At 36.0% G+C, this 63338-nt stretch overlaps 1 protein-coding gene and 1 long non-coding RNA gene across 5 annotated transcripts; both read right to left on the bottom strand.

The window, feature by feature from the left end:
- Positions 1-4478: 4478 nt before the first annotated feature.
- LOC113079957 (RNA-binding protein with multiple splicing 2) lies at positions 4479-14309 on the bottom strand. 2 transcript variants are annotated; one of them, XM_026252202.1, is made up of 8 exons: positions 13876-14309; positions 10904-10981; positions 10752-10790; positions 10318-10380; positions 9875-10025; positions 8988-9151; positions 5502-5571; positions 4479-5399 (listed from the first exon to the last, which is right to left on the bottom strand). In XM_026252202.1, exons 1-7 carry the CDS (start codon positions 13927-13929, stop codon positions 5506-5508), a joined length of 615 nt encoding a protein of 204 aa, XP_026107987.1. In that variant the 5' UTR covers positions 13930-14309; the 3' UTR covers positions 4479-5399; positions 5502-5505. The 2 variants fall into 2 exon arrangements, with proteins under 2 accessions (XP_026107987.1, XP_026107988.1); XM_026252203.1 differs by having other exon boundaries at positions 9003-9151; positions 13876-14305.
- A 5665-nt stretch (positions 14310-19974) lies between these two features.
- On the bottom strand, positions 19975-59964 carry LOC113079956 (uncharacterized). Of its 3 annotated transcripts, none has more exons than XR_003281782.1 (4): positions 59723-59958; positions 41047-41111; positions 38646-38812; positions 19975-21417 (listed from the first exon to the last, which is right to left on the bottom strand). It is a non-coding gene; the product is annotated as an uncharacterized LOC113079956 (long non-coding RNA). The 3 variants fall into 3 exon arrangements; XR_003281781.1 differs by lacking the exon at positions 19975-21417 and having other exon boundaries at positions 38300-38812; positions 59723-59857; positions 59932-59964; XR_003281780.1 differs by lacking the exon at positions 19975-21417 and having other exon boundaries at positions 38300-38812.
- Positions 59965-63338: the final 3374 nt, after the last annotated feature.

Here is a 63338-nt window from a genome sequence, read left to right as displayed (position 1 = left end):
GCGCATGCGCAGCTCGCCCTGTCTGAGATTGTCTGTCGGTAACGCTCGGGTGGCACAGACTCGGCGGGGCTCACCTCTTTGTAGTCGGAGGAGAAGATGCCGCCGCTGGCCGGGTCGTGTCCGTACTCGGGCTCGCTGGCGGAGCCGCCTTTCTCATCGATGAACGCGGAGCTTGCGGACATCTCTGCTGCTGCTGCTGATGATGATGCGGAGCGGAGGAGACTGAATCACGTGACCCCTTACGCGGTACTGAAGCGGACAGGGCCGGGGGCGCGCGCATGCGTGAGAGCCGCGAGCACCTCTACGTGAATTTAAAATGTAATTTAATTATTTTAATATAATCATATTTAATTTAATTTAATTTATTTCCTCAACACTGCAGTGAGGTAAGTTATGCACAACAACGGAAATAATAACGAAAATTTTATTTAGCATCTGATTTTAGTAATAAATAATTAAAATGCAATTTTAATTAAAACAAATAGTTTTAGCTGTATTTAATTTTATTTTAGTCCTCATTTCCGTGTGTTATGTTTTATGAAACACATGATAAAAAAACATTAGATTTCATTTTATATTTTATTTAATCAGTCCTGTACTGAGATTATTTTAGGCTACTTTTAGTTGCATTTATTTTTATATGCTCAATTTCAGGTGAGGTATCCCAAAAAGGCAAATAAACAGACTTTTTATTTCATTCTTTTTTTAATGTTTTATTTAAATTTTATAGAATTGGAAAATAATTTATTTTAGCATGCATTTTTTTTCTGGAGAAATCTCATCGAACTAAATGTAATTAAAATACTAACATTCTTTTCGAGTGGTATTTACCTACTAAGTATGAAATGTGTGTGTGTGTGTGTATATAATATATATATATAATATAATATATTATATATATATATATATATATATATATATATATATATATATATATATATATATATATATATTATATATAGTTTTTATTTTTATTTTATTCCTCTGTTCAGTGTACCTAAACACATATACACACTATCAAACACTAGAGAATACCCTATATACCTATTATGCCTAAAGGGACTTTAGCACAGTACAGATAATTTCCTTTTGGAGAAGGACTTCATGTTTCATTTTATGATACACAGAAATGTTATTATTATTATTAGTTGTATTTGGTCAGGTTTTCTTTTTAAGCAGCAGATGGCGGCAGCGCTAACTGTTGGCAGTGTTTGGTCACATCTGATCTACACTGAATGAACTCGCACTATTGCATCTAATTTATTGCATAGATTGTATTCATAAAATATCTTTCTTGTCAGCTTATTTAATAATGTATAATGAAGAGCAAAGACTAAAAATAGCAATATTCATCATTCCAAAAAGAAAGTCTGTCCTGTGAGTGTCTCCAGCCAAAAGCTGACATTAGCCAGCCTGAGTAAAGACAAAACTTCTATCTGTTCATTCATCTACCCAAAATCCTTTAAATCCATTCATGCCATTTCTTTGATATAAATAGCAACATGACAGCATGTAGTCGTCCATAATAGACAAACAGATAGCTAATTGTCTCTGTGTTCTTATGAAAAATGTAAGATTCTTCTCGGATTCAGGAAATGTCTCTTAAGTGGGAGGTGGACAAACTTTTTTTTATGCTCTTGTGTCAACAAGGGACTGTGCTTTCATGTCAGAAACACGTGTTTATCTGCCTTGTTTTGCAAACGCGGAAGTAAGCTATTTATTATGTGCGAGACTCCCGATTCAAATAGCTAAAAGAAAACAAAAACAAAGTGCAGTAAACGGTAAAACTATTTGCGCTACAAACCAATGTGTTAACAAACTCGATAATACATGAAAATAATATGAACTTTCCAGCATGACGGATTGTTTTTGTACAACTAAAGTAACCGGAAGTCTTGCACCTTAAGTTATAAATTTGCAACACCCGCTCTTAAACATTATAATACGGTTTTATAACGTTTGGTATGTTCACTAACACCAGTTCTCGGTGTTATTTACATCATTGATATGGTCAAAAAAAAGCATACTATATAGTACTATTCATTTCTACTGTAGTCTAGTAGGCTATGCATCACTGAGGTTGCTTTTCTTACTGTAAAAGAAACTGTAAAAGTAGTATTGTGAAATCTTGCAATCTCAAATAGTATTTTTCTATTTAGATATATTTTACATTTCATTTTTCTGATGTAAAGCTGAATATTCAGCATCATTACTCCAGTCTTCAGGATCACATGATCCTTCAGAAATCATTCTAATATACTGATTAAGTGGCCAAGAAACATTTATCTATGGAAGCATATGGGTAGCAAAATTTATTTTTCAAATGTAATATGCAAAATGACACTGCAATATCTAAAATGGCAATATATTTCTGTATTTAAATTTACAGTATAATCACTTTGGGTAAGACAATTTCATTCTAATTTTCCAACTTATAAAGTGCTAAAATATGTTTTTAATTTACATATTAAAACTAGTATAGTAAATGGCAAATGTAAATTATATAATTGAATTTTTATTTTCATTTTGCACGTAAATAAATGTAAGAATATCATCAAAAAGTTGATTTCACTAATTCCATTCAAAAAGTTAAACTTGTATATTATATTAATTCATTACACACAGACTGATATATTTCAAATGTTTATTCCAGACTGATCGACTCCATGCCACGGTGCATTGCTGCAGTAATTCAGGCAAAAGGAGCCCCAACTAAGTACTGAGTGCTGTACATGATCATACTTTTCAGTTGGCCAAGATTTCTAAAAACCCTTTCTTTTTGGTATTGGTCTCAAGTAATATTCAAATTTTCTGAGATAATGAATTTGGGATTTTCCTTAGTTTTCAGTTATAATTATCAGAAATTAAAAGAAATAAACATTTCAAATATATCAGTCTGTGAGTGAATATAATATACAAGTTTTACTTTTTGAATGGAATTAGTGAAATAAATCAACTTTTTTGATGATATTCTAATTATAGGACCAGCACCAGTATGTGAAAGTTAATTTAAATAAATACATTGCCATTTTACATGATGCATTGTCATTTTACTTCATATTCACAAATATAAATTTAATTTTTTTTAATAGAAGACTAACATTTGAAATGTCTTTGCAGCCTGTTTTGATTAAATCCTTGCCGAATAAGAATATTTAAAAATCTTATTCAAACCTTTGAACAACTTCTTAAGAGTACACAAGCATATAAAAACAAACAAGGACTTTAAATGTGAGCCAGATGATTAGGATTTCCCTTGAGGAGTCTTGGTTCCCTTGTAAGGTTTATTCCTTGTCTGCTTAAACATCTGAGGGGGTTTTCCTTTGCCGTTTGCCTCTGCTTGCTCACTTGGGAGTTGGTAAGGCACTATTTTTGGTAAAGCTGACTTGTAACAACATATTGCGAAAGTACCATTCAAATAAACTGAATTACCCACTGATATTCTTTCAGATGTAGTTTGCAAACAATAGCGCTGTTCAAATAAACACCAGCTTTTCCCAGGCCAGAGCGGAGGTTGTGTTGTGAGTAGATGAAGTTCTATTCTTCAGCTTGTAACAGCTGCTTAGGAACTGATGCCTTAAAAGGAAAAACATTGAGCGAGAGGGCAGATATACACACTAAAATAACCTGTAAACTCATGATATCTGCAGCAGTAAGAGGAAATATAGAAGGGTGTAAAATCCATGCAAGGAAATACTATAAGGAACAGTTCAGCCCCCAAAAATATATTTGTTAAAAATATACTCATCCTTAGGTCATCCAAGATGTAGAGGAGTTAATTTCATGAGATTTCGAGAAATTTAGCATTACATCATTTGCTCACCAGCGGTTCCTCTGCAGTTAATGGGTGCCGTCAGAATGAGTCCAAACAGCTGATAAAAAGTCACAATAATATGCACCACTCCAGTTCAGCAGTCAACATCTTGTGAAGCCAAAAGGTGCGTTTGTATAAAACATATCAAGATATTTTAAACTTCAAAATGTTGCTTCTGGCAAAACTCTATAGAGCCTCCTCCAGTGGAAAAAGCCCATCCTCTGTCCTCGAACATCAAAATTTACTCACGTTTATAATAGCTTTGGCCTTTGACTGTTTGGTTGTAAACATTGCTTGATCTGTGCATGTTTTAGGCAACTTTTTACTGGAGAAAGTGATATTTTGCATATGCACAACTTTTTTTTCCACAAGACATTAAATGATGGACTGGAATCATGTGGATTGTGATGTTTTTAATCAGCCGTTAGACTCCTTATTCCGACGGCACCGATTCACTGCAGAGCAAATGGTGTAATTCTACATTTCTCCAAATCCGATGAAGAAAAACACTTACATCTTGAATGGCCTGAAGGAGAGTACATTTCCAGCAAATATACAATTCTGGTTCTGGATAAGAAGCAGCCACTCAAAACAAGATCCTCAGAATCCCTTTTATTCTCCAGTTTCACATTGTAGGAAAGGAGAAAAAAAACAAAACAACAACACGCATTTACCTTTTAATATATATTATAATACAGCAATCTCATGTTAGCAGTCCATTTAAACTTGCAGTACTGCCACAGTCTGGAAACTTCAGTATGTAACAGAGCAAAACAAAAAAAGGGGGGAGGATCAGGAATTGCACTTACTTCAAACAGGTTATAGACCGAATTAACAATCAACTAAAACATCCCAAAATAAAAAGGGAACCCTAAACTGCTCATACATATATACTTATTTAATTGCACAAAACAAATGCTTAAATATTCATTACACAATGTACATTTCTTTTTTTTTCTTTTTTTTTTTTCAAATATTCTCCAAGCAGACACGTAGAGGTTTGATTTCAGGGCAGAGGAAGATGTATTGAAGGTCTGGAGGAGACAAGAACTCGAATCTGCTCTGTTCACGTCAAGATCACAAACACAAACAAATACCCAGTGCATATGTCATCAGTTCTTAAATAGAAAACAAAAGTACACAGACTGGATTAAACAAACAAACAAAAATTCTAAATTCAGCTCTCCACCTTTCACACAAATTAAAGAAACTGCAAAAACAAGCGGCTGAAAACATTTAGGGTCAGCTGGGACGGAAAAGAAAAGGGTCTGAATTCTAAAACTCACATCTTATCGCATGCAGGGTGACTACTTTAAATACAAACCTCTATCAGAGCAGCTAGACACATTGAACGCCTGCGCCTGATTGGCTCGTCAAGCGCAGCTCTGGAAACAGAGACAGTACCGGGAGGTTTGTCAGAGTCCTCAGTATCTCAGAGTGCTTTGTAGAAAACCTCCAGGAAAACAATACTTCATGCTTAGATTGTCCATTAAATAAACCAGATTAAATTAAATGCTGAGCCCAGTTGTCCTTCATTTAAACAGGAGAGAAAAACTAAAACAAAACGTCTGGCAAGGAACTGCATCTGTGGAGACGAGAACGGCGCATCAGCTTATGGTCATCTACAATCATGGAGTACACTCAGGACTAGGGAGCATCAGCAGGAGGTGAAGCAACTGATACTCACCGATTTAACAGAACTGGCGGGACTTCCACCCCGGTTGAGAACTTTCAGAGGGAGAAGGGTACCAGCGCATCTACAGACATGAACAAGAGAAGTTACAATGAGATCTCAGATTTCACAAGCTTCTCCTTGACAAACATGACAATGGACCTTAAGACAAATAGTCTTAAGTAAAAAGTGTTTAGTAAAATATTTTTTTTATATTACAATAAAAATAACATTTATTTATAAAATTCTGGTTCCTCAAAAGTATCACTTGCATGTTTTATATAAAGAAATACATTTATATTAATGTTTTATGAAAATAAAAATTTAAGTATATAAAAAAAGTTACATAGAAAAACATGTATTTGTCTTTAATATCATACTACATTAACATGTTAATTTATAAATTATGCTTTTAATGTTTTTATTCTATAGTAATAACTCTTATAATTTATAAAAACAGTTAATATCAAATGTTTATTATACAGTAAACTACGTTATTTATAAATGCCAATTAATAAATACTTTATTCTGTACAAAACCAAAACAAACGAGCTTAACATTCAGAACAATTTAAACATCCCCAAAGAACCATAAAGCCAACAACCTTTTCTGAGCCAAAAAGTTGCTGCTAAGAGGCATTTAAGAAACTCACAAATCCTTAAGACAGTGTAAAAAGTCTTAAAACTGTAGACAAACAAAAAAGGACGAGAGAGAGAGAGATTTCTCAAAGGCTCCAGTTTGAGTGGTGCTAATGACCTGACGCAAGCATGAACTCCCTGACTGAGCAGGAAACTCTTATCAGTGCATCTATAAACATCTTTCAGCAAGATGACATTAACTCCTTTCCCGTCCTGTCCTCCCAAACCACGCCAAAACCCCCACTTCCCCAGCCAAGGGCAAGAGGACGACAATCAGCCTGGCACGTCCGTTTCAGCCCTTCGCTGACTCCCTCCCAGGTTCTTCACGCGGCGTCGAGTGGTTCGAGCGGCAGAGCGCAGGCCATGTAACCTCACACAGGTGTGTGCTGGAAAGCTCTGGATAAGGAGTAAGAGAAAGCCAAGAGTTCTGGTCTTCCAGCAGTTCGACTGCAGACTTATAGTCATGTCATCCCAGCTACATGCAAACATGCCGAAGGAATCCACTTTATTTCCTTGAGCCAAATAAATCCAGGATGGCTAGAAGTTCTTGGTTGTTTATGAGCTTTATACAGAACAATGTTATTTTCATTATACATTTTAATATCCTCCCGACTCCAAGCTATGGAGTTTTGCCCTCTACAGAGGACATTACATTAACAAATTTCTCTGTGACCTTGCACAGTTTAAAACTTCAAAAATAATATATTTTACTTTTTTCCCTCTTACGCTCTAAACAAAGTTATGACATTAAAAAAAAAAAAGAAAAAAAAAAAAAGTTCATGAAGCTTTTTTCCCCCCGGTAGTCCGGAAGATACAGAATATAAAAACATTATGAGAAGCAGGATATTAACAGCTTTTTCCTGTAAAAATGTACAGTACGCCTTCTGTTTTTACAAGACAGTAGTACTTTATAATAAGAGACTTTATGTAAAAATTTAACCACTTCATACGGAGAGGGAAAGATTAAATCGTTTTATATAACCCTTTAAATGCATAATTTATCTAAATAAAGTAAAATGTGCATACACCCCATATAAACAAACCAACACAATTTGGTATATTTTGTTTTTGCACATTTACATACACAGCAATAAATTACAATATATTGCACTTATAAATTATTTTTTTTATTGATTGTAGAAATAATTGTAATAATTCTTGCAACAACTATTACTACAATCATATATCCAATTATTACATTTATACTGAAATGAAAAATCCATTTATTCTTTGGAAAAAAACTAAATGGTTGAACTCTGAAGCCCCTCGGAGTGACAGTGGGCAGAGAATGTGTCCATTAGCACTCACACGCTCACCCCGAGGATGAAACCTTTCACAACCCCTTTGAGATCCTGACAAAACACTACAACCTTAGCCAGTCAATCCAAACAGGACTGTAAAACACTTGTTTGGATCCGTTCTTTCTCATTTGTTTGGATAACGTCTCATTCTCTTACACTTAAACTGCGAACAAGCTGAATTCAAGACTTGATGAACATTACAGTGCCGCTCAAGAGACTGAAGTAAAGCCTCCTCATCCATGACCTTTAGCTCTCACTGTGTTGCTACGACAACTACAAAGTCTAGCCATCCAATCAATAAACTTGATCTGTCAGCACACTCTTCAAAACCAATCACATTTCATTAAACTCAAGCGAACAATGCAAGACTGACAAAACCATGACATCACCACCTGAGGAGCATAAAAACACTTTAATATTAATTTTTACCCATTTAAACCTACAACGCAAAGCATTTATGGGGAGAATTGAGATGTGCTGCTTTCAATGCATTATAAAAACAGTTTTTTTGGCTAAACTTTTGAATCCCTGGGCACAGATTCACTCAACGTCATAATCCAACCTGAGATGCAATTAAAAACAGCTTTTCTCTGATGTGAACTCGTAGCAATGCTAGCAGGCCAAGGAATGCTGTTCTAAAGGGATTCTGGGTAATCAGACCTGTCATATTCAGTGTGGACCCCTGACACCTCCTCTGGTTTAGCTGCGTCAAGATGACCCATGGTCAGATCTAAACAGAGCGCGAGTCAGGTGCATTATGGGAAAGTTGGCATACTGAACTACAAGCTACTGAAATAAAGGCTCATGTTATTTTTGTGAAATAGGGTAGTACACAACATTTAGCAGACGCTTTTATCCAAAGCGATTTACATTGCATTCAAGCTAACAATTTTCTCCTAACATGTGTTCCCTGGGATCAAAAAATGCAATATACATACACATGTGCTTGAATTTTTGCATTGCTCTATATGCAATTTTTAAATAAAAGTACATTTCCTAAATTAGTTAAGAAAAATTCAAGAAATTGCATTTAAATTTAAAATTCAAATTCATAAGACTCCAAATAAAAATTTATGAAGATTTAAAATATTTAAACTATTTTTTTATTCTGTATTCATATAGATTTTTTGCATCCCTCCATTTAATTTTGTCTTTGTATTTTGATTGAATCTTTTTGTGTAAGATCCAAACAATCAAAACAACATGCAACAAAAGTACAAAAAAATTCAATAGATTAAATAAGAGGATATACAAAGCCAATTTAAATAATAATTTAAAAAAAGTATAAATTAAAATAAGAACCAAAATTCAAAAAAAAAAAAAAAACAAAAAAAAAAAAAAAAGAAATCCTTAACTTGGGCTTTACCCACAATCCCTTACACAAAGCAATAGAACTAATGGGAAAAGGCTTTCAACATTTGTTGATCTGGAGTTGGCGACTTTAGAATTATGAATGCTACAAATTTGCAACCACAGAACGTGGTCAACAAGCTCTGGCGACGTCACTCTGGACCGAAACAGCAGAGAGGCCGTGATGGCCTGAAGGAAGAGAGGGCACACACCGGTTGATCCCTCACCTGGGCGTGCAGGGCGGCGGCGGCAGCAGCAGCGGCGGGGTAGGTGAAGGCAGCATGAGGCAGGCCTGGGGTCAGTTCAGTGGTGTAGAGAGGATACGGAGCCCACGCCTCAGGAGACGCAGGGATCAGTGCTGCCCCCGTCAGGTCATCTACGGAATCAAACATCTGAGAATTCTAGCATCGATTTAAAGTTAAAGAAAAACAACCTCAGGCTCACTGAAAAGAAACAGCCTGAAAGTTAAAAAGGAAAAACCAAACCAGGAAACCAAAATTACAAACAGGACCAAAAAAAAAAGTAGCACAATTATAAGAAAATGCTACATTGTATGAGATATAAAATAAAAACACTGCATATTCTTCATGGTGTACGTTTGTCTTAATGTTTCAATAGTGATTTACTCAAGAGCAGTGACAGATTCGCTTTTGTTGTTTGATTGACAAATCTGACTGCTGTCACTTTAAGAGCTGCCTGCATCCAATAAACTTATGCACTTTCTTTGTCAGCGGTTTGCTTTCACTGAAGACCAAAATTACCAGGTTGATGAGGATTTCTGTAAAGATGGGCTTTTTTCTTTCAAGTATGTGTTTTTAATGGTTTAAGGCCTATAAAGTGGCAAAAACAAATCGGTTAAATACTTCCAGCAGTCTTCACATGCATGCGCCTTTCTGAAAGCACTCAGAAATAGTGCACATGTAGCAAAATGATTTTGCTCTTTTGCTGTAGATTACATTGTGACTAAACCATTAAACGACAATGCTTAAATATCCTAAAATGCATGCGGTAGATTTCTAGTGGTTCATCACAAAATAAACTCAGAACAAGCATCATGTTCTGTGGTGTGGGTGGGGCTTAAGCCCAGTGTTATACTCACATGGGTCTCTAGCGATGAAGTGTGCACCTAGAGCTGGGTGCAGGTTTGAAGGGTTTGGTGTGGCCATCAGTTTACTCTTTGCCATCTTCGTGTTGGCTTTCGCAAACTCCAGACGCAGCGTTTGAGGGCTCTCTGGGTCAAAGCGGATACCCTGAGAACAGATGAGACCGGATGCACTTTCATACAATGCACAAATCAAGCAACCGCTTCATAAACCGAACAGCAGCACAAGTGCACTGATTCCCAAAGTATGCTCATGAAATGCATGACGTCATGGAACTTTTCTTAGGGACCAACTGAAACTTCCCCACCCCCCATAGAGAGGAGAGCAGCATCTGAGTCAGACTTAAGAGCAAAGTTTGGAGGACATAAAAGCACAGACAGTTATATGAATAATTAAAAGTTGCCATCACTTCAGCTTACTGACGGAGCAAGTCACTTACATTCAACGCATTCTTGGCCGCTTCAGCCCCAGACCGGCTGTCAAACGTGACAAACCCCACAGGCTAGAGAATGAACAAACACATCAGATGGATAAACAGACAGAAAAGCAACTACCAGTCAGAAAAATCTCTGAAAATAAAATCTGTTAAGAATGTACCAGTTCACCTCAAATTCAAAATAAATTATATTAGCTTTAATATTAAAATGAAAGTACGAGTTAAAAACAAGTAATGATGTGCTTAAAAAAAAAAAAAAAAAAGAAAATTTCAACCTATATAAATTTTAAACAACCACATACATATAGAGAGATTAGAATAAGATAATTTGGTTAAAAAAAAATAAAAGAAAAAAGGGAGGTTAAATATGAACCGGACATTTTAAATAAATTGGGAGAAATCATAATCCACACTAAAAGGAAATAATTCAACTTTACCTGTTTTGAGGTCAGTTTTATGAGAGATCCCTCATATCCCTGTTTAATAAAAAAGGACAAATAAAATCAGAATTTTTTTTTTAACCAAAATCACCACATCCAGAAAAACGTGGACTGACAAAATTCCCAGATTTTTATTTTTTGTCTCTCACCTTGAAGGGTCTGAACAGCAGGTAAAGCTCACGTGGTTTGATATCGACAGGCAGTCCGCTGACAAATAGTGTTCGTACCTAGAACAGGGAAATGGCTAAATGACATCAGCAAACAAATGACACAAAATGCAGGTGACCTCTGACCTATGAGTGCCATGTATGGTTTTATAAATGTGCACCTGAAAAGGAGAAAAACAGAAACTGCTTAGAACTACCTTGGACTGTCTCTGTCCCTTCCTATTGTGTCAGAGTCTCCCCGTTTGTCGGTTGAATTTGCTATCGGAGACTGAATTAGTTCAGATCAAAATCATGAGATCATGTTAGTTTAGTGAGCAGAAGTGTGTGCATGGTGATCAGGTGTGTGTGTGATCCTAAGCATGGATGCAGAAACTTCTGCAGGGCGCGGACAGCATTATTGCTCCAATGTGAGTAAAAGGTAGAAAACCAAATTTAACTTGAAAAATTTACAGGATGGATCAAATGATATTACAGTGAACAGAGAGAGCAAAGGGAGATCAAATAAAGAAAAAAAATAATTGAAGAATGAACCGCAAACCGGCACTCGACCTTGGAATTCCTAGAACACGTTTAATCCAACAAATTAAGACTAAGTATCACAGATTCTAGAGTTACTCAAAAAGCAGTGGCCTTTTAAAATAGATGTAGCAACTCATACAGATCTAGAGGGGAGAAGAGAAAGATTGGAGGAAGGACACAGTGTGCCATGACCTTTTACGGAAAAGGGGAAAGAAAGAGGGGAAGAGAGAACTTTGGTTCAGCCTGACCCATCACATTCTCCAAATGCTTCAGGAGGTGAACAACCGAAATCTGAAAGACCCTGGGCTTTGGGTGAACCTCACAAAAAAAAAAAAAAAAAAAAACATGTGCAGCTCATATTTTACCACAGAACTAGAAACAAGATTTTTGTTTTGGCTTAAAAAAAAAAAAAAAAAAAAAAAAAAAAAAAACCTGCAGTGTGATATAAATTCTCCTGAACACAAATTTTTAGTCCAGATTCTCAAAGTATAGAAGTTTTTCCTATTATTAGAGTTAAAATTTATAGGAATTAAATTCTTCTGTTTTGTAATTCTTATATCTGTGCAGTTAATGAAACCGTAATTTGTCCAATAGAGTAAAAAAAAAAAAGTTCCAAAATTCCTATTATCTCAGTCAGGACTGTCAATAAATTCTGTCATTGGTCCCGTATAATAATACTTTAAGTTTTTTTTTTTATTTAAAATTTCACCCTTTTTTTTTTTTTTTACTCTAATATGCTCGTTAAGAGAGTCATATTTTTCATTGTGTTAAAAAAAATGTAATGGTATTCTTTTAAGGAATTATATGCCATGGTACAAGAATAATGGTAGCAATTTAACACCACGGTGCACAAAATGTGGTACCAACACTAAAAACAATGTGTCAGGTCATTAAAGTACTAAAACAGCCAATCATCAGTGTGCATCTCTGGACAAACGTCCATCACTTAAATTTCTACACATCCACTAATAAATCAGCCACTGGAAACCAGTCATTTCCGGAGCATCTCAGAGGAGCTAGTGACCGAACGGCTGCAGGGAGAGCAGGCGCAGAGTTCAGACTCGTGTCGGTTTAAAACCCTCAGCAGAAACTTTGGTTATCCTCAATGTTCCTGAAACACGAGTGCAGTGCTCAAGCGCTGCCAGCAGCTGAGAGGGTAAATAAACAACAGGAATTTCATCAAAAAGGAATAAACTCTACAATGACAAATAATGGACAATGTGCCACTTAATAACCCAAATAAACAGTCGATTCTGTCGGCGGTCAGTAAAACGGGATGCAGGTTTAACAGGACAGAAACAAAGGGCATGCAAGCGACCGGTCCGAGGCACAGAGGGAGGAAACCCCTGTCCGAATTATTGCAGGTTGAACACAATGAACAATCTGGACAGGCCACACCAAACGCTCTGACCCAGTGCTGCCCAGTAACAATCACAGGACACAACTCCCAGCCCAGATTGCACCAGTTGCACAACGATCCTCACTAACTTCTCACTAGAACAAAAAAACCCTGCTCAAGTCTGTTGTGTTTGCAAACTGCCTTGTAAGGTCTTGAGCCAGCAAAACACTGAACTGCAGGAAATGCCTCTACAAGAGGTCAGAGGTGACATCTACACATAAGAGCAGAGAAACTGGTGTAGAATATTGCTAAAAATAAGACTTTAGGACATATAGAATAAGAAATGCTTCTTTATAAACTCATTTTTTTATTTCAATTTACTGCAAATGCTGAAAGACTAAATTTTAAAGAATAATTTAAAGAAGCTGCACATCACACAAAAAATAGATGTAGATTAAGTGGAATACAATAGAGATTACACAACCGCGTCTGAAGTTAAAATTAATCAAAAGCTAAAATTATAACAACGACCCCTTTTGTAAAAGATGACATCCATGTTTAAAAAAAAAAAATGGATTACAAATCAACGCAAATTAATACGTTTAGGACTTTTTTTTACGAAACCCCGAAACGCCGACAATAGTTTTGACATACATTGAAAATGAAGGCACTTAAAGTGAAGATATATTTTTTTAATAACCAAGACCCACGTTCAATACGTCATTGTTTGTTTAATGCAGCAAAACATAACAAACCGAAGAAAAAGAGAAAAAAAAAACAAGTCCAAAGAACACCCACTGAAACATTTGCTCGTTAAATCTGGCTTTAAACTTTAGAGAGTGTCTCATCAGGTGAGTCATATTTCAATACCAACTTCAAGATTAATCATCAACAGACTCCACACATTCCTCTCAAAGCTTTTCCACAGTAAAAACGCTTTTCCTCAAAGCGGCAAACGCCTCCGAAACGCTTCACACGAGATTTAATCGACATGTCAAACGCCAAAACAGTTTTCCCACAGTCATCCATCCGCCGGCAGTGACTTGAACTTCACTAAACGAAGTTTGTGTTTACTAAAAAAGTTTATTTCTCTTACCTCCTCCTCTAATGAAACACTGGTGTTCGTCTCTGAATCTGACTTCAGACTCATTGTGTAACTTTAACGCTTCTTTGTGCCAGAAAAGTAAAAAAAAAAAAAAAAAAACGTTTCCCTGTCGGTGATTTTGTCCCTGGTGTGCGTTAAAGTTGCAGAAGAGAATCTGGTGTCGTTTGTGCCCAGTGAAGCCGTGAGTTAAAGCCACAATCCGAAAGTAAAGGTGAAAGGTGCTCTGTGAGGGTGACAGAAGGGAAAGGAGGTGATTTTTGGAGTTTTTTTCCCTTCTCGCTCACATCAAGCTCGTTTGAGTTGAAGTGGAAAGAAAGGAGGAAAGAGGAACCGTGGGTAGATTTAAAGCTGAAGTTGTGCGTCTGCTCTTCTGTCCCATTAGCGGATCAATCATGTTAAACGCGCGCTCCCGAGCTTCAGATGGGACTCAGCTGCGCGAGGCCCGGCCCACTTTACCACCATCATCACCATATCTAACCCCTCCTTTACATCTATGCCTGCCTAAATATTGTCCGTGGATAGAAGGGATACAGCTCTGACCGTAAACTAATATAAAATTTAATTTCTACCTATTCGAGTGTGCTTTATTAAAGCGATAGTTCACCCCAAAAAGATAATTGAGTCATTAATCACTCATCCTCGTGTCGTTTCAAAATCGTAAGATCCTTATTTATCTCCAGAACACAAATTAAGATATTTTTGATGAAATCCGAGAGCTCTCTGACCCTCGATATAGAGGATATCACCACGATCAATGCACAGAAACATCTGTAAAATAGTCCATGTGACATCAGGGGTTCATCTGTAATTTTACAAAGCTGCTAGAATACTTTTTGTGCACAAAGAAGGGTTAGCGTTCTCCCAGAGTTACCAACTTTTGCCATTTTTGTGATTAGTCCAGAATGTATACTTAATATTATCAGTGTTGTTTACATTCAGTAGACAGCGTGTGGATGCTGACTGTAAACAAAGCTCATTAAGTTGATTACATTCTGGGGTAGCCTAGTTTCCAAAATGGCGAAAGATGGTAACTCATGGGAAAGAATTATTAAATAAGTTATGTTGTTATTGATTTCTTTGTGCACAAAAAGTATTCTTGTATCTACATAAAATTTCGGCTGAACCCCTGATGTCACATGGACTATTTACCAATGTCCTTGCATTTCTGTGCGTTGATCGTGGTTCATCACCTAAGCATGGATAAATAATATAACCTTTCCTAAAAAGATAATAAAATGTAAATGCTAAGTATATTACAATATACATATTTATGAACTTAATGAAAATACCCTGCAATTGTACTCTTAGTATACTAAACTGGAATACTCAAAGTTAAATTGTGATGAAATAGTGCCGAAGTCCAATTAAAGATACACTGAATTGCATTCGAGTGTGCTGAAGTGAATCTACTGCAAGTATACTTCAGGTAATATCTTGCATTTAAAGACCTATTTTATTCCAAGATCACACAAGCCTCATCAATGGTGACATGAAAGCACAATTTAGCCATGATATAAATAAAATGTGCATTGTGCAGTAAAGAAATACTGCAAATATATAATTATATTCGTATATCAGTAAGTCTTAACTGATATGTCTGTAATGTTAATGGATTTGAAGCATGAAAATAAAGTATTAGAAATAAAATATGGCAGGTTTTTTTTTTTACTAGGGCTATGTCGTTCTCTGTTCTTATATCTTTACATAAACACAACATATCTAAACCTGCCTATGGATCATTTAACTGTGTCTTTTAATCTAACCAGGGCTATTGCTAAAATGCATAAGGCCCAGGACAGCATTTTATGGGTGGATTCCCTCTACCTCGGCCCAGTGTGTAAATGATACGACAGAGGCCTTCATCACTGGGCCGAGAGCACATCGACAGCAGCCCTGTACGTTCCCCTGCCCTCCTTTTTCCTTTCTAATTTCTGCACTTGAACCTTTAATTTATTTCTATGCTTTTGACTGCAGGGCTCGTAGGAGTTTTGGTAGGCTTTGTTTTGAATGTTCATAGCAGTGTGTATGTCTGTGTGTGGATGAAATGCCACAGTTTCCCTGACTGTAATGTGAGACAGAATCAACGCATTTTAAACGGCTGAACAATTGCTCTGGGGTTTTGGCGCCACATTACCAAAATCAACTGAATTGTTTCTGTCCACATGTGACGTAAATACTGGATATGGGTTACACACATTTAGATTCTGATTAAATATCCCACATTGCTTGTTATCTAAATATCCTGAGGTCTGTGAGATCTCACGGCTGTCCCGCGTGACGTGCTCAGCTCGGTCTCGTGACAGACTCTTGATGTCCCACGCATTTTATGGTGAATGCGCTTTAGTGTGAAACATTTACAATCCTGTTAAAGCATTTACCAGACAGTTTCTTGACTTGTGTTAAAGCAGACAAACAAAAACATAGTTTTTACACTTTCAATAATTGCTCCTTTACATCACAACTTGCATTTTGTCTGTAAATATTATAATATTAACTTTCTGTAAATATTGTTGTATTTATATCTGTAAATTGCATAATATTTAAAATAAAAGTTGAATAGATTAAAGAATAATAGATTATGATTTGTTATATTAAGATGACAACAACAATGTTATGGTATATGAAAATATATATTAATATCTATATGACTATGCATCTAAATTTTAATAAGAAAGTATTATAAGTTAGATTTTTTAATTCTATCTAATTTTAAATCTAACTATTAAAATATAATATAATATAATATAATATAATATAATATAATATAATATAATATAATATAATATAATTTTTTTTTTTTACCATTTATTTAAATGGTATTCATTGTTATTTTATCATCATTGGCCATAAACTATCTTGTTGTTTTTGAGCATCATGCAGTGTGTCTCTCTGAAGATTATTTCAGTAGTTTTTAAGTATCATTCAAAATTTATATATATTTAATTGTAATTAGAACAAATCTTCACATTTATATCTTATACAACATATATTTAAATAAATGTTATAAAAATGTTAAAATAATAAAATGTAAATATTTTTAGTTATAATTACAATTAAATATATATAACACATATGATAGTATTTAAAAAATTTAATATTTTAAATATGTTAAATAATGTGATTTTTTATTTTATTAATTTTTAAATGTCATTATTTAAAATGTATGTATATATATATATATATATATATATATATATATATATATATATATATATATATATATATATATATATATATATATATATATATATAAAATTGTAATTATATTATATTATATTATATTATATTATGACTTTTATTTAAATATATTCATGTTTTTTTTTTTCATTTTTGCACATATTTTAAGGTCAGCTGGTTGTTTTTGAGCAACATAGTTTTGTGTTTTTATTAATGTCAGAGGCATTTTCATATTTTGAGCTGTAATATCTAATCAAGTAGATGTATAATTATAAAGATCCAGGGCTCACAGGCCAAGTCTGTGTGTTTAAGTGCGTGATTCAGCTGGTCTAATATGTACACAGGCAAGACTGAAGTGTGTGTGTGTGTGTGGGTAAAGGTGCTTGTGAGTGTGTCGGAGTGTGTGTTAATGCACGCTCAGCCTGTGTGTGCAGGAATGACTGGTTTCCTGACTTTGTCCTGGAACACAATTATTCAGAGACCAGAAACTTGCTGCCGGGTTTCTAAAGCCTTAACAATCATTTACCTGCTTACTGCTTAACTAAAACAATCTCTGACCTTCCTAGTTCATATGTGAAGAGGAAAAGATGCCATAATATCTGCGGTTTACACCTCCAGCCGCTGATATTCTGATATCCTTTTACAACATTGACAATTGTTGTGGTATTACAGCTGTAGTGTGTTTATTTACAGTCCCTCGCTGTACAAAATATTTACATGTACCATTTCAGTAATGATCTGTATTTAAGATATTGCACAGATCAGAACTTTTGAGCTGTAAAATATTTAATTTATTGCTTAATTTTTTCCATTCTTAAGTTTCGCAATGCTAAATATTCATGAGCATTGCTAAAAGCTTTTGAGTTACTTATTTACCTATGACTCACACATGCACAGTCATGTTTTAGGATTTCATTGAGAGTTTATGTAGAAAAGGTCTGTTTAAGACCCCCTGCATCTTAAAGAACGCTATAAAAGTAGTAGAACATATTTTTAATTTCTGTATTATATTAATGCTCCTTCATTCATTGCAATTTGACTGCTGCTTTGCAAAAATGAAAAAGATAAATTAATTGATTGACAACTTTTCTTTTTTTTCTGTCTTTTTTGTCTTTTTTTCAACAAATTCTTAAGAGTGTGCATTGTAAAAGATGATTTTGTGAAGATAAAAAAAAGACAATATTTACTGGAGTGCATCTTACAAGAAATCAATATTTCACTGTTTATAAATTTGCAGCATGGGATAAAAAAATAAAAAGGTAATTTACTTTTATCCCATTTTATTTTACTGTGGGATAAAAGTAAATTATTTTTTTCTTATCCCACAGTTCTGAATTTTTCTCACAATTCAGAGAAAAAAACTTCAGAAGAATTGTAAAATATAAGTTTGCAATTGTACGAAAAATCATGAGACAGAATTGTATATCGTGCGATTCTGACTTCTTTCTCAGAAATCTCAAATGCAAGTTTATATATTACAATTCTGAGTTTATATCTGATAATTTTGACTTTTTTCTTAGAGTTTATGTATAGAGTTTCTATATAGCCACAATTGCTTTTTAATTTTTCAATTCAGTGCCAGTAATGGGTTTCCATATTTACTTGCTGTTTCTTTGTAAGTAATTGTGAAATCTACTAACAATTCCTGAGTGTTTTTCAAAGGTTTTTTAGTTTAGCATTGGTTCATTTTAGTGGTTCATTTCTGAGTTGAATCTCTCTTTAGATCAGTCTGCAAATGTTTTTCTCGGTTAACTGAGATATCAGATAAACACTCAAATTAGCGAAGGGCGTGATTTGGGAGTTGCTTTTACCCTGTAGTGTCCCAGCGGGGGTCTGCATCTCTTTTGCAGACCACCCTGCCCCCTTCGTAATCAAGAAAAAACTGGTAGAGATAAACACGTCTGCCACAGTCACCTCGCTATCAGACGCCAGGGATATATATAACAACCTCTAACATTCTTCATCACCAGAGATAACAGTTTAGAGGAACTGCAGGGGTCACTCAGGGGGTCAGTAATACAATTCCAAGGATGTAAAAGTTCATAAATGGAGGGATTCTGGTCTTCTTAAGGAGTAGAGAATAGGTGGAAGGAATGGTGTTAACTCCGGGCCCGTGAGCTCGTGTTCTCCATTATAAATCATTTTTGTGTATAGCTCTGTTCCTCTGTTATGTTCAAAATGACAGTGTGCAGATCTCTGCTGCACGGGAGGAGCACAAATCAGACACGTTTGTTTGACAGAGACAGGCGAGATGTTCTCGCTCTCGCACGGCCTCAGGATTACAGCATTAAACAGGCAGAACATGGATGTTATACACTGAAAAAAATGACTTTCCAAAGTTATAAATAAAGATCATTGGAGTATGTTCAATTGTATGTTCAAATGTTTAATTTTCAAAATGTTACTTGCTGCTTCTTTGTAATTTATTTATATAATTTACTAGCGATTTCTATGTAAAAAATAAGTAAGGGGGGGTGGGGGTAAATATCTGTGTACATTTTTTTTCTGTGTAAGAGAAGCTTATTTTCACTATGGTGTAAAAAATAAAAAAGATAATCTCTGCTTTTTCCCCCCTCACAATTCCAAGTTTGTCTCACAGTTCAGAATTTTTCTGAATAAAGTCATAATTATGAGATATAAACGTAAGATCTTTTTTTTTTTTTTTAGAATTATGAGATTAACTCTATCTGATGAATGTTTCTGTAAACTCACAGCCATGAAGTCTGAATTGTGAGATAAAAAGTGTCAATGACCTTTTAATTTTTTATTCCGTGGAAGAATAAAATAAAATAAACAAACAAAAAACTGAACTGCAATATGTAAACTTCTTTCTTTCTCAGAATTGTGAGTTTATGTCTCAGTCGGAATTGCAAGAAAAAAAGTCTGAATTGTGAAATAAATCTGTGTATTTTTTTTGTATTCCATGGCAAACACACACTTCAGTGCTGAAAACATTCAGAAGATTGTGAAGATTCACTACAAAACAATAAAAAATGCTAAAAACATTTGTTTTGGACAGAGGATCTTTCGCAACAACATCAGGGAAATATTCTGGGTAAAACTGAGCATTTTCAAATTTGAGTTTGCGATGAGTTTATTGGGTGAATGTGGGGAATACTCCTGGCAAAACTTTCTTTGGAACTTTAACTTGGAATATGAACATTTTACATAGTTAATATTAACAGAAACTGTCATGTCGGACTACAGACGCTGAAAACACCATTTTTAATGTGCGCTGTATCTCTCAGTGCTGTCAGCTGTGTTTGACGCACCGCAGAGCTGCGTGTAAAATATTCAGAACCTCTTATTGCAGTTTCGTGTCTGTCTGAAAATGGTTTCGTGATTCCTAAGACCTAAATTTGTTCCTGGTTAAGACCACATTTCCATTTTTATCAGGATGATACACGTAGTCTAGAAGTTAAATCAAGAGTGTAACGTCATTGTGTTGTTGTTGTCATTGTGGTTTGTGTCAATACTGAATATTCAAATTCATGTTGAATGTTGAATGTTATCATGAATGGCTACCAGTAAAGTGCAAACACTGCTGTGGCAAATTATTTGCATTAAATATAGTGCTTTAACTCCAACTTATTTCAACGTGTGTACTTTGTGATGCTAAATTTGTGTTTAAACCCAAGGTAAAATATTCAGGCTTTCTTAAATTGTCAGCATGAGCCACGTAGGATCATACATTGCACAAACAAAATCTTTTTTTGATTTTCATGACCATTTCCTGACCTCTCTTGACCCTTTAGCAGGTTGTTTTTGTTATTGCACCTTTAGGTTTGTGTATGGAGCAGTTTGGGCACAAGCTAAACCAGCTAAGCCCAGGATATCAGGATAATTTAAAAGGTCTAATAATCACATACATCACATCTGAGATGCTTTGGTCGTCAACCAACAAATCCAGTCGTATTTGGTAAGTCCTTTTCTGCATCTTTCGCACAGAGTTCAAAGTTTTATCCATCACATGCTTGTCTGGTGGCCCAACAGTGAGTGTTTTGTTGTGTAAGCAGTGCATCAGACAGTAAAAAAGACAATAGATTATATATGACTGTAAAAAGGACAATAAAAACACACATAGGTCTCTAAGAAAGTCTCTCTCTCTCTCACGCACACACACACACACTCAGGAAAAACAGACGTGGAGTATCTTTTTAAGAAGTGCTGGAGTGACTGTAAACTGTTTCTTGCAGTTGTATATACACTCTTGGCTCTCGTGGGTTTATAGAGACTCAAGATTGGCTCCTTTTAAGGTGAATTCCCTGTTTGCTCTCTGCATTGAACTTCTTCTGCCAAGAGCTGTTGGGAGACCGTTCCAGTGAAATCTCCCTGAGAAAGAGAGAGACACGAGCCCTGGTGGGCAACAGGAAATTCAGTAAAATCATAAATAAGACCATAACCACAAATTAGATCTTACTTGTTTCATCTACAGACATCAATGAGATTAAATTGAGATAAAATAGAGGATGCAAGTCAGTATATGCCATTTAAGTACACAAACTCTCAGGATACTCATTTATTTACATATTAAAGACACTATAAAAATAAAATATGCAAGTATGAATTCCATCGCTTTATATACTTACAGTATTTTTGGCTGATTTGTTTTTATTTGTATGATTTTGGCAAGACCTGAGACAAAGTTGATGCAGAACTGGAAAAAAACTAAGACTCCTCTCTCTCCTCGTTTCCTCCCAAAACATTCATAAATATCTCTTTCGTCTGCTTTTCAGCACGACTGGACACAGAAGTTCATAGCTGTTGACACACATCAACTAAATAAACCAGCCCGCTGAGTGATTCCTCACCCAGACGTGATACGCGAGTAGAAAAGCACAGATTTGCTGATTAGCACAGCTTAAACATTCTTTACAACACCCATTGGCTTTCTATTCCCATTGTTTAAGAGTATTTTTTTTTTTTAGATCTAACATCCAAGAGCTCAAATGTAAACAAATGACTTTCAGAAGACCGAGGCCTTTTATGGAGTCCGGAGCAGCTGAGATAAATTAAACTGTCAGTGTTTATTTTCCGAAAAAATCAGCAGTTGAGCACTCCAGCCCTTCGTCAGCTGATAAAACACACTGACGGAGGGCAAAAGATGAAATTGGACTAATATAAAGACTAGAAAGTCCCTGATTTAAAAGGATAAACTGGAAAAAGAGAGAAGCAGAAGTTTACTACGTGATCCTGCGTTATCGACGTGGAAGATCTAGGTCTTGTAAACCCGTGTGGTCAAAAAGCTTGAAAGTCTTTTATTAGCTTGAGGATTTTAAAAGTCTATTTTTGAACTAATAGATTCTCTCTGTCCTTTTACGGAGAAGAAGCACTCATGTACATCAAGACATGAAGAGCAATATCATTCCCAGCTATTGTTACACATCGAGGCCTGTGTGTCTGTACAGTGGTGAGTTCATTAGTGTGTTACTGGTCTTTTCTGTCTTTTTTCTGCCTTAAAAGGGCTGGGTGTAAGTCGTATTGTTGACTAGGGGCCGGAGTGACATTGGCCCCCTGATGCGTCCACCTGATATAGCAGCAAAAGATCACAGACAAGGACTTTCAGCACGGTCCAAACTTGAGATAAATGTACTAAGCAGATTTTGATGGATGTTCATGCTGAAAGGACCAGCATGTATAATTTCCAAACCAACAGTAAGTTCAAATAAAGTTCCCAGCAGGGCTGTGTGGTATTCATAACTGCCTTTGAAACTGCCTAATTCAAAATTGAATTTGACTTCATTTCCCAGAATGCATCACCTGTGTTGAGTGTTTTTGAATTACCATTCCTCTTGCTGTCATAATTCCATTTTCTGTGGAGTTTGGCCAACTCACGAATTGCAGCTGAGCCAATTCTGAATTTTGCACAACGTTTCAATGCTTTCTTATTGATTTCAGTACAAGGATAATTGAAAAATCATGTGACAATGAAAATAATTTAAATATGGATGGCTTGAGAGTGAGTAAGTTTCATTTTGGGGTGAAGTATCCCTTTAAGCTAGTTACTTGGTCACAAAGCTACAGATCTGAGATGTTCACCTATTGACCAGCATAGAAATTCATACTAGTATTGGTCGTGCTGGTCTTCATAAACTGAGTTGACCATAAGTCCTCTTTTTCCCAGACATATGCTGGCTGGGATTTCTAAATTGCATAAATTGTTCAGGCTTTGGCTATTGTTTTTATACTTGATTAAGGTAATGACTGAAAAGTAGTTTGGCCAACAGGATTGTACATAATCAACCAATCAAAGCACGTGAGAAGGTGGGATCTACAAAGTACGGTTAACCAATGCAAAAATGTGTACATATAATGTAAGAGGACATGAAAACAGGAAAACAAAGCCAAAACCTGGACATTTTAGGCAATTTAGAAATCCTGGCCAGGACTTGTCTTTGGGAAAAAAAGCGCATATAGACACCCTAAGAAAATCTAAAATGCATTGATAACAAAATCCTGTCAATGTGGGTTGGTTGTACTGCATCTGTGCAGGATTCAGAGATGGTTGTCCTGGTGGGGTGTGGCTGGAGAAAGGCTGTACGACAGCAGGCTTTTAGCAGCCCTCAAGAGGGACTGTCTTCCGTCTCACTGCCTTTTCTTCCACACAGTCAAATCTTACAGTTCATTACCCAACCTGAGCTAAAAACATCCTGTGCCGAGTCTGAGAGCGAACCAGAGAAAAGAAATGAAATGCACATCAAAGATACATGAGAACGGAGAAGGAAAGTAAAGCCGCTCCTTTCAATTTTTAATTCATCATGTGTAATCAAATGTTCATCTTGCAAATCACAGCACACGGATGTGGAGGTAGAGAGCAGGGCCGAACTGACATAGAGACTGAAGGGTAATAATATATATTATATATAATCAGATTTGTAATTAATCAATATGAGTTTTTCAAAGAATGATTCCTTACATCTTGCATTTGAATCTTGGAAATATGGTTTCCTCCCTTGCAGAGAGATGCCCATCAGGCTCCCTTAAAGGAACAGTTCAAAAACAAAACTCATCATCATTTATTCACCTTCATGTTGTTCCAAACATAAATGATTTACTTTCTTCCATGAAATACAATGACATTCAATGTCAGCACAAAATATAAATAAATAAATCCATGTGACTTGTGTTCTGTATTTAAAGTCTCTTTTCAGAATTAATAATTTTCAACTGCTGTGACTGAATCATTAAATCAGTGAAATGAATCAGTTTGATTCATGAACAGATTATTGCTCAAACGGAAGTATGAACCGCTCACAGATGAACCGATTCTTTATCAAAGATTTGGTTCAAAAGAAAAATTCATTGACAAATTTGGCATCACTATTATCTTATTATCCCTACACTCTTAAAAAGAGAAGAACCATTTTTGGTTCCACAAAGAACCATTCAGTCAAAAGCTCTTTAAAGAACCATCTCTTTCTTATCTTTTATTATCTTAAGAACCTTCTTTTAACACAAATAACCTTTTGTAAAATAGAATAGGTTCTCAGATGTTAAAGATTCTTTATGGAACCATTTAGACAAAAAAGGTTCTTCTATGACATCATGAAGCACCTTTATTTTTAAGAGTGTAATATCGGCAGATTTTTTTCCCGATGAACTTTAAGTGAGTATTAGATGAAGACAAAGGAAATCTAACAGCTTAATTTCACTCGGTTTCTCTCACAAAGCTATCATATGACTCAGAAATCGTATGGACTACTTTTATGCCATTTTTGAGTCCTATTTTATATAAGCTTGAGTTCATGATCATTGTAACTGGATGCAAAAAGAACCATTTAAAACAGGTTTGGAATGAGTTTGTAGGTGAACTATCCCTTTAAAGATCACATCCCTTATGAAGTCAAATTACAAAATACATCGCAAAAAGAGAATCAGCAGTCATTGGCTAAACATGCTGCTTGAAGCTCTCGTGTTCATTGCATCTCCTGCTGCTGCTGTCATGCTAAATAAACCTCATTGTTCCCAGTCACAACATGCCTCCTGTCTGGCCTCGTGTGTGTTTTCCTGTTCCCCCCTGGACTCCATCACGTCATCCGAGGCCTACCGTACAGACCGAGCGGAGGCTGATCATGCCTTATTCATGCTCTCCAGCTCTGGGAAGCTCTAGCTGGGTTAAAACAAGCCTCTCTGTCCCCTGAACGTCCATAAACGATGAGCGTTAAAGCCTGCGCCGGAGTAGCCCTGCCGTTCCCAGCAGTACCACCGCAGGGACGCTAAATCATTCACAGCACTGTGGCTTCAGAAAGAAAAGTTTCTGCTCGCTTGTGGTCTACGGTGAAGAAAAAGATGAAGTTGGCATAGCTAGATTAGTCGAAGCTGGTCTTAACTCCCTTGAATTCATGACATTCCCAATGGAAACCAACCTAACATTAGATTTCAGTGGAAAAAAACAAACCTATTGTCAAACAGGAAGAGTCAAGAGAAGAAACACAGGAAGTGAGGTCATCATACTAAGGTACGGCCGAGGAATTATAAACCTGAGCATAAAGACAGGACAACTCTATTGTTCGGAGAAGAAGGAAGGATGCTTCATGGATTTTCCTATTGACAGATGACACCAAATGTCTCAATCAACTCTACAATATTGTGTTAGTATTTTGTCCGATGATTTTCTAAATTCCAGCCAATACTTATAAGCCAAAACTTATTTTCATGTTGTAAATCTTAAATGTAAAAATATATTTTTAACTACAAGTCGCTTTGGATAAAAGCGTTTCCTAAATACATTTAAATATCATGTAATTATAATACATTAAAAAATTCTGTGTTATTTTAGTAAATTTAAAATATAATAATTTGAAATGCTGAAAGTAAGTCTTATTTATTTCTAAATTAGTATAAATTAATCATTTGTATTAATATTTTGAATCCTTTTAATTTTTATATTTCCTCTTCTCATTTTAATTTTAAAGTTTTAGTAATTTTGTTGTGTATATAAGTATAGTTTTAGTTATGTCAGTTCATCAAGTTAATTTAAAAACAAAATGAGAACAGTAATAGAAATGAATTTAGGCATCACAATGTAAAATACAGTATGAAAAATGGATATTTATCTTAAAATATTACATTTAACAGTGTCTTTAAATCATTATAGTTTCTATTAATTAACTTTAAGTAAACATTTAGATGCCCAAGGTAAATGTAAACATATGTGAAATGATCATCCAATGGTACCAATATATCATATATCTAGGTATTTTTTTAGACTTGTTTTGATTGATCAGGCTGTGTATCACACCTCTCCTTCTCTCTTCCAGGCGATTAACTCCCAGAAGGCCGTGGGTGTCTGGACATGATGTCACACCTCTAACATCTTCTAGCCTCTGCTACCTGAAAGTGACAGCTCTTGGCTGAAGAGAAAACCTGTGTGGATCCGATCAGTTGTGTTTCTATGCACTCAGTACTGTACTGTATGTGTCACCAAAAGTTCTAGTTTCCCTGCTCAAAAGACACTTCTGTTGTGTTTTGGCTTCCAGCATGGGATGAAAGATTCTTAGGCCTGGAATATATTTTCTGAATATACCTTAATGTTCTGCAAACTTGATTTCACATTGCTTTCTGAAATGAACACATTACATTCTTTGTGTTTCAAGTGCATGTTAAACAAACATGTTTATAGGTATAAAGGACAAAAATACTCTAAATTAAATAGCAATACAATACAATACAAACAAAAACAAATGTAATGAACCAAAATAATTATGATACAAAAAAGATATGCACACTGTTATTCTCCCTTTATTTAGCGAAAGTTAAAAGTGGCAACATTTTGGTCAGTAAATATTTAAACCAATACATACATTTTTTAAACTTAATTCTCTAAATGAAATAATTAAATCTATTAATAATTAGTAATAGTTACATGTACCAAAATAATTGTCAATAAATAATTAAACAAATCAATAAATGTACCTATTTTTTTATACGCCATGAAAACTAAAGAATTATTGTTAAATAATATTTTATAATGTAAATTTTTATAAAACTAGTACTACTGCAATTAGAAAAAAATTTCCACAATAAACATACAATTTTTTTAAGTCATTTAAAGCATTATTTATTTTTGATATTTCCAAAAGTTGTATTTTTTAAATTAAATCATTAATTCTTTTTCTATGAAAAAAAAAAATTATTTCCCAAAGATTTATTTTATTAATAATAATTATTTTTATTGGTTTAATTAAATATTTTCAGATTTTTTTTTTCATTTAAATTCCAGTGTTTCTATTGTTTCTATTAAATGTAATCATAAAAATAAATAGTTAAAATTAAAACTGTATTTAAGAAGTTTTAATAAATATAGTAAGTGAATTAATAAATATAAGTATAAATAACAGATTAGATTAAAACAATGTAAACTATGCATAGAGTATAATTCTGTTCTTAACCAGCAATACTTATTACTATACTAGCTGTTTTAGGTTGACCAGCCCTAATTGGCATAAACCAGCCTGTACTAGCATGGAAATTAATGATCTTTTCAGCAGGGTTTTATAACCATTTCAACACACATTTTTGTCTGCATTGTTTTTTTTTCAGAAAGATTCTCAGCATCTTTCTCTTTTCCTCAGAGAGGAGGTGCTACAGGTACAAGTGGAGCCGCGGTTTCACCTAAAAGCAGAAAGAGCGTCCCAGAGGTCCCTCAACATCCCCCGTATGTCTCTTCTCTCTTCCCTCCTTCTTTCTCTCTCGCCTCACTGAAGCCATCCGATTGCATTAGCCTCATAGCAGTGCTAAAACGCTCTCCCTGCGCCCCCTCTGTCCTCTGCGCTGTTGCCGCCCTCATTTCCACCAAACAGAAACACTTTGAAAATCCTCAGAAAAGGAAAGATCGTGGGCCTCACTTCCTGCGCCGGGTTTGTGTTTGATAACGCACAAGACAACACAATGCCAATAATGACAGAAAATTCCTCCAGTGATTCTGTAATTAGCTTGTGGATCTGTTCATATTATGGTCATGCTCTGGTCTTTAATTCTTATGCAGAGCTGAATAATCAGCAGAGGTCATCTCTAACAGCCACGTCATGGTCACCAGACTATACGCCAAAATCATAGGTAGCTGGACAGGTATGGAGTCAATTTAACGCTGTATATATACACAAAAAATTTACATTTTGCAAAAGAAAATAAAGTTTTGCAAACGAGAATTAAAGTATTGAGGAAAATAAAATTGCTTTTTTTAAACAAAAATTAAGAATACACACAGTCGTTATCTAGTCATAGTTGGGGGCGGAGTCGGCGTGGGGGAAACAGTGAAAATTGTGTGTATTTGAATGACAAAAATGAATGAAAGTGAATGAAATGATTGAAAGTGTAAAAGTTCAGACACAAAACCAAGTTGTTACGTATCCTCACGCTTTTTTAAGTGGGTATACGAAAATCCTTGGTCTTTTCTAGTGGTATCACATTGACTACACCTCTTAGCAGATGCGTTTAGGTTCGACACTAGGCTAACGTTACATAGTTTTGCTTCAGGTAGAATAATAAGGCTAATTATATATGCATGCCACTTTCTGAAACAACCTTACACAGTTTTGATAACGTTATAATGAACACAATGTTACCGTCGCATGCCCTTGATGAAATGGCGACTGCACACATACACATGCTTAGTCTTGGGATTCCACAATCCCTTGATCATCCTCACAATTTATTGCTCGTAGCCAATTTGCCCTCCTTTCTGGTTCTGTATGTTTGTTAGGAAGGATGTAGAACTTTAATTAATAATTTGTTAGTATATTGGAGGTACAGAAAAACGACACAGCAACTCTTCGGCATGATTGTCCCATGTATTTCAATTGGCGCCATGGCAATGTTTCCCCCCATGGGCTAAATTCACATCATGTGATGGGTGGTTCCCGGGGGCGTTCCCAGACCAACCGTCTGTATCTATTGCAAAACATAAATGAAGCAGCGCGAAAGCAAGGATTTTGCAATAAACATTTTCCATGGTCATATCTATTAATGTATTTGCAACGCTGCTTTTATTTTGTGTGTCAGTCTAGTTTGAGCTTGCGATACCATTTTTTCCTTTGTGCTTCACTTTTCTGCACATCTCTCTTTGTGGCACTGTTTTGACGTGGGGGCGGAGTCAAGGGACAGGGGCGTGTACAACACGACTCCCTGGAAGTGACGTCATCGGCCAGAGACGCAGCACACTGATCCAGGTCCTGTCATGATGAGCAGAGACTTTCGAGTGGATCGTTTATTTTTATTCAGTAGCATTAAAACATTCGTGTTTTCATTTTATTTACTTTATTAACAAATGTAAACTCTTAGAAAAAAAAGGGTTCATTGGGGTTCTATATAGAACTATAGGGTTCTTTACTCAACTCCAAAGAACCTTTTATGCTAAAAAGGTTCTATAATGACAAGAAAGAACCCTTTTGGCACAAAGGTTCTTTAGGCTATCATTCATTCACATATTACATTATTCTGCAACATTTTGTATTTGTAATTAAATTATTGTTTGTAGTAACTTAATATCACAATTTAATCATCATGACTTGATCATTACATGACTTCATCATGTAACTTTACATTAGCCTAGATGCGTGCACTTTTTAGGCACGATTTGTTTAGTTTTTGAATAAACTTGATACTGTTAAAAGACACATCATTAAAACAAAAAATACGAGTTCACATTTCACACCTAAACACGTGTGGAAAACGTAATTATAACTAGCCACTAAATTAGTTAAAAATGCCTATCCATATACAGCTATGATTTGCGAACCCCAAACTGACTCAAATGATTTGGGAACCCACTACGAACTCCCGAACTGACTCAAATGATATGCGATCCCGCTCCGAAATCTCATACTGACTCAAATGATTCGCGATCCCGCTATGAACTCCCTAACTGACTCAAATGGTTCGCGATTCCGCTCCGAACTCCCGAACTGATTCAAATGATTCGCGATCCCCAAACTGACTCAAATGATTCGCGAACTCACTTTGAACTCCGAACTGACACAAATGATTCGCGATCCCGCTCCGAACTCCCAAACTGATTCAAATGATTTGCGATCCCCAAACTGACTCAAATGATTCGCGATCCTGCTACGAACTCTCGAACTGGCTCAAATGATTCGCGATCCCGCTCTGAACTCCCAAACTGGAGTCAGATGACTCAAATGATTCGCGATCCCGCTCCGAACTCCCAAACTGACTCAAATGATTCGCGATCCCGCTACGAACTGACGAACTGATCAAACGATTCGAGAACCCGCTCCGAACTCCCAAACTGACTCAAATGGATCGCGAACGCGCTCCGAACTCCCGAATTGATTCACATGATCGGCGAAGCTGCTCCGAACTCCCGAACTGATTCAAATGATTTGCGACCCCCATACTGACTCAAACGATTCGCGAACCCGCTACGAACTCCCGAACTGATTCAAATGATTCGCGATCCCGCTCAGAACTCCCGAACTGATTCAAATTATTTGCGATCCCCAAACACTTGCAGTTAACCAAATTAAACAATACACACTTTAATGCTATAAAAGTGTGCACATCCAGAGAATTAAACAGCAGATGTTCATGTTAACAACTTCTTTAACTTGAGAAAACACTGCTAATCCACATATACATTTGTTAATAAAGTAAATAAAACTAAAACATGAATGTTTTAATGCTACTGAATAAAAATAAACGATCCATTCGAAAGTATGCTCATCATGACAGGACCTGGATCTTTTTTTCTTTTCTTTTTTTTCTTTTCTTCTTTAGCATACATAAAATAAAATGTATTAACAATACATCCAAAGTCAACAGAACTAATGGAAAAAAGGAAATATACAAAAATAAAAAATAAACAAAAATACAACAGATCAAGTATTAATCATGGTACATAAAAGATCTCATCATATCTCCTCAAAAAAGATACACATTTTTTTATTATTAATTAGTCTTAGTGATTTCATTAAATATTCTACTTCACATAAGAATTCTATAAAATTCGTTTTTTTCTTAAGAATTCTTTGTTTGTGAAAATAGAACTTTGCTACAAGGATAAGAAAGCTAACAGATGATTCTAAAGATTTGTTTGAGTTTTCAAAAAAACAAACAACATTCTTCAAACATTCATTCTAACTTTAGAAAAACAGTAGACACTCAAATCTTTCCAGAAAAGTGATGAAACATTACATGAGAAAAATAAATATGACAGGACCTGGATCAGTGAGCTGCGTCTCGGGCCGATGACGTCATTTCCAAGGAGGCATGTTGTACACGCCCCCGTCCCTTGACTCCGTCCCCACGTCAAAACAGTGCCACAAAGAGAGACGTCCAGAAAAGTGAAGCACAAAGGAAAAATGGTATCGCAAGCTCAAACTAGACTGACACGCAAAAAAAAGCAGGGCTGCAAATAAATTAATAGATATGACCATGGAAAATATTTATTGCAAAATCATTGCTTTCGCGCTGTTTCATTTGTTTTGCTATTCTTAATTTTTGTTTGCAAAATGCAAATGTTTTTTCATCAATACTTTAATTTTTGCTTGCAAAACTTTAATTTTTTTTTGCAAAACATAAATTTTTTGCGTATATATACGGCGTTAAATTGACTCCATAGACAGGAAAGCAGCAATCTGATTTTCTAAGTGTATTCATATAAAAAAAGTTACGGCACAAAACTAATGTAAACAGGTCCATCTTCCTACAATCTCCTCCTCCTGTTACAATACTAATATATGTATACTTTTATATTTGTATAATATATATATATATATATATATATATATATATATATATATTTTTTTTTTTTTTTTTAATTAAAAAAAAAATTGTTTTAATACTTATAATCATGACCATAAATCAATAGTTTTAAATCATACAACTGTTTTTCATTTGATTATATAATTCAAAGTGCATTAAGTACAGAATATTTGCCTTTTTTCTGATTTCAAACTGTTTTTTTGCATTAAAATAAAGTTTATAATGTAATTCAGGCAGGCAATATTTGAATAAAATGAAAAATAATAATATAGACAAAATGATAAAACCATAATAGCATAATCAAAAGGTTTTAAAACTGTACATTTTATAACTGTACATTAAAACAATTAACCAAAACAGTTTTTCCCCCCAAAGCAAATAAATAACATCAGTGCATTGTTTTTAATTTGACTGAATTGTTTCTAAGTACACGGTCTTGCATTTTTAATTTTTTAAAATTTAATTGTATTAAAAAATATATATATTTTAATACAATTAAATATTTTTATATAAAAAATATTGAAATCATTAATTTTATATTAGAAATACACTATTAATAAAACTATGGCATGTAGCCATAAAATAATTATCAGTTAAATGAACAGTGTTTCAGTGTAGTTTATTAATGAAAGAAAAAGATTTTAGGTAATTTAGGTAAAACTTGCATGAAGTATCTAATAGTGCTTAAGGTGGCCTATCAAAAATATACAATATGCAAGTAAACAATCAGAAATAAACAAATAAATAAATACTTTTTTATTTTTTCATTTTATTAAAAAAATAAAATAAAAAAATCCATCTTCTAACAAAATGCATTTGGTAAAGGCAGAAAATCATAACAAGGTGTTTAAAGGTTAAAACAATTAAAAAGTCTTGTTTTTCTGGGCCTTCATATTTTTTACCATAATTTTTGTAACAGGCACACATTATTTTATATTACTTAGTTTTAAGGTAGCTGAACACAATGCTTCTTCCAGTTAAAGATACAGGAAATGCAGCTTGTGTTCATTACAGCTAGAGTCTGTGGTGAAAGAATGACAGAGATGTGGTTTTTTGATCGATCACATGAGCTCAGAGAGATCTACTGCTGCTCTAAAGTCAGAAAAAAAGTCTTTCTACATCTTAAGCTTTATAAATCACTTCTTTCGAAATGCCAAACAAAAGAACAGCTTGTCCTCAACACGAGGTGTTTACTTTCTGCTGGGTTCTCCTCTCTCTCTCTCCCTCTCTCCAGCTCCCCCAGCCGACCCTCCCTCGCTCTGTGGAGGAGGACAATCCACTGGCCGCAGACCAGAGCAGAAAAATAAATAAATACTGTAGCGTGAAGTCTGTGTGCATGTGTAGAACAAAAGATGCAGAAAGAAGAAAACCGAGGGCAACCACTGATCGTGAACAAACCTGGTGGAGATAGAGAGAGTTTATTTGAGCGGTAGCTCCCACATGACGTCAGACGGAGAGAGTGGGGGTCTCTCTCTGCAACCAGGGGGTCAAGGACAACATGTTCCCAACAAACATAGAGAGAAAACGATTAACACAACTTTCACAGCAGGGGAGAAATATGGAGGGAGATGAGGGGGTCTCTAGAGGACAAAAATAACAGAAAAATGACCTTCTTCTTCACAGTGTCACTGAAAGCATTTTCGATGCTCCTAAATTTAGTTCTCTGAGAAGTTTTTGAGAGAGAAAAGAAAAACATGGGAAATTCCATTCTTTCCCCTTTCTCTCTGTCTCTCTCTCACACAAAACACTATAAAATGCAGTGCAAAATTATAACTCAATTTAGTAAGCTTTTATTATCAAAGTAGAGAGAGAGAGAAAAAAGTTTAGTGTCCTTTTTTTTCTATTGCCAAAACAATGCAAAACTAATACATAATTAACTGCATAACTAAACTAAACTAAATGAAACTAAACTAAACTAAACAACAGTGCAATATAAAAATATGATTTAGTATTGACAAAGGAATGCTAAACTACACTTAATTAAACTAAAAAGTGTTGTATAAAAATACAAAATAGTATTGTCAGAGTAATGCTAAACTAAACTAAACTTAACTAAGCTAAACAACTAAACTAAACTAAATAACAGTACGGTATGAATGTGAATTAGTATTGCCAAAGCAGTGATAAACTAAACTAAGCTTAACTTAACTTAACTTAACTTAACTTAACTAAACAAAACAACTAAACTAAATAACTGTGCAGTATAAAATATGGATAATTATTGCCAAAGCAGTACTAAACTGAACTGAACTGAACTGAACTAAACTAAACTAAACTAAACTAAACTAAACTAAACTAAACTAAACTAAACTAAACTAAATAACAGTGTGGTATAAAATATGAATTAGTATTGCCAAAGCAGTACTAAACTGAACTGAACTGAACTGAACGTAACTTCATAACTAAGCTAAATTAAACAGTGCGGTATAAAAATATGAATTAGTATTGCCAGAGCAGTGCTAAACTTAACTAAACTAAACTATACAAGTGTGGTATAAAAAAATGAATTAGTATTGCCAAAGCAAACCTAAACTTAATGTGATGCAACTTAATTTCACTTAAATTAACTTAACAACAGTGTGTAAAATATCAACCTGTATTGCCAAAACAGTGTTAAACTAAAGTAAACATAACAAAACAACAGTGCATTACAAAATATGAATTTGCATTGCCAAATCAGTGCTAAATAAAATTAGAGTAAATGTATAACCAAATTAAAGAACAGTGCAGTGTTTTCTTTCCATGTGTCTTGTCCAGGAGCCCTGTTCTGAGGTCAGTTTTCAGCTGTAACAGATGTCAGATTTATCTCTGTTCCGGCTCCAGCTTTCCCATGAACACATGACCACATGACTGACAGCTCCACGACCTCCACGAATCCCCAGCGAGGTTGAGCCCACAGAGCCGGGACAGGAGGCGCTGCTGGGGTTCCACCCACAAATATTCCACCTTCCTCTCCGACCCATTATCTGACCCGTTTACAGTGAACTGATCCACACACACACACACACACACACACAGCGTGGGAATCCCAGCACCCTCACACAACATCTCAGGATATATTTAAATCACTCCTAGAGCATGCTTTCCACCAGTTCAAATGTTCCAGACAGTGTGTATTACATGAGTACAATGAAGAATTAGTTGCTGGATTTATGTCCATGAATTCTGAATCTTCCAGATGTGTTTGGTCTCAAATCTTATCATGTTTTTAGGGGATTTCCAAATGCATGAAAGAGTTTGCAGTCAGTAAGAAGTAACCAAGATATCCTTGACTACACTTCTGTGTTCCTCTTTGCTCTCAAGATTATATTCTGCATATCATACATCCAGGTTTAAACCTTGTTGATGTAGAAGTGAGATGGAGAGAAGAACTAAAGGCCTTCAACTTTTATGGGACATGATCACAACACCCTATTGGGCTGAAAATGTCACATGATTCCATGTGTCTCAGATCTTTCCCTGACCATCTAAAAAGTGACGTGACATTCACCCAAGTATGGTGACCCATTCTCAGAATTCGTGCTCTGCATTTAACCCATCCGAAGTGCACACACACAGAACAGTGAACACACACAGTGAACACACACCCGGAGCAGTGGGCAGCCATTTATGCTGCGGCGTCCGGGGAGCAGTTGGGGGTTCAGTGCCTTGCTCAAGGGCACCTAAGTTGTGGTATTGCTGGCCCGAGATTCAAACCCACAACCCTAGGGTTAGGAGTCAAACTCTGTAACCACTAGGCCACTACTTCCCTACAACAGTCCACACTACAAGCATGAAAAACAAAAAGCTGTCTCAAAGCACTAGCTCCGATCAGATGAGCTGGATTCTACACAACATCACTGAATCACAAGAAGCAAAGTCATGTTCTCAAGTTCCCTGAACTGCTACAACAAGCACCTCTGAAGAAGAAAATGTACTGGATTTGTCAAAGCTTGTAAGGCTTATACTGCTGAAACTATAAAAGTGGACCAGACATGTTGCTAGTCTACGGCATTGGAAGGGCGGGTTTGTTGATTAAGTTCGTTTGAGCTTGATTTCAGGAAAAACTGTTTCATCTTTCCCTTTTATAAATACAAAAGTACAGCAATGCTAACATCCTCCGATTACAGTCTCTGTTTCTCAGGCTGTGTGTTTCCTTTTGGAGCTTTGAAGAGTCTCCTAAAGATAAGATATCTCAGTGTCCTCTCCCAATCGTGAGCTGCCGCTAACTATTTATAAACTCTAACAGGGCAGAACAATGAACATAGTTGCTCTCTCCGTTCATTAACGCACTCATGTGAGGTAATATCACCTGACTCTTTCATCTGGGACAATTGGAATGGACTTCAGGAGATGTTAAAACTTCCTGTTCTCCAGATCGTTTCCAAGCACCAACCTTGTGCTAAAGATCATCAATCAGAGATGTGAGACCATAACACATGCCATAACACTGTTTATATCTCTCCGTCTTTCTCGCGCTCTTCCCGCTGTCATCTGGATTCCGTCTATTAGCCGTCAGTGATAAACCACAGGCCCACCTGAAAATCTCGCCTCTGCTCTCAGCGTGTTTAGATAACCCACCCCAGGCTAAGTTTCCAGACTAGTCAGTGTGTGTAAAATTGCAACAAAAACACAACGAAACGATATAATTGGCAACAATATCTGATGCAACTCAAGCGCTTATCAAAATAAAATCCCAGCTGTTAAAAACAAACTCACGCAGAAGGTTTGGATCAAATGATCTCCAATGTGGCAAACATTAGAATCAGGTTTTCAGGCTGTTCATGTGCCAGCAAGGATGATGGACTTTTAATTATGAACCAATCAAGAATACTGTAAAAAAAAAAAATTTTTTTAGCCATGCTAGCTTGTGCAAAACTCACTAGTTGTCTTCCGAAAGATGGACGTACCTACTGCCACAATGCGTGGTTGGTAGTTGCCAGGGCGTTGCAATGCAGTTGCTAAGGTGCTCTGAGCAGCTTTAGCATGTTGATGTGCAGTTGCTAGGGTATTTGGGGCAATTGCTAAGTGGCTGCTTATTGGACAAAACGCCCATTAAAATTTATAGCACGCTCCTCTACAACCTGCACAATTTAATTTATCATTCATGTTCACAACACAAACGATGATGAGCGAGTTACATTCCAAAGTTTGATATTTTGCAATAGAAGTTTGTTCAGATAACTAAGACTTTGTGAAATAATACTAGTAATGTTTACCTTAGGGGAAAAAAACAAGCTGGATTCATAGAGAGACCACACACACACACACACGACCTCAATTCTTAAATGGCACCATCTATGGGACTGAAGCAGAAGACGGGGCAGGAGATCTGATCTGGGGTCAGGTTTGGACTCATGAGAATGAAACATTCTCTCTCTGTCTTTCACCATGTGGTCTGTGTTTTTCTGTCCATCTCTTTGTGTTTCTCTCAGCTACAGGAACACTGCAGCACAGGCAGTGGGTGGAACTAATCTCATTAAATATGAAAGAACTTCCAATGAACTGAGAAAAGAAAGAGCGAGTGAGAAAGAGAGGAGAGGAGAGGTTACTGAAGGTTGTGTGTGTGCAAATGGTTATGCAGCTCATAAATCTCAACACGCTTCTCCAGAGAGTTGCGAGAACTTTCAGTAAGTTTGATGTAATCGTGTATCACTGTGTTTCCTGTTTGGACAGACAGAGGAGGCGGGACTCAAATGACAGGCATCCCACTGGACGAATAGCAACTTGAGATCGACTCGATCTTCCCAATCAGCAGAAGTCTGCTGATTCTGTGTGGTGTGTTGATGGAGAGTCTCAACAGTCCTCTATGACAAGAACATCCTAAAGTCTGTGCTTGGGAAGAAATAAAATCTAAAGACATAATCAGGGGAACTTGGTGTCAGATCATGAAAAACATAATTGTCCTTGATCTTTTGAAATGTACATGTATATTTACTCAAACTGACACTGAACAAACTGTGGGATGTCATCAAACTGCTGGTGTTAGTAGATGTTGCTGCTTTCCATTGCTGCTCACTTGCATAAGATTAACTTTTAGGCCAAATGTTTGCTCATGGTGTTTCAAATGGCTATAACTTTTAATTGAAAATAGATTATTTCTAATAACTTTATAATTCCAAAATGCTCTCAGTGTGCGCTTTGATCTTTGCACATTTAGAGCAGGAACAAATACATTACCGTTCTAAGTTTTTTATTTTTTTAAGACATCAATTATTTTATTCATTCATTAATTTTAATTGAGGATGCATTAAATGGATGAAAAGTGACAGAAAAAAATAATTTGTAATGTTGCAAAACATCTTTTTCCAAAAAAAAAAAAAAAAAAAACTAGCTTTTCTTCTTGAGTAATTATGCTGAAAATTCAGCCTTGCATTACAGGAATAAACTACATTTTAAAACAGATTATAATTAAAAAAAAACATTGATTCACATTGTAATAATTTCTCCTAATTTTACTGTTTATTTATTTATTTATTAAATAAATGCAGCCTTGGTGAGCAAAAGTTATTCTTATTTTTTTATTAAAAATTTTTTCACCAACCCAAAATGTTTGCATCGTAGTGTACTACAAAAGATTCATTTAAAAAACAACAACAACATTGCTATCGTGTATTCTGCCCAAATCAACCAAAATGATCTCGTATCACTCAAACAAACACATCAGAACACCACAAATTCCACAATTTTTACAGACGTGCAGTTATTTACTTGCGTGATATGAATCTGAAAGCACCGAGAACCATTTACAACAAGCAGAGGCTGATTACATCAGGGAAATGGAAATTAGCCGTATATGGACTCGATGACCAGGATGAGGAAGTTGAATCATGGAAATTTGAAAACATCATTTTACTTGGGTTGGCAAGAGAGGTTCTTACCTAACACCAGAGGAATGCAGAGAGAGAGAGACGCTAGTGACTGAAGCGTGTAGTTTACCATCAGTCTGTCGATTCCTCCAAAATCTGTGACCTTTCACCTTTTCAAGCAGATATGTTTGATCTCTGGAGCTCCTTATGCTGATGTTTGACCCACGGTTTACAGTTTACTGTTACAGCAAAGGAACAAACAGAAATGAACAAGTTTTTGAGGTTTTCTTGTTGCTGGCTGTGCATCAGGCGAAAAAACTGTTATGCATTTATTTGATTAAAAAATACAGTACAATTATTTTTCTCTTATATATATTCTATCTTAAAAAATCAAAATTTTCCCAGCTTTTGACTGCCACTGTAGGATAGCAATACAATTTGATACTTCAGTGTCCTTCCAAAAAAAATCCCAAAGAGTCAAAACAACATGGTAACATCACAGTACTTTTTGAAACAGCAGTAACCTTTGGATAAACTGTGAAAACTCTTCGATCACAATTAATTTTAGAATCCTTATTGTGTGTCTTAGACATCACAGAGATAGAGCCATGTGTGTGTGGTTATCCCGCAGGTCTCTCCAGGCTTCCTTTTGCATCAGAGCCATCCCGGTGAGCTCCACTTAACAGGTTAAATATTTAATGCTAGCACCGAACTGCCACGTTGAGTTTAGATCCAGACAGCTCTCTATACTATCCACAGAGCCTGCATCATTCAACAACTCTAGTTCCCTCATCTATTCCCTGCAAAAACACAATGCGAGATATAAAGTCGTAGATACCTTTTTTTTGTGTGTGGCAGAAACAAACAAACAAAAAAACGTAGAATTGCAAGATAAAAAGTTCAGTTCTGAGAAGAAAAAAAGTTGCAAGTAAATGTATGTATAATGATAAAAAGTCACATTTCTTTTTTTTTTCATGGCAGAAACAGAAAAACTGAAAAGTGCAATTTTTTATTTCTTCGAATTGTACGAAATAATATTCATTTCAGTTACTTTTTTACTTTAGTTCCTGTGACGTAAACGTAGATATTTGCAGTTGTGTTTATAGTCTTTAACAACAACTTTCTTTTATAACAGCCTCTTTGCAAAGCTGCATCATACTGTGACATAACCATAAAACAATCTGAACTGTATATATTATAATGTTGCATTAAACGTAATGGGAATTTGTTAAATCTGCAGAGTGGCAGGCTCTAAACACGAGGTTTGACAGACTTTGTACACATTGTTCTCCTCAATCAAAGGCCGGTTCTTCTTGTTACTGAATTGTGCAAAAATAAGAAAAGTAATTATGATTCATTTCCAAGGCATTGACAAATCTGTGTTAGATTGCGCAGCGGTTCATAAATTTGGGTAAATGAGTTCTTTTGGTTTTGCTGTGGCCTTCGGTTGGGGGATGCGAGGCATTGTGGGATGCCGGACAGATTTCGTGCTTATATCATGAGGCAAAACTCCTCCACGCTGGGATAACGAGCGCTTTCCTGGTTTGAATTGCACTCGTTATTCATCAACCATGTCACATTCCAGTGCAGTGACATCACAATGAAAGCCTCTCCTCTAGTAATCAGATTCCTGCGGCATAATCTCTCCTTTCCTCTGATCAGAGCAGCTATGTCCATAGAGAGAGGAATGCACCCATGAGATTATTTGCAATAGCTATAATATTATGCAATGCACAGGTTTGTGCCTTCTGAATTGGCATTCAAACAATAAAACCATCAAAGCAGTCAGAAACTGAACATACTTATACAACAAACATCATTGTGAATGATAATGGGGAAAATAGCCAAATAACTAGCCTACTGAAAATATGGGTCATTCTCTCAAATACGAGGTCAGGATGGTTGAGGAATCATTAGAGCATCCTTTGTTTTGTCAGATTCATGAATATGTAGTTATGGAAATGTGTCGGTGTTGGTCTTTTTCTCTCTGAATCAGTGCAGGTTTGAAAGTTTCACGTTCTCTCTCTCACGTCATGGAAGAATTCAGAGGATTTCGCGCATTTCTGGCGCAGGTGAAGTCCTGTCACGAAGCGTTTGGATCATTTGAAAGCACTAGTCTTCCTGGCTTTCTGTTCCTCAGGTCTGCTTACACATCCAAACAGGTTTCACGTGAGCAGCGTGCTTTGTGAAACGCAATACTGTGGAAAAACAGTCGAAAGAAGGACAGAAGGAGACAGTCGAAAGAAGGACAGAAGGAGATTCTGCTTATTGTGTCCAGCTGTTTATCTCTGGAGTTGTTTGTATGTGTGAGGGAGAAGATGATTCTGTATCCTTCTAAGAAACTTCAGCCGATTAGAATTCAGATTTTTACAGCATACACAGCCATAAACACAGAATACATGATTTCCTCTTATATTATTCGCCCGTAGCATACAATGAATACACATCTCAAGTGTAGTTTATTGGTACTGACCTCTGCAGCTCATATTAAGAAGGTATGCACCACAATCGAGACTTTTCATCAAGCTTGCAAGGAACCTGGTGAAAGATAAGAAGTTATTGTTGATTATTGTAATACTTGTTACACATTAGCGTCCCCTTGTGGGCATAGTTTTAGTATACTATAACAGTAGGGCTATAGTAGCCTACTGTCCACTGTATATTTTTACCATTTTTGTCTTTAATTATTCGTGTTTATCCACCTTATTTATCCACTTGTATTTTTTTATCATGTTATTATTTTAAATAATAAACTGTCATACTGTCATAATTCTAAACACACTGTTTGTTGCACAAATAGTTTTACTGTTTACTACACTTTTTCATCTATAGCGACTTATGAATGAAAACAGGTTACTCCTGCCTTGAAAAATAAGGTGGATAAAAGCAATTGCATTGATTTCTATCCAATTTTAAATTATAAACAGCAGATGGCGCTATCTGCATGACTACTTTTACAGTGACATATCAGCTCCTTCTTTTTCACACAGTTGACCCCTGACCTCTTATGCAGTGGATTGAATTTTGACTCAGTTACATTTAAAGGCAGTAATGCAATTTCTGTGTGTGTGTGTGTGTGTGTGTGTGTGTGTGTGTGTGTATGTGTGTGTGTGTGGTGAAATCAATATCTGTATGTGTATTTAGGTCAGGGTTTGGTTGTTGGGAATATAAACCCAAGCAGAGGCTTTCTGCTGTTGTCAGCATAGAGAAATGATGTAACACACATTTTTCACAAGATTTGAGTTTTTGGAGATTTTCTCTAAATCACTAACACTTGCTGATGAGATGCGCAAAGCATCTGCAAAGCTAGGTTGTGTGTGTGTGTGTGTACGTGTGTGTGTGTGTGTGTATGCTTCTTTAAGAGTTAGATGATCCTCATAACAGCATTATTTCATACACCAGAGAGTCAGAGACATCTGCATATGTATCAGATATTTTCTCTAAAGAATTGTTGTTCCAAATCTGTATGACTTTTTTGTGCATTAAAAAATAAAAAATGTGCAAAAACCACACATCACATGGTCTTTTTACCACAAATTCTGTATTTTATTATTTATTTATTTATTTTTGCATTTTTTCCCCAGTACAAAATGTCTAAACATTGTTCAGATAAGGTCTATTTACATAAGAAGCAAGATTGTGAAAAACATGTATTTTTGGAGAATATAGATAACTTCATAGTTTATTGTTTTGGGCATAAAAAAACTTCTTACAGTCTTACATCAGCTGCTGTATTTTGAAGGCTTTATTTGTGCTCACTGCGAGTCATGAGATGAATACATGCAGGTCAAGTGTTCCACATCACTGCAAACAAACACACTGAAAAACATACAGAGCGAGTTCTGAAGAAAATGTAAATGCTGTTTGCTCATGCAGAAGTTGGCGTGTTATGGTCCGTTCAAGGCATTGCTATGTGACTGCTTACTGGCTAAAATTCAAAAGTCAAGAGTCAAAAGTGCTGATATTTCATTAATAGCTGGTATACTTTAGATTTAATACAGATATTTGAGTGTGTCATTTTGACACGCAGCAGGAACAAGTACGAGTTTAGATCCTGTTCACCTTTCTCTCTCTGTCTTTACGTTCATGGCACTGATCTAAGGTTTCCTCTTCATGCGAGAAGTTTCCGGAATACATGTTTCCCAGCACGCAGTGCTTCGCTTTGAGGTCAAAGACACTCTGACCACACACCAAGTGATAAAAATCACATTATAAACCACAGCGCACATGCTTTTCCTCTTTCTCTCGCTGCAGTGCTGTACAATTAACACAGCAAAAGCAAACTAAAAGGCTTAGTTCACCAAAAAAATGAAAACTTGCTTAAAATGTACATGCACTCAGGCCGTCCAAGATGTAGATGAGTTTGTGTCTTCATCAGATTTGGAGAAAGTAGCATAAAATTATTTACTCGCCAATGGATGCTCTAGAGTGAATGGGTGCCGTCAGAATGAGAGTCAAACCGTTGATAAAAACATTCACACCACTCCAGTCCATCACCTGACATCTTGTGAAACAGAAAGCTGCATGATTGTAAGAAACCCATCCGTCGCATTTTAACATTTTAACTTTAAACGGTTGCTTCTGATTAAAATATGAGTCCATAATCATTAAAAAATGTGTCCTCTCACATCAAAATCCACCCACATATATGTATAGAACGGTTTTTCACGTGTAAACAGTGCTTGATCTGTGTGTATTTCTCTCCTTTTTCAGACGAAATGACTTTTCCACTTTAGAGAAAACTATTTTATGGAAGCAGAACACATATATTAGCCAGAAGCAATGGTTTGAAGTTCAAAACGTTTCAATAATTGATTTGTTTTGTATAAATACGCAGTCTTTTTCTTCAAACTATGTTAGCTGATGGACTGGAGTGGTGAGGATTACTGTGGTGATTTTATCAGCTGTTTGGACTCTCATTCTGACGGCACCCATTCACTACAGAGGATCCAGTGGTGAGCAAGTCATGTAATGCGACATTTCTCCAAATCTCCTAAACAAACTCATCTACATCTTGGATGGCCTGAGGGAGAACTATTCCTTTAATGTTGTGACTGCGGTTGTTGTGTCAGTTGAAAGAGGAAAGTATTTGCTTTATGTGATTTTTTTTCGTTCATATACTTGACCTCAAGTATGAGTCAGACCGGAGCTCTTCCCGCTTCTTGTTTTGCAGCGATTCAGTCACGCAGAAACAGACTCCGCGAGGGGAAGTATGGGAGGAATTCCCTGGGCTTGGCACAAATCTGCCCCTCTAAAGCCCTGCTGTGCAGTTTGGCCTACTTCAGCCCGTGTGGACAGAGCAGGGCCAGAACGCTGAAACCTGTGTTATTCTACAGATGTTTACAGGCTTGCTGGGAAGAGCACAGAGGCCCGGACATACCCGGAATATCTGCCCCCTCAAATCGCTCTGTGTTTAAACACAGAGATTAAGGGAAGCAGGGCAGTAACAACACACCGATTAAGTGCTCAACGATGTTTTAGTGTCAGAACGCCATGCATCGGTCCATGCTTCCTATAAGTTCTAGTAAGCAGCTCAGTGTGTTCGTAGATCTAATACCAAAAAAACAAGAGCCCTTTCAGTATAATGGACTTCCTACAATGCTTGATTTGCAAATTGTGTTTTCCCTATTGTTTTAGAAGGGTCCTTCTTTAAAATGTAGATTTTTCAGGCTTACATTAAAAAAAATGATGACAAATTCACACAATCTCATGATTCAACACCGAATTTTTTTAATGCTAGTTTTACTTAAGAAATATCATTTTTTTTATCCCTCTTCTTAAGTAAATGTTGCATGGAATTTTAAGCAGTGTTACCTAAAAATCTTTAGTTGGCAATACTTAAACGTTTGATTATCCCAGTGAACTACAACAATTTACAGATGTAGAAACATGTCTGACTTGTTCTAAAATTTAGTTGAATGTTAGTATGTTTGAAATAGTGCACTATGTGTGTGTGTGTGTGTATGTGTGTGTGTGCCTGGTATTTCCTACATCGTGAGGACCAAATGTCTCAACAAGGATAGTAATACTAGTAATTTTGACCTTGTGGGGAGATTTTTTTTTTTAATTATTAAGTTTATATATATATTATATATATGTATGTGTGTGTGTGTGTGTGTGTGTAAAAATTGTGTGTGTGATTCAAATGATTCACGATCCCGCTCCGAACTCCCGAACTGATTCAAATGATTTGCGATCCCCAAACTGACTCGAATGATTCGCGAACCCGCTTTGAACTCCCGAACTGACTCAAATGATTCGCGAACCCGCTACGAACTCCCGAACTGATTCAAATGATTCGCGATCCCCAAACTGACTCAAATGATTCGCGAACCCGCTTTGAACTCCTGAACTGACTCAAATGATTCGCGATCCCGCTACGAACTTCCGAACTGACTCAAATGATTCGCGAATCCCAAACTGACTCAAATGATTCGCGAACCCCGAACTGACTCAAATGATTCGCGATACCGCTCCGAACTCCCGAACTGATTCAAATGATTTGCGATCCCCAAACAGACTCAACTTAAAATTCATTCAACCTGGACCAGGAATGGAAAAGTTTTCATCCGGGCGAATGGAACTCCGGAAAAAGTCAAGGTGATTATGGTGAGAAAAATGAAGGACCTGGATCTGTACAAATAATAATAGTGAGTGCATCATTCTAATTTTCTGCTTGATTATTGGATCTCTTATATGGAACTCATGACTTTTTCATTTAAGACTGAAGCCTTTGCGAGTGTTGATTATTTAGAACGTGATACATATGATTTTGAAAATAATGTGGATCCATAGTATTTATTCATATTAGGAACTCTTGTCAGTATTACACTGAGGAACAATTTGATGAGGTACAAATTGAACAGGCATTGTCTTTTATTCATTTCAATTGCAGAAGCCAATCAGAGCCAGTGTTTTTACACACATGCCGGCACACGCGGCTGCGCCAGCGGCGCCAAACCAGGCGGCAAGGAACTCGACCGGAAGTTGAAGTCGGGTGGGGGCTGCCATCTTTTAGCAGAACTTCACTTGCGCTAGCATTCCCATTGACTCCCATTCATTTTGGCGTCACTTTGACAGCGAATAACTTTACATCTGAGGCGTTTAAAGACTCCGTTTGTCCATTATCTATTTCTAAAGATACACAACAATGTATAAAGGGCTCCATTACCTTCTATGTTACATTATGGCCCCGTATAAACAGTTTTTGTAAAAAATAGGCTAACGATTGCGTCATAACCACTCGTCTCTCTGTCGCATTACCGTACAGACAGGAAGAGAAGCTCGCAGGCAATTAACTTAATATGGCGTACTGGCGTTACATTTTAAAATACTATACAAAATAATTAACCAGAATACTTACTCCTGCTCACTCACGCCAAAGAACTCCCCGCTCAAGCTCGCCGTCTCTGCAAGATTAACGATGGCAGTTTTCACGCACAGCCACTTAGAAGGTTTACATCTGTCAGACAGGTTGCTGACGTCGTCAAGCTTCGTTTGAGTCTGCGTGTCAGAAACGGAAGTGCTAAAAAACGCTAAAAATGGGCTTCACTTGTCTCAATTGAGTTCCAATGGGGTCGCTGTGATCCATTTCTGTTACTGTCTATGCGCCAAACACACACACACACGCAACAGCTACACAGATTCGCAGCAGAGATGGCGAGTCAGGAGCAATCCGATGAAAAGTTGGCATTTTCAAGGTGAAGATATAAGCACTACTTCAAATTCATTGTGGTCAAAGGCAAGAACGTGCATGTAATGTGTACATGTAATGTGTGACACAAATCTACAAAGCTAGTGCCCCAAACACTTTTCTTACAAAGATAATACTTTGATAAAACTCTTGCTGTCTGTTGATGTCCAATAAATATTGAAAGTTATGTACCTGTCTGTTCTACTCATTTCAACTGACTTGTGAAAACTGAAAAAAAAAAAAAAGTACAAAATCTCTGACATGTAGCAACTTTTATTTTATTTTTTTTACAGTAACGCAAATAGTTAATTTCCCTGGTAACGAGATACTTTTATTATAGAGTAATTCAGTTACTAACTCAGTTACTTTTTGGAACAAGTAGTGAGTAACTATAACTAATTACTTTTTTAAAGTAACGTTCCCAACACTGCTAGTGGGTTGGTAATAAATGATATAAGCAACCATCTGCCTATATTTGCAATATTTGACTATAAGTTGCCTAAAAAAAAATAAAACAGTATACCATCAAATATATAAAAGAAAAGGAGAGCTGATCATATTAATAAGTTTAGGAATTATTTAATTAAACAAGAGTGGAAAGAGGTGTACACAGATGCTGTAAATAATGCTTATAATTATTTTTTTAAATGTTATCTTACTCTGTGTAATAAGCATTGTCCTGAGATCCCATGCAGATCCAAACAAAGGCAAAGTAGTAAACCTTGGATAACAAACGGATTAAAAAATGCCTCTAAAAACAAAAATAGACTTTATAGGGAGTTTATCAAATCAAGAACAGAGAATGGAGAAAAACGCTATAAGAAATACAAAAATAAGTTGACTGATATATTGAGACAAGCAAAAAAGGACTATTATAATAGAATGTTGCATGAAAATAAAAATAATATAAAGGCTACATGGAATATTCTGAACAATGTAATTGGGAATAAGACTGGACGAATGGAACTACCTAAATATTTTGAAAAGGACAATAGGGTAATTGAAAACAAAGATGAAATGGTCCATGAACTAAATCAATTCTTTGTACACGTAGGACCTAGCCTAGCAAACGAAATACCAATATCTAGTGATCAGCTAGGGGGAGTCTGGAAAAGGGAAAATAGGATTATGCAGTCAATGTATCTAGGTGAGGTGGCTGAAAATGAAATATTATCTGTGGTTTATAAGCTAAAAAACAAGACCTCAACAGATAGTGATGGTATTGAAATGAAAATAATAAAAAACACAATTGATTGCATTATCAAACCATTATATTATATAATTCATTATTCTATTACAGAAGGGGTTTTTCCAGATAGTATGAAAATTGCTAATGTAATAACTTTTTTTTAAACTGGAGATAAACATATTTTAAATAACAATAGACCAGTATCTCTCCTACCTCAATTTTCCAAAGTGTTTGAAAAATTTTTTGTTAATAAATTAGAGAACTTTATTGAAAAAAATGAATTAATAAATGAAAATCAGTACGGATTTAGGTCAAATAGGTCTATAAGTTTGGCTATCGTGAAAATTATTGAAGACATTACAAACGCAATAGATAGAAATAAATACACAATAGGAGTGTTCATTGATTTAAAGAAGGCATTTGACACTATAGATCATCAAATCTATCTATTATTTCTAAATTATATACTTATGGAATTAGAGGAGTTGTACTGGACTGGTTAACTAGCTATTTACAACAACGACAACAATATGTTGAGTTTGATTGTTATAGGTCAGAATGTAGGAATATTGAATGTGGACTTCCACAAAGTTCAATTTTAGGACCCAAACCTTTTATTTTATATAGATTGAGATTTGTGAAGTTGAAAGTCAAAAACATTACACTATGTATTATTTGCAGACGATACAAAATTTGAATAAGACAAAGTTTATGCTATTCAGCAATAAAAGAAAGGAGGAAGTCAGCTTATCTATAAACAATGTAAATATTGAGAAGGTGTCTGAAATCAGATTTTAAGGAGTCACTTTAGATGAGAAATTGACGTGGAAAAGTCATATATTGCATGTAAAAAATAAGATGGCAAAAAGCCTATTTATTTTGAATAAGGTTAAATACAGTTTACCGTATAATACAATGAAAATGTTATATTGTTCAATGATTTTGCCTTATTTAAACTATTGTGTAGAAATATGGGGAAATACATATCATAGTAACACTATGCCTTTATTTATTTTACAGAAAAGAGCCATTCGCATTATTTTCAAAGCAGGATATAGAGACCACACAAATCCACTCTTTATTAGGTCAGGATTATTAAAACATTAAGACATTGTAGGATTACAAACTCTGTTGGTGATGTTCAAAGCTAGAAGTAAAGCTCTTCCACATGACTTACAAAAATTATTTGTTTTTACTTCTGAAGATGGAAATCACAGAAGGCCGTATGACTTTAAACATCTAATAGCACGATCAAACCTGAAACATGTGTTTGTCCGTTGCTGGAGTAAAAGCTTGGAATTCTCTAAGGAAAGATTTAAAAAGTTGTAAAAATATTTTGCCATTTGAAAGGAGTTATAAAAAAAAACAACTTGAATTATATCAAACTCATTTTTGATTTGGATTGTATGTGATCATTGTAAAACGTTTAAACAAATATCAGATATGTTGGAGTTTGGGTGATGGTGGAGGGGACGATGCTAATGACATCTGTTAATATATTTTGGGTGATGTTAATGTCATCTATTACTAATTTTAATAATGTTAATGCCATCTACTATTTATGTTTATAAAGGGGGCAGATAAATATAAGAATATTATTCTTCTATCTGCTCCTTTCTGGTCATGGAATTGTAAAGGAAAATTCAAATTAATTGTATGTGTTTTGTACAAATAATGCATTTTCATGAAAAGAATAAAAGAGAAAAGAAGAAATATTCGCGATCCAGCTCCGAACTCCCGAACTGATTCAAATGATTTGCGATCCCCAAACTGACTCAAATGATTCGCTATCCCGCTACGAACTCCCGAACTGACTCAAATGATTCGCGATCCCGCTCCGAACTCCCGAACTGATTCAAATGATTCGCGATCCCCAAACTGACTCAAATGATTCGCGATCCCGCTACAAACTCCCGAACTGACTCAAATAATTTGCGAAGCCGCTCCGAACTCCCGAACTGAATCAAATGATTTGCGATCCCCAAACTGACTCAAATGATTCGCGATCCCGCTCCGAACTCCCAAACTGACTCTAATGATTCGCGATCCACAAACTGACTCAAATGATTCGCGATACCGCTCCGAACTCCCGAACTGACTCAAAAAAATTCGCGATCACGCTCCGAACTCCCGAACTGATTCAATGATTCGCGATCCCCAAACTGACTCAAATGATTCGCGAACCCGCTACGAACTCCCGAACTGATTCAATTGATTCGCGACCTTGGTCCGAACTCCCGAACTGATTCAAATTATTTGCGATCCCTAAACACTTGCAGTTAACCAAATGAAACAATGCACATTTTAATGCTATAGAAGTGTGCACATCGAGAGAAATAAACAGAAGATGTTCATGTTAACAACTTCTTTAACTTGAGAAAACGCTGCTAATACACATACATTTGTTAATAAAGTAAATAAAACGAAAACATTAATGTTTTAATGCTACTGAATAAAAATAAAAGATCTACTCGAAAGTCTTTGCTCATCATGACAGGACCTGGATCAGTGAGCTGCGTCTCGGGCCGATGACGTCACTTCCAGGGAGGCATGTTGTACACGCCCCCGTCCCTTGACCCCGCCCCCAAGTCAAAACGTGCAGAAAAGTGAAGCGCAAAGGAAAAATGGTAACGCAAGCTCAAATTAGACTGACACGCAAAATAAAGCAGCGTTGCAAATAAATTAATAGATATGACCATGGAAAATATTTATTGCAAAATCATTGTTTCATTTGTTTTGCAATTCTTCATTTTTGTTTGCAAAAAGCAAATGTATTTTCCTCAATACTTTAATTTTCGTTTGCAAAACTTTATTTTCTTTTGCAAAACGTAAATGTTTTGCGTATATATACAGCGTTAAGTTGGCTCCATAGGAAACTAGTGTGCGTGTGTGTGTGTGTTGTAAAGATGCATGCAGTGTTCAACCATTACATGTGATTGTGATTTGAAAATGACTAAAAATAGAGATTACAGAACAACAGTAAACATCTGTAACAAATAAGAGTAAGCATCAACATTCTTTTTTTGATATTGGTGTTTTATGTTTGTGTGTGTGGTATAGAGTTGAGTATGTTGTTTACTCAATGTTTGTGGTGTTGTATTTGTGTGTGTTTGAGGACAGTGAAGTGCTGAGTATGTAATGTGTGGTGTTGTATGCTTGTTGACTTGCATGTGTGAGTTGTGCAATGTTCTGTGGCATTAAAATGCATTTGCAGTTTCCTTTTATTTACAAAGCACGTCTGCGGCACATTACGGCTCGAAAATGTTTTGTTCAATCCTCCACGTGATGCCAACCCACGCCAGGAGCAATTCAGAAGGGAAGCGACAGGATTCACCAGACCATGTGATTTGCCTGTCCTGTTTTTGTGTGTGTGTGTCTGTTTGTTCTATATGGTTGGTTAAATGTTTGTTTTGTCTGGTTTAATTCTGTTTATTCCATTCATACAACTACTGCAATTAAATTCCAATCCTTGTCCTTTTTGGAAATGGAATTTGTGGTGTCATATAACAATGTGTTTTTTTAACTTCAAAGATTAAACTCTCGTCATTCATTTCTGGTCTCCTGATATTTTGAAATTGACAGGATTTTGTGTTTTTTTATTTTATTTTGGGCAGCTACGGCATCAGTCAAAAGAGTAGTAGCAGAAAGCCACTTCTGAAACATGCCGTGGCACAGCTTGTGTACTTTTAATAAAATTAATTAATTAAGTAATTAATGTCAGTCATGGGGACAAAAAAAAAATTCAGGCATTTGACAAATTTAAATGAAAAATGTGTAAAACAAAATAGCATAACCATTTAATTTTATAAATGGTAAAGTTACAAAATGCCTTTTTAATGAGTTTCTTGATTAGATGAAATCATTATCATTACTAAAAATTCAAGCAACATGTTTGTCACAACACAATCTCGTGGCAATTTGTAACTATTTTACATTTTGGAGAATTTGTGGCTTATACATATGAATTTGTACAACCTCGTGCAGTCTGCATATAGTTAAGGATTAAAAGTGGCCTTTCATGCTTACTTTTATCTAAAAATCTTCTTGTAACATAATTTTCCTCTAATATTGGGTTCGTTTGTTGACATATTTGAAAAATGACCTAGAAGTTACATTTCTATTTTAGTTGTTTCAGAGAACATACTACACAACAAATCACACAAAACCAGGAAAGATGTGATGATGAATGAATGAAAAGAATGATGATGTTTGCTAAGATTAATCAAGAGTAAGGTTGAACTACAGACAGATGAAATTATAGTTACACTAATCCACCAGCCAGACCGGCACAAACTAGCCTAAAACAGAACAAAAATTAATGGTCAAAGCTGGTGTTTTATGTAAAGAAGTTGGTAATCATGTGAGAGAAGTCGGTCTTGGTGACCGGAAGTGGTTTTTTGTAGCTTTCTATTTGATAAAAGACTGAATATAATGCTACCAGCCATTATGTAAGACAGGAACAGTGTGCATTCATAATTATTCACATTTTCATTGCGCAAGCTGCTGCATTGGTCACGTTCTAGCTTCCTACCGGGAGTCATTTCAATAAACAACACCCTAAAACAGACATTACCGGTCAGCATGGTTCATTTCCAGTCTGGAGATCTTTGAAGTTACACAAATACACACACATACACACTATACACACTATCCCATTACCAGTTTTAAAATTAGTTTAGGAGGAAACAGAAATAGACCAATAACCATAAAGAGCAGGCACCGTGGGAGCATAACCAGCGGAAACGTAAACAGAATTATGGGAAACAGAACTTTCTTTTCTCTATGGGTTTCTGGGTCCAGAGTGTACTGTAGTCCCACACCCTGATCCAGCACAGTGTGTGTGTGTGTGTGTGTGTTTGTTCAGACATTGTTGAACAAACATTGTTTCTCCACTTCCTCAGTTGTTCTTTTACTGCACTTCTGATGCTTTTGGTGGAAGTGAGTCTCTGCTGACGGCCCAGGCTGGTGCGCTGAACCCATTCCCACGACCTGCTGCCCTTCCTACACACACTCGCACAGTTCACTAAAAGATTGTGCCATTTTTTTTTTCTCAAAGCATGGTGTGCAAAAATAGACTCAGATGGGAACAGTGAAAAGTCAGGGATCTCAGGACAAAAATAAAGGGTGCAATACTCCAATAAGCATAAATATATTCTATAAATAATATATATTAATATATTTAAATTATAAATATATTATATGCATATCATATACATATTATACAAAAATATATATGACCATTTTTTTTGTGTGTATCTGTCTATCTACCTATCTACCTATCTATCTATCTATCTATCTATCTATCTATCTATATATATATATATATATATATATATATATATGCATAATACATACATAATATATACATTCCTTTCTCTGTGTGTGTGTGTGTGTGTGTGTGTGTGTGTGTGTGTACTAGACACTTTTTCTGCAGGGACAGAGAGCTCTCGGATTTCATAAAAAATATCTTAATATAACTTGTGTTCTGAAGATGAAGGGAGGTGTTACAGGTTTGGACTGACATGAGGGTGAACAATTAGAATTAGAATTTTCATTTTTGGGAGAACTGACCCTTTAAATATAAATTTGAATTGAATAACCTAATCTCTTCTGTAAGGTATGACAGTACGGATGAACTGACTGTAAGAGGACGAGGCGTGCTGTGCTCTTGGAGGTTAATCCGATGCCACATAAGCGTCTGTAATCAGCTGTCCTATGGGGAACACCGCAATGGAAACTCAAGAGCCAGAACACAAAGTATTAGTGCCAATCAGCTTAATGCCGTGCACCACAAAACCCCTGACGCGTGTACACAGAACCTCTGCTCCCTGGTGCCAGACACACGCCAGCATCCCTAACCATCCATCAGGGGTCAGGGGTCAAAAGGGAACAGAATGTCTTTTACTGAAGTGTGTGGTCAGTAAGGACCGAATATACTCAGGTGGGTGCGCACGAGGAACATTCTGAACTCAGCATCACTTCTGAAAGATCATTCGGCTGGATTGGGACATTACACTGTAGCTTAGCAGCCCTTGTCATAGAGACTGGGACAGAACTCTGCGAGAGAGCATCACAGCTCAGGTCAGAAATGAGACAGGGCACTTTCACATAACAAACACATTCTTAAAGCGATAGTTGACCCAAAAATTCTAATTGTTGAATTCATTACACAACCCTCATGTCTATCCAAAGCCATAAAACCTTTGTTTAATGCAGGGATTCCCAAACATTTTTGTCAGCCCTTAAAATAAAATATTTGTTGAAAAATTGCAGAATAAATTAATATTTCAATACTTTAACAACAGACTCATATGTTTACAGTTCTCTGATGTTGGTTAATGGTCACACTGACATCACATGCAGGTAAACAAACACATTAATTGTATTTTACATTTTTACGACTGAATTAATTATTAGGTTTTTACTAACTCACTATTCACTCTCTATCAACTCACTAATGTAATGTTTAATGCATTTTATGATGTTGACATCAAAACATGGAATATGTTTCTTTTTCTTTGCTCTTTTTATATCAATGGTACATTTAAAACTAATTTGATTAAAAAAATGTAATCTAAAAGTAATCTAAAAAGTAGTTAGATTTTATTCCCCAAAATAAGTAACCGAGATTATGTTACTAAGTAAGTAATCTTAATCAAGTAATAAAGGGTGATAGCTAGGGTGTGTTGCGTGGCTGTTAGGACATCTCTAGGGTATTTCAGGTCTTCTCAACAAGTCACTCTCTTTTTATTAATAAAGTATCACTAAACAAGATATGAATGAAGCTGAAATCAGAAGCAGTTTACAGGCGTTGCCTGCCTGTGACGGATAGTATCTCTCCATTCGGTTCAGAGCTGATTACCTGACACAATAAACAAGCATTTCCTGGATGTACAAGAGCGCCAGAGAGGAAAAGATACAATGGAGCTTTTAATAGATCAGCAGGCAGATGCTGTCCATGGAATAAAACACACTCTCTGTTCCCACTGGCCCCTCAGAACTGCCTGTCCTACATGCGTTTGTAGCAGGACTGACAAATCATGCCAAAGGGGTTTTGTAGTCCAGAATCTTGTGTTTACTTTAAGAGTTACTGCTATAACAAACTTTGACTTTATCAAATATTCAGTTATTTGATGACTATTGTTGTTATGCATCTGTCAGTGGCCAGCAGGCTGAATCATTATTGAGCATCCTTATGGAAAAGGGAATATATTTTTGTTGTTTGTTTGGCCCTGGAGGGTTCAGAAAGCCTCAGCTTGAGAGAAAACACACAGAAGGACGTTTGAAAGAAACTGTGGCGATATCTCAGGTGATAAACTTTAAGGTCGTCCAACTAGTTTATCAGTTTCATACACCACCAAATCAGACGGTTGCTAACGCCACACCTACTGTTGCCCATAAGAAACCATAATCAAACACACAGCGAATGTAATCACATGTCAACAAGAACAAATGAGCTATGAAATCTAATACTGAACCCAATTGCAAGTGTTGCCTTTCATTTCTGTGGTTTCTGTTCTCATAATGAGATTCAACTTTAAAGAAGGCCACAGCCCAGCTTGATTAAGTTCCCATACCGCAGTGTTTCTCAACCCCAGCAAATGCAAATAAGAAATTTTAATGCATAATTAGGATAAAATGATCTGGATCTTGGAGCAAAACCAGTTGAAAACCCCTGCCCTATGCTGTCTAGAATGATTTAGGACCCTGTTGGGTTTCCAATACTACGAAAATTCAAACCGAGTAGAGTTAAACCCTATAAGATATTGACTGTCTTGTGGGTTCTCTCTGGAGGTCATACACTTCACTCACTGAGACTGATCTTGATCTTCACTCACCGCCGTGTAACGATCACATCGCCTGGTGTCCGGTTTTTGATCCTTTAATCTCTTGGTCCAGGGTTGTTTCCATTATCAGCTCTTACATAACAATTCCTGCTTCAAAAGTCATGTAGAGGTCTTAAAAATAAATAATAAAGGAAGCATAAAGGTATTTTTACGGTGCCCAGAAGGTGACATGGTCGATTCACTTAGTTTTGTCATGAGAACATTTTGTCAACATCCTTATTTCTATTATTTAAAAATTATTCTATTATTATAGAAATTATTACATTATTAAATTATTATATTAACAATAGGCCTTGGCTATTGGACTGTATTATGAGCGAAAGCCAGCATTCAAATTTATCATGAATAAATGTTACATAAGGTGCATAATATAAAATAGGCCTACAAGAAAACATTTTTATCCATCCTAAAGTCTTGTCAGTCCATTAACGGATAGTCTTTTTTCTGTAATATTTGTGTATTATTATAATTATTAGCCTATTATTATTGGTTATATTTTTATATTCGTTTATATTCATTTTACCCCTTCATTTTGATCTCTTTACTTAATGTTCTCAATACTTTTGTAAATATCTGGAAATGATCGACATGAAAATCAAGCTTTGATTATGTTGACTGGACTATTTGGTGGAATGCAGTTTAAATTAAACATATATTTAATTTAATTTTGGCTAATTAATGGACCATAATTATAAATACTATAGTATACCGTTCAGGAATTAACCATTCACATAGTTTCGTTTGTAAATGAAAACACCAAAGGCTCATTTATCACCACACATGGGCATAAATATAAAGTTAAAACTTTATTGGCATAATTGTCAGGCGTTTATTTACAAAATAAATAGGCTAGCAAATACTAGCATAAATAAACAAAACATTAACTAGGTTAAAGCGATACACACATTTAAAGGGAAATAAGCATATATGACAATAAACATAAAAATGTAATGTAATAATAGTAATAATATAAAAATATTAAAAAAGTTTAATGTTAATACATATTTTTAGCTTTTTTGAGAATTCCTGGCTTTCTATGGTCACGGTTTGTTTATGCATTAAACTCATGGCCATGAAAAAAATATGTTGTTCCCTCAATATCAGAAGTCGTGCCCACGAGAAATGGATGTCGTTCCCTCAACAAAATGATCTTTGGCCATGACATAATATCACGTTCCCACAAGTTAAAGGGGTCATATGATCCGTTTTTAAAGATCATTATTTGGTGTAACAGAATATGTTGACATGCTTTAATAAAAATAAAAAATAAACATTATTTTTCAAATACTGTACATTATTGTAGGCCCTCTATGCCCTGTCTCTCTCAAAGCATTGTTTTCTACAAAGCCCCTCCTTCAGACAAGCAGAGTCTGCTCTGATTGGCCAACTGACCCAGTGCATTGTGATTGGCCGAACACTGCAAGTTACTCGTCGGAAATGTAACACCCCTTTCCTAATCACAAGCCTTATCTTTTTTAAATAAATGTTAAGACAGATAATAATGTTCTTAGTTTACCATAAGTTCAAGCCCGAAAGAGAAACAGAGTCTTGTGACAGTTATGAAGCTCGTATTTGTTTGCAGTACACAAGCCACAGACCATTAAAGGGGTCATATGATGCGATTTAAATTTTTCCTTTCTCTTTGGAGTGTTACAAGCTCTTGGTGCATGAAGAAGATCTGTAAAGTTGCAAAGAGTAAAGTCTCAAATCCAAAGAGATATTCTTTATCAAAGTTAAGACTCTGCCACGCCCCCAAAAATGCCTTGTTTAAACACGCCCCCACATGTCTACGTCACTATGTGGAAATATCTGTGTAATGCTGCCCAAATGTTCAATCAAAGAAACAAGGCTGGTTTCAGTAACTGCAGTAAGTGTTGAAGCAGTCATGTAAGGGAGATGCTGTGTATAGGAGAAAGCAAAAGCACTTTATTTGGCTTCTTTATTTTGAAAAAAGGGGGAATACTTTCAGGATTACAATGGTTTCATTTAAAACTAAATAAATCTGTATTTTGGCATAATAACACTATATTAAGCGCAGCTTGATTAATGACTCACACGAGTCACGTGTGCCACCCGCTGGTGCATGCGCAAATAACAGCTGTCTACAATCTCCTCAGACGCAGATTGAATCACTGCTGCAAAAACGCGTTCATTTCATGGAAATTCCGCTGCTATTTTGTTTAAAAAGAAGAAATTGCAAACAACGTTGAACAGTGCAAACTGTGCCTTCCAGCAAAGAAAACACTTTCTTCATCGAAGGATTCGGCATTTGGACTTTTAAAAATTTGTTTTATATTTGCAAAGATAAAAAAAAATATTTGTATTCTCTCTTTTGAAGAAACATTTTCCATTGTCAAAAAATTGTGTTCTTATTATATTTGCTTGGGGCAAAAAAATGAATTTGTATTCTCTATTTTCCTGTTGAAGAAACATTTCCTTAAAATTATTTCTGATTATATTTTCTTCAAAATAAAACAAAATAATCTGTAATACCAATACCATACACTAGATGTCTGTATAGTCCTTTACATATATATTAATTCAGGGCTGTAAAATTCTTAATTAATAAATGTTGTTGTTTTAAAAAATAATATTTGACCTTGAAGTAATCCAGAAGTAATCCAAAAGTAATCAGTTACATTACTTTCTTATTGTGGTACTTGGATTACTTTACTGAATACTTTTTTTATGAAGTAATTAGTAACTGTAACGGAATACATTTTTAAAGTAACCCTCCCAAGCCTGTGTGGCCACTACAAAACTAAGTGAACCGACCATGTCATCTTAAGGGCACCGTATTTTTTACATGACTTGTCAGTTTAATTTCTAAGCATATATTGATAAGATTGCACATCATAGCTGAGAACTGACTTTTTCTGTTTAATTTTTCTTAACTTTTGTGATTCAGCTTAAATGTATAGGTAAATTACACAAAAACTGGGTTGTTCAGAAACTCTGTTGGAATGTTCAAAGCTGAAAACTTCATTTCCCAGAAACCCTATACTTCAACATTATACTTCTGAATCTCTCCTAAATACCCCTGAAATACTATATGTTTTGGAATAACACATTGCAAATTCACTATGCTGATCTACTGATATTTCAAAATACAATAATTCAAGCAGATACACCGTCACCTCCCTGTTCTGCGTCTGTGTCTCCCATGATTCTCCGCGTTGCATGTCAATGAATATTTATAAAGTACGCGACATTCGATTGGCAGACGTTGCGTGGGCTCATTAATATTAAGCATTTTAGAAGTTCCTCAACGTCAGCGCGCAGTCAGTGCTCAGTGTCAAAACACGGAGCGCTCATCACAGAACACGTCAGTGAGAATAATTATATAGATGGTGCATTTCTCCGCGGACTCTCGGCACAACACTCACTCTTTGGTTTATCAGAGTAAAGCGTTCTGCGAGAAAAACATGTGCAACACAGAGGAGAGGTGAGAAAATACACTATTATATTTTATTTTTTACGGTTATGCAACATTTTTCGTGCAAGTTTTTGCAGCTGATGATTATTATTATTATTTGACTATATCTCCTACGTCTTTTGATATGCAATTGATATATTTTAATATATACTTTAAAAGTATTTAAACAAATACACATAAATTAGATTTATTAAATAATAAATCAGAACACACACACACACACACACACACACACACAGGCTATACCACTGAAATACTATAATATTAATACTAATACTAATATATTAATATAAATTAAGTTAGTTTTTCCCTTACATAGTTGTATAATTAGATTTTCATTTAGTAGTTTAAATCTATTTTATGTTTTGTTTGGATATAGAAATGTCAAGTATGTAAATCATGAATGGGCAGGATTTATTGTAACTTTCTGAAGGATCAGACCCACAGACTGTTTTCAACAGCGGATTTAATGTCGAGCAGACAGATGAGTGTGCATGAGAGAGAGAAATGATGCTATAAATATTTAATCCATAACCCCATCAACTCAATTAGGATTCATGAGCTGGTAACAGGACCAAATCGCTCGCCTTGCCCCAGAGTTAATTAGTTTTCCGAAAGAATCTAAATTCCTCTTTTGCAATTTCTTAATTTGCACCGAGGATGGAAAACCCAGCACAGATCACCTGTTTTGAAACTCTGGACACCATCAGCAATTGTTTTCAAAGAAATGTGTTTGGTTTTGTAACAAGATTAGCAAGTGCAGGTGAGAAGCTGATAAACCACATTTAACCTGAGGTTTAAGGTATTCTGAGTGAGGAATACGGGGACAGAACATTAGATAAACATTACATAAGCTAGAAAGTTCTGTTGTTTAGCTGCAGCTTCACTGCAGTTGCCCTGTTTATAGAACCATTCACAATTCAAACATCACTGTGAATTCATTGAATAAATATTCGTATTCCCCCCAAATCCATCCACACTTACATTACATGCAAAGTCCTGTTTCTTAGCCTCGCGTAAACAGCTGTTTGTGTTTTTGTTGTTTTACTTGGACTCCATCCAGACTTGCAGCACTCAACAGAGAAACACTTTATTGAAGACTGCAGCAGCACTAAGTCTCTGTCAGGATACAAACATGTCAGATTTGTTGTCTAAGAAGGCGCTTTGTAATCTGATACGTGAAAAACACAAACCTTCCATTTCTCCTGATCAGCAATTGGTCCAAACACATTCACTGTGAGTTGAAGGTCGGACGTCACCCTTCGAGTCCCTCTCTCTAATGATAACTGTTTTCCTGGAAGACTCGCAGTATCCTGTTTTGGTTTTGACTGTTTCCTGGTCCTTCTCCAAACACTCACCAGAGCCAGTAATTACTGCTCTTAATATTAACCTCTAAATATTAACCCCTGTATGGATCCTGAGGTCGGCTGGAGTCAGGAATGCACTTTAATGATGTGAAGAACATTTTACTAAACTAAAGTACCTTTAGTCCAATGGAAAGGTTTCAATGACGTTAAGGGTGGAACCTCATGATGGCGATCATTATTTCCTGTGCAAAAGAATAGATTGCTATGGCTTTCTGAGGAAAGTTTGCTAATAATTTTTTCAAGTGATTAATGCCAAATGACCAAACGGTAAAAAAAAAAAAAAAAATCAACCACTCAAAATATCCTAATAATAGAAGTCTCATACAAACATGGAGGACACTCAAAGAACACAAAGGCATGCAAAAAAGGGCAACAATCGAGTTCTTTGAATGTTAAATGGATCAAAGGAAATCCCACAGTTTTAGGTTATTTTTTTCTTTAAAAGTGTCATCGGATGCTTACATGCACTTTTACAAGTAGTTTGAACTGAAATGTGTGTTGGCAGTGTGTGTACACAACCACCCTATAACGATAAAAATCCACCCAGTGTTTTTTTTTTTCCACTTAAACCGATCAGATCTTTGATGCCTGTCTGTATGACGTAGCAAATACAGGCCCCACCCACAATAGTTAGATTGACAGTAGTGTTTCAGCACAGACTGGACTGGCGTCTGACCTTAGACCCGCCCTGAGTGACTGTCATCAGTCCGCCATTGTTTCACCTCCGGAGCAGATGTAGACCATCAGGACTCCTGAAAGATTGAGGTGTTTTGTTGTTGGATGTTATAATGAACATAAGCAGTCATCATTTACTCCTGAAATCTGAGCCACTGAAGACGCAGTGGATTATATTGTTTTTGAAGGGATTTGCCCACATTCTACATAAATGCATGTATGTTCAAGCGAATAATTCGTGATCCAGCTTCACCTACAGAAAAAGAGAGCTACGTTTTTTTAATGAATCTTTGTAAATCGTCTTTCCTAACAATGTGCTAATTAGAAAGTTTCACGATGAATGCAGCTAAAATAAACAGTCCCTCAGAGAGCAGCTGGACAGGAGGGGCGGGGTCAACAGAGCTCATTAACATTTAAAGGAACATTCTTCAAAACGGTTTGCTCTGAAAAGAGTTGTTTTTGACAGGGTAAAAAAGGTGTTGTTTGACACTACCATTGAGCAATTTTAATCAAACTATGTAACAGACTTTTAATTAAGACCCTTAAGAATCATATCAACTTGTGGAAAATGGGCATCCGATGACCCCTTTAAAGTTGTCCTGAATCTCTTGTGATCCAGAACATATAGTCAGAGATGGTGAAGGGGGGGAAGGTGCTTGAATGTCAGAGGGTGAAAGTGTCGGCTTTCAAAAAGGGCTGACATTTCTATATAGAGATCAAGAGGGGAGAAGGAACAAATAAAGAACATTTCAAAAGTATACTGAAAAATCAGTCATACAAATTCGTTGTACTAAAGTAACAAACAGTCTGTAAAGTAACCAAAAACAGAAAGTAAACATCCTCTGTAACAGCTTCATCTGTTTTCATATGGTCACCATCTCCATGCATATTTTGTCACCTGGGTTACATTTGGTTACCAGGGGCACAGAAAGCACTATGCCTCCCTCCTTTCATTTGCCTGCTGGGTAATCCGTCTCATGAGACGTGAAAAACCACCCTAGCTTTGAACAGCCATTTCATTCTGTGCCAGAATGCTGTAACCGTGTCATTGATGGCTGTCAGCTGATAATGGCATAAAACATCAATGTTCTGTTTCCTGTTCAGCATATTGGCAATAAGTGATCATGAGATCTCATATTCCTTCATCTAGCTTGTTGTTAACGGGGCTGTTTTGAAAGTGGGAATGCTTTCAATCATAATTAGAGATTTTTGCTGATGGTGTGCGGCCTGGCTTCAGATGAGACATCAGATTCAAAGATCTCCCAGCGTGTCATGGGCACGTAAATGTCTGTTATTAACATCTCTAAAAGCCAGTGCTGTAACTCAAGCCCTCTGGGATGTGAAATGTTCTCAGCCAAGCTGCTATTTACAGACTTGTTTTCACATCATGTGCTTGTTTGTGATCTGCGCAAACTGCTTCTCTTCTGTCTAGTGGAAATGGAAACATCTGTCTCCAAACAAATGTCGCTGCTTACTGTTAATGTAAACATGACATCGGGTCAGTTTACGCTTGTCCACTGTAACCTGATATAACTTGTGCCAAAATCAGAATAGGATACTTGATTTTCCATAAAGTCTTAAATGTTGGTCTCATGAGAGTCCAAAAATGCTCTTCAAGCCAACATCAAAGTTTGTCTTGGCAAACTTTATCTAGTTAGGAATACTGACATAATTCAACAGTTTTGATGCAAAAAATGTTGCTAGGTCAGCGCTGGGCTTACAAAATGCTGCATACCTTTCTGGAATTAGCTGTTAGCGTGAAGGGCGTGATATTGGTACATTATTTTTTTGTGCTGGCACAGTCTGTAATCAGTGTTAATTTTGTATATCAGTGCTGCAGAAAATATTACAAGGTGACAGTATCTATTAAGACATAAGAAGAAATATGGAGAGAGGGAGTCTTTAAAAGTGCTAGCATTTCTGTGAAGCAGAAAATTGACTGTTGTTATGCTGTTGGCAGGATGGGAATCTGTTATCAGCTGGCACCCTGAAGCCTGTGCCAAGCTGCGTCATGCCACTTGACTTTTAATTCTGGAGACAAACCGAGTGAAGGAAGCTTTTAGAAGCACATGCCAACTTTTGTTAATGCACTTGAGGATAATCTTACACAGCTTAAAATGATCTGTCTGTCTCTCTCTGTCTAATAGTTGTGCCGTTCTGGGCTCGAGGCAGCGGGCTCCAGGGCCTCTGTGGTGCTCCTGATGCCCCTCTCCCACTAACGAAGATCCCGGGTGGGCGAGGGACAGGCAGGGATCTCCCTCACAGTGTACTGCACAAGGTAAAAACACAGATCTGTATAATTTTCACATTTTAAAGGGTTAGTTCACCTGAAAATTGTGTCAATTACTCATTCTCATTTTGTTCCTAACCCGTAAACCTCCGCTCATCTTCGGAACACAAATAAAGATATTTTTGATGGAATCTGAGACTACACTTTTTGAGCACAATAGAAAAAAAATAACGACCTTATTCAACAATTTGTCTCCTCTGCATCACGTTGATGCCATTTTGGAGTGTGTCCACTGAACGTAAATTGCGTATGTTGTTTTGTGTCAGTT

This window comes from Carassius auratus, unplaced genomic scaffold (assembly GCF_003368295.1).
Source record: "Carassius auratus strain Wakin unplaced genomic scaffold, ASM336829v1 scaf_tig00029911, whole genome shotgun sequence".
Lineage (NCBI taxonomy): Eukaryota > Metazoa > Chordata > Actinopteri > Cypriniformes > Cyprinidae > Carassius > Carassius auratus.
The sequence above is the reverse complement of the archived record's forward strand: the minus strand, read 5'-3'. Positions and strand labels throughout refer to the sequence as shown.

Excerpts from the sequence above, each read along its gene's own strand:
- LOC113079957 (XM_026252202.1), bottom strand. The coding sequence starts at position 13,929 with ATGAGTCTGAAGTCAGATTCAGAGACGAACACCAGTGTTTCATTAGAG. Across the intron at positions 10,982-13,875 it reads GTGTTTCATTAGAGGAGGAG|GTACGAACACTATTTGTCAG; the intron begins GTAAGAGAAATA and ends TCCCTGTTCTAG. Across the intron at positions 5,572-8,987 it reads CCCAGGTGAGGGATCAACCG|ATGCGCTGGTACCCTTCTCC; the intron begins GTGTGTGCCCTC and ends TCATGTCTGTAG.